Genomic DNA, 71,180 nt, shown 5'->3' with positions numbered 1-71,180 from the left:
AACAAAACCCCATTTATGATGTTGCTCATCATCAACATTTCTTCTAAATTAGGCATTAAATGAAGGTATGATGGGAAGAATGGAGAATGGAAGTGGTTGAAAATTGTATGATGAGAAGAATGGAGAATTTATAAAGTTGTTCAAAGGTTTCTATTCATCGACCACATGCACATGTACTTAATTAATTGCTAACTATCTTGTAATTACATAAAAATTACAAATTTTAAACATATTCCTAAATTTACTACTAACACTATTTTAATTAAAATACTAGTATTCTATTTAATCAATTTGTAGTCATTAAAATATTGGAGAAAAGTATTTGTATTTTACAAAAACGATGTTTTTTACTGTTGCATCATGTATCTATTTTTTATTTCGAATTTGCTGAATCAAACTACTTTTGAAGTCATGAATATATATGGTGCATGATATTTTGATATGATATAAGGTATCGTCAATTTTATTTTATTTTCTTTGGTTTCAAACACTACATTAGTGTTCCTCTCTTTCATAGGTATATTCATAAAATTAAATAGGAGATAATACTAAGGCTTTCATTTTATCACAGAACCTAATTAAATTCCCAAATTTGAAGCTAAAAATGGAGGACACAAGTTGCATACATGGATTCATAATTAAACAATACTTACTACATCATTCAATGTCAGCTTGAAATTTAGGGATTTTAGGCAAATACTTTTGGAGAATTATTGTGTTACTTATCCAATTATCTTATTATTGTGTTACTTATCTAATTATCTTTCATTTATAAATAAAAAACGAATGTGGCATGTGGGTATGCATTGTGTTAATTGATGGCCAATAAGTTGCGAGAGCTTAATTTATTTGTAAAACGATCACTTATATATGTTGACAATAAACTCTTCGGTTGGAAACATTAATACCGACAGTTTGATTCATAAAATTGAATCTCACAACTTAATTCTAAATGGATAATAATAAACTAATAATTAGTTATAACCATATATCCTCGAACTAAAATAATCTTACAATTTAATTTTAGATGGATTATTCTATAATAATTAGTCATGACAAAGAAGCATAGCTAAGTTAATTAATAAATTGGTACTACTATTTTCGAACAAATCGTTTCTAAGATTTTGTAATGTTCATGGTCGCCACATACTTCTACGTCTTAATTAATGAGTTGGGATTGGGTGATTGTATTAGTTGCCAATTATCCTATGGGTTGAGCTTACCTATTCTTCATCTATGAATTGCATTTTGCCATTTTGGTCTTAAAAAAAGAAAAAGAAAAAAGAATACAACTTGATAAGGTTTTAATAATATTTTCGCCAAACAGGAAAATGTTTATTTGAGTCAATCTATAAACTATTAGAGCATCCGCAGCGGCGGGCGTTCTGGCAGACGTCGGACCGGCGTGCCGGACGTCCGCCATTAGGCGAGCGACCAGCGGACGCGGACGTCGCTTGCGGACACCGGAGTTCCGCGGATCTCTGACCACGTCCGTCAGGACGTCCGCCATCGCGGATCTCTGACCACGTCCGTCGGGACGTCCGCCATTGCGGGTTCCCAACGGACGTCCTGGCGGACGTCCCGTTTTTTAAATTAAAAAAAACACTATATATTCGCACCACTTGTTTAATTCCGTAAATTATTTAATTTGGTGAATTTGTAAATTTTTATTATTGCGGATGTCCGTCGGGATGTCTGTCAGCCATTGTGCAGTGGGATGTCCTTATGACGTGGCAATGCAGTGGGATGTCCTTATAACGTGACAGGAGGTGTTTTTGGGAAGTCCGTCAGAAAATCCGCCGGGACATCCGTCACACTGAGGACGTGGATTCTCTTATGATGATTCAAATGCAAAAGAAATAAAATAAAATTGAGATTACGACTGAAATTCCTATATTCATCTTTAATCACCTATGGCTTAGTCTCTTTCTTGCTTTCAAAGAAAAAAATTGTCATATAGGAGTATATTAATATATTTGTATTTTTTTGGGGATGTTTTAGTATAATAGATTTTATTTTATTTTTTAGTAATAAGTAATATATATTCTCTTTTATATTTCATTCTCTTTTTATCTCTTTTATTTTATTTTCTCTATTTAGTACTACTTACTAGTACAATATTTCCTCATCTCCACGCAGAAAAAAAATACATCTATTAATAAGAAATGAAGGGAGTAGAATTTACTAGTCCTCAAAGAAACTGATTGGAAAAAGCCTCTCATAACCAATAAATCTTTAAAAAAATTATTTTCAAAATTAACTAGGAGGTGTTTTTATTTACTTATATAATGGTTGAACTTCAATTTTTATACTCCCTCCGTCCCGGACTACTTGCACTTATTTCCTTTCTGGGCGTCCCAAGTTATTTGCACTATTTCCATTTTTAGTAAAAATTTTCACCTATAGCCGTAATATTTGACTTTACTATACACTCATTCCTTAATCTCCGTGCCGAAAATGAAACGTGCGAGTAGTGCGGGACGGAGGGAGTATATTTTAAGTTGTAAGTAAATATAGTTCCTGTAAAATTGCTAATTACTATAATTAATTTAGTCATTCCATCTGGAGATATAGCAATTAGGTCTGTTGATTTCCATAACATATGTCAGAATAACATTAGGTCTGTTGTTTGCTGAACTAATCGATTTTTGAGCTTGGATTTTAGATTACTCACAATAATGTAATCGATTGAATGTTATTACGAGATATATGTTGATTAACACGTAAATATTTATCAAATAATAAGTGGTTGACATTAATACTCACATTTATATACGACGAAGTTGACATTGTATATGTCAATGCATAGTTAAATTTTCTCATACATACAATTCGACAGTGTTGCTAGCTAGTATCTCTGTTGACATTATGCGTTTTAGTGCCCGATTTGATACTAATTTCGATTTGCATGTATATTTTTTCATTGACTATGTTGATATGTCTTATAGAAGTGATCACTCTATTGTGCAATGATAAGTTAAGGCCATACATAAGCCAAGAGTTTTTACATCACACTTTTTATGATTTCTAAGTTTTGAGATATTTTTTAATAGTTAGTTATAATTAACAAAATAAAGTTTCCAATAATACCTCCAGTTGAATTTTTTACACACTTAGTTAACATCGCACGGTGGATTGATCTTGGCCTCACATTTGAAGATCGTCCCGGACGAGATCTGATTGTAGTTAGCATAATAATGAAGGGTTATTATTTTAATAGGACCTTATCGATCATCAAATACACTTTTAGTTGTGATTACACAGCCATCAACATGAAATATATCTTCTCAATTTATCTTTTCGTTTGAAGATGCTATAAGTAACGTCAGTTTTCAACTACCATGTTGAAGAAATACGTATATACAGTTCAATTTGATATTTTAGAATCATAATTAGAAGAAGTTGCCTTAGCTGTAGGGAATTTATTACGTACGATGCTGTTAAGGACCTAAATCCTTAACGTCGATTTCCACACAAAATCAAGAAACGAGATGTCGTCGTTGTCGAGCGCCCAACGTTGGGTCGTGACTTGGACGGCAAAAAGGGGCGGTTGAGCGCGAGATCAGCCTCGTCGGCAACCTTAGGAGATGTTTCTTGTTTGCTACTCAATTGAGCCAAAAGAATGATAATTTCATATATTGATTGAATGAATAAAACGATAACAACCTAGCCCTATTTATAATACTAGAATACTAGCTTAGGGAACAAAAAACAAATATAAGAAAAGATATGCAAATCCTAATATATCTAAACTAATTAATACTAATCCTAATACTCGTATCAACTCCCCCACGGTTAAAATCCACCTTGTCCTCAAGGTGGGAACCACGAACCAAGGACAAGAGTTGAAAGCAAAAGCTTGGCGAGGCGTCTCCTCCTGGATCAAACGTGTATCGAACCGCTGAATGTCTCCCTTTATCACCTCCATAAAAAATCAATAAATGTAGACTAATGTGGTCGTCCAAATTCAACGCTACAATGGAAAGTTCTGCCACACATTCATGAATGCTCAAACACGGCGTGTTATTTCGCAGAGGAATTAACCTTGCATCGGCGTCGAGCGATGGTAATCGAGGCTTCATGCTTGTAACATCACTGACACTGACATCCACATTGACACCAACAATTATGCGGGAACCTGTGTAAGCACCATCTTCTTTCTTTCCCCAACAATTCTCAACAATAGATTTTGATTGCAATTGAACAACCGGGAATGAGGCGATGACCTTTGGCCCTTCCTCAATGGAAGCGTCCTCATCTGCATCGTCTAACAATGAAACTCGTTGGTCTTCGGGTCTGCCATCTCTACCTTCCCTAGATCCATGATTCTCACTAGGCAATCGAATGACAACATTTAATACAGATTCTGTATCCGAATTGTCGGCATCACTATCCTTGGTCTCCTTTGTTGCTGTCTCTAATACAGAGTCCTCAAAATCACCAAGCTCATCTTCGCCGTCGTCTGTCGGGTATCCCTGCTGCTTGTGCAATCCAGACTGGTCCCAACAGGTAGGCGAGCGCAAAGGCTGGTACGGGGTCTGATTGGTCACCCGCGCGGGCTAACCGTACATGTCCCGCGGTGGAAGGCTCAAGTAGTGGGGCTGGTGGCAGGCAGAATGGCCTCGCGGTGCTCGCACCTCCTCCCGATGGTTAGGCCGGTCCCAGCACGTCTCCGCGCGTCGGGGCCGATGATCTAAGGATGGGTAACTGTGGTCCTGCTGCTGCGTTGGTGGGTCCCAGCACGTCGGGCGGTGTGGCCGCATTGCGTGAATCGGGTGGCAATCGAACCCTAATTGGATTCGTTGATCCCCATGATCAAATAGGTGGCCCCTCTCGAAATAGCCACCGCGGCGTCGAGGGCGCGCATCCTGCGCGCAATCGCGGTACCCGATGGGAGAGTATCCCGTCCGTGGGCGACGATCAGGTGGATCCAAGCGGCGTAAGACGTAGGGTGGTTTTGGCTCAGGCTGAGTGGGCGGACGGCGGTTGTCAATGCGCCGCTCTGCTGCGTCCAGACGATATTCCATCATGTCCAATAGGCGATCGAGTTTTGCAATAATAGGGTGTATCTGGTGCGGGGGCTGATATTGTTGGTGAGTCCGCATAACGGCGGCGGTGAAGCTCGGCAGTGGGAGGTGATCGGTGGTACCTTTTTTTTGGTGAAGAATATATCTTCTTCTTTTTTTTTGATTGCTGAGATTTGGGTTATGGATGAACGAAGACGGAGGATGAGCTCTGGATGAAAGCACCAGTTGTTAAGGACCTAAATCCTTAACGTCGATTTCCACACAAAATCAAGAAACGAGATGTCGTCGTTGTCGAGCGCCCAACGTTGGGTCGTGACTTGGACGGCAAAAAGGGGCGGTTGAGCGCGAGATCAGCCTCGTCGGCAACCTTAGGAGATGTTTCTTGTTTGCTACTCAATTGAGCCAAAAGAATGATAATTTCATATATTGATTGAATGAATAAAACGATAACAACCTAGCCATATTTATAATACTAGAATACTAGCTTAGGGAACAAGAAACAAATATAAGAAAAGATATGCAAATCCTAATATATCTAAACTAATTAATACTAATCCTAATACTCGTATCAGATGCATAGTCTAAAAATTGCTAGAATACTCAATGATGCCATTTTCGTCATAAATATAATGTCCATTTTTCTAAGTTTTACATAGTTGAGTGTTGACTTTGCATATAAGATATGTGTAGAACATCTCCCCTTGCCTTTACCACTATCTGCAATTTCATTGGACAAAATGGTTTCCAAGTAGGGATGTCAATCAGGTCGGCCCATCGGGTTTTGGGCCAGCCCTACTCGGGTTGCGGGTCAATCGGGTGCGGGCTAATCGGGGTTGTAAAAGTTCAACCATAACCCTAAAAGCTCGGGTTTCGGGCTAGCCCAGCGGGTTAATCGGGTTGCTACCGATAAGATTAACATGCGATCAATCCAATAAATAATGATGAAAATTAGTTATATTCATAAAATGTAAAATATTTAATTATGATAAATTTGAGATATATGGTCAAACTCAATCATAAACATGATCAAATACTAATATTTGAGATATTTCGTGAAATTATAATGCATGTTTTAGAAATTTAAATATTTTTTAAGTGAATTTGAAGTTTTTAATTTATTTATCAATTATTATATTAATAAAAATTCAATATAAAATTTGTATATTTAATATAAAATTGAAAGTTATTTTTGTAGTTATCTATATTATAAAATTAATGAATAAAGTGTCGAATTAGGAGTAAAAAATAGAATAATAGAAATTTTATTGGGTTTTCAGGCCAGCCCATCGGGTTTTCGGGTCTGGCCCTAACTGGTCGCGGGTTAATCGGGTGCGGGCTAATCGGGTTTTAATTTTATCGGGTTAGAAATTTCCAGCCCTAACCCTATAAATTTGACGGGCTATTCGGGCCAGCCCACGGGTTACGGGCTACATTGACATCCCTATTTCCAAGAATGGAGACAATAACCATGAAGCTTATAGTTGAAATTGACAATCACAATAACTCGATTTTTTTGTTGATATTAAGTCGGTTTGGAATTTAGTAAGCATAGGATTTGAGTTGATGATTTTGAGGCTACGAGAGTAGCTAAGCAAACTTCTCTATTTTTGACTAGATTTTGCACAAACAATCTATTTTTTATGCGTTTAATTTATTTATTCAAAGAAAATCTGCGACTATAACTTTTAGCACACAGACTTCTCAAGTGCAATAGTTTCATATCTCAAGGATAAACTCACATTTATTTATTGATAAAATAAAGCGTGACAAGCTAAGATTTTATGAGGGTCATTTATTGGGATAAATAATTCATCTATTTAAACTTAAATATATGTTCTTACTATTTTTATTTAATCTGTTTTTTCTATCAAAAAATAGGGATTAATTATTTAAACTTTGATGGATGATGAAATGGAATGACATAATGGAACGGTATTCCTACTTCTATTCCATTCCTTTGCTTCTTATATTTTTTGCTTAGGAATCATCATTCCTTTTTGAATTATCATTTCATTCCCTATGAGAGTATCTATTCCTTTCATTTGGCCAAAGAATGACCATTCCATTCCAATTTCCTGGTATTTTAGATTTTAACAAAGTTATACAACGCATAATATTATTTTTATTTAATACTATATCAATTCAATATCATCTCAATTTTATAATTTGAAAATTTTCAAATGAAAATAAAATTTTGAAATTTTTATTAGTTAAAAATTTCTAAACAATATCCGCATACAGAGAACACACATATACACATACACTAGAACACATATACATACACACACATTTACACATACATCAGCACATATGTGCACACACACCGGCACAATGACGCGTACACCAACGCATATTCACACACACAAATACACATATATGCGAGCGCACACACACCGACACACATATATACACACACCAACACAACACACACATAATAATGTAATATGAGCACACACATACACACACCATACATATACACGCACACACTCATTTATGTATATACAAAATACTATGATCCAAAATATTTGGTAAAAATATATTTGTATAAATACATTTTTTTAGTAGAATGAATATAATTATTCATATTTCATTCCATTTTAGTTCTATATTATTTATAATCAACAAGTATAAGTATATGAATGAATGAAATCAATTAAGAACTAACAATTCCAATACTTCAATTAATAACCCAATTTTATTAATTTGTCACTACTCTTTTCTCTTATAGTGTATGACAACAACATTCTAGTAACAAAATCATCGCTTGATGTATAACGCATTTAATGTAGATTGATTCAAAATCATATTGTTTACTTATAAGAGACACAAATAACATTTTGACAATGACAATCACGTCGAGAAGCATGAATCATAAAGAAGACAGATCGCTAGTTTCTTGCACCTTCTATATTATTTTGAAATTTTGTCATGATTATTGATTCTTATGGGGGTAGGTTCTATAGATGAAAAAATAAATAACAAGTTGCATTTCTCTCTTTCATTCCCAAATCCCAAGTTTTTTAATTAATTTGTGGTAATGGCGAGGAAGTATTTGCAATACCAGAAAATTGACTAACCATCATATTTCCCTATTTCACCTAACTTGATTCCAATAGATTTTCTTTTCATCCATATTATTGGTGAACAAATAGGAGTTGACAACCGATTGGCCAAAATTGTAATACTATCATATACTAGAATCATCTATCATCGACCATCATTAAATTGGATATACTTTTATCGATCTAGAATTGATTATTAATTGCTCAAGATACATATTTGACTTTATATCTATACCTAATACTTTCTCCGTCCCACAAAGATTGTCCCATTTCTGTCCATCCCACAAAATTTATCGCATTTTACTTTTTACCATTTTTGGTAGTGGACCACATATTCCACTAACTCATTTCTACTCATATTTTATTATAAAACTAATATATATAAAAGTAGGACCCACATTCCATTAACTTTTTCAACCTACTTTTCATTACATTTCTTAAAACTCGTACCCGGTCAAAATGAGACAATCTTTGTGAGACGGAAGGAGTAATTGTCATTGAAGTGTTAGAGCATTATTTATTGAGTTAAAAAGGGATAGGACATTAGAAAGTATAAAAGGTTTAAAAGAGTGGAAATATTATATATTCTTCACCCCACCCACCACCAAGTGAGATATCTACATAAAAATATTTTTAAAAAACTTCAAAAATTTAGTGTAATTTCATGCATAAGCTAACATGCGGACATCAAATTTGGTTGTTCGAGTCAGCCAACATTTAAAGACTTTTACTAGTAATTTAATTTCAATTGGTTATTCATTATTGATTCATCCCCTCAGTTTAAATTAAATACAAAGAAGTTTAAATTAAATACAAAGACCACTCATCTCCAAAAGGGATGGATCGGTATAACATACAAAAACTGTAATATCATACTATTGTAGTATTAAAAATTTGGTCTAAATAAAAGCTATATTTTCATCTTGTCAAAACTTTTGGTATATCATAATTCTATATATGAGTAATTTTAATATCGACATCGTACCGCTTTTCAGTATATTGTAACAAAATTTGGTATGCCAACTGCAATACTGTAATAATTCTATACTTACTATATTTAATATATATGAATATATTTGGTATTCACGTTATATCTCATTTTGTGGTATACATTGATGTTGGTGTATACAAGGTATACAGTAAATTATGGTATACATCATTTTTATGGTATATATATATATATATATATAGGGATGTATTCATTTCATTTTCCTATATTTCTTCCTATTTCATTCTTAATATCAGCCATTAGATTAGAGAAATGGACTGTCAAGATCAACATTGGTAATTAATCTCGTGTTGCATTATTTGTCCTATTTTGTGCATTATGAGGGTACAATAGTAATCTAATAATGGCTGGAAACCGCTACGAATAATGCACCACATGGTCACGAGTAATGCATATAATTGCCTATATAATGCACAATATGTGAACTGCAATGCATACGAACAAGATGTGATGCGTTATGATGTTTAACACACGTTTCTTGTTTCCCCTAAGGATTTAATAAGCTTAGGGGCTAGGGTATAGTACGTAGACATGTATGTAATCTTCACATGGTAACGAGTAATGGATATAATTGACTATATAATGCACAATTTGTGAATTACAATGCATACGAACAAGATGTGCTGTGTTATGATGTTTGACACACGTTTCTTGTTTCCCCTAAGGCTTTAATAAGCTTATGGGCTAGGGTATAGTACGTACGCATTAATAACAAATTATAACACGATACGAATAATTCACCAAATTGTCACGAATAATGGATGTTATTAACTATATAATGCACAATATGTGAACTGCAATGCATACGAATAAGATGTACCATGTTATGATGTTTGACACACGTTTCTTGTTTCCCCTAAGGGTTTAATAAGCTTAGGGGCTAGGGTATAGTACGTAGAGATTACTAAATGCACGTATGTAATCTCCAATCCATTGATTAACCCACATACACAATACCTCTAATAATGCATAATATACTGAGATAATGACAATTAGCAGTTACATAATGCACTACCTAAACCAAATAATGCACATACGTATATTTCAATAACAACAATTTGTTAGTAATGTCTACGTACTATACCCTAGCCCCTAAGCTTATTAAACCCTTAGGGGAAACAAGAAACGTGTGTCAAACATCATAACATGGTACATCTTATTCGTATGCATATTGCAGTTCACATATTGTGCATTATATAGTTAATAACATCCATTACTCGTGACAATTTGGTGAATTATTCGTATCGTTTTATAATTTGTTATTAATGCGTACGTACTATACCCTAGCCCCTAAGCTTATTAAACCCTTAGGGGAAACAAGAAACGTGTGTCAAACATCATAACACAACACATCTTGTTCGTATGCATTGCAGTTCACAAATTGTGCATTATATAGTCAATTATATCCATTACTCGTTACCATGTGAAGATTTCATACGTGTCTACGTACTATACCCTAGCCCCTAAGCTTATTAAACCCTTAGGGGAAACAAGAAACGTGTGTCCAAACATCATAACATGGTACATCTTATTCGTATGCACATTGCAGTTCACATATTGTGCATTATATAGTCAATTATATGCATTACTCGTGACCATGTGGTGCATTATTCGCAGATACCAAAATGTGGCAGTTACTTTTCCATCAAATGTCAATAATAACCCTGTAATGCATACAACCACCTTCTATAATGCAACACGGAACCAGTTTTATAGAATCAATCTGATCCGTTGATGCCTTAGATCTAACGCGTAATATTAAGAAGGAAAAAATATCTAAGATGTGAAAAGGAGAATAACGCTACCATATATATATATATATATATATATAGGATGTATTCATTTCTTTTTTGCATATTTTCTCCTTTTTCCTTCTTGATCTCAGCCCCACGATTTTGTCATCCGACGGTTAGATTAGTGCCACGTGTCATTTAATAATGCAGAATCTCCGTTGAATAATGCACACCGACTAATAATGCATCATTATAGTGTAATAATGCAGATTTTCAGTTGAATAATGCACACCGACTAATAATGCACCATTATAGTGTAATAATGCAGATCATCTGGACCGTTGATGAATGAGATCTAACGGCTCATATTAAGAAGAATAAAGGATCTATTGGGATGAATAGGAGAATAAAGCTCCTATATATATATATATATATATATATATATATATATATATATAGAGTCGGGATCATATGATAACCCCTAAATATCGTAATAACCCTATAACCAAATCTGGACCACACATATTTCTAATCATGCGGTTGAGATTCAAACTTAGATTTATTTCATAAAAAAAAGCACGGGGTAAAACTGTCATTTCTCTCATTTAATTTTTGAATTTTGCCAAATATCACGTAAAATGATAAAATGATAGGTTTATTGCATAGAATGATAGTTTTGAGATTCAAACTTAGATTTACTTCATAAAAAAAGTGCGGGGTAAAACTGTCATTTCCCTCATTTAATTTCTGAATTTTGCCAAATATCACGTAAAATGATAAAATGATAGGTTTATTACATAGAATGATAGTTTTGCCGGATAGAATGATACTCTAAGTTGATAAAATGATACTTTTAACTGACTGATAAAATGATAGGTTTATTGCATAGAATGATAGTTTTGCCGAATAGAATGATACTCTGAGTTGATAAAATGATACTTTTGACTAACTAATAAAATGATAAAATGATAGGTTTATTGCATAGAATGATAGTTTTGACGGATAGAATGATACTCTGAGTTGATAAAATGATACTTTTGACTGACTGATAAAATTATAAAATGATAAAATGATACTTTTGACTGACTAATAAAATTATAAAATGATAAAATGATAGGTTTATTGCATAGAATGATAGTTTTGCCGCATAGAATGATACTCTGAGTTGATAAAATGATACTTTTAGCTTATAAATGTTAGGTTTACTGCATAAAATGATAGTTTTGCTGGATAGAATGATACTTTCAGCCGATAGAATGATAGTTTTGCCGGGTAAAATGATACTTTCAGCCGATAGAATGATAGGTATTTTTGGTGTATAAAATGACATTTTTGTTTAATAAAATGATACTTTTACCTGATAAAATGATAATCTAAGCGGATAAAATTACAGAAACCTTATAAAAATGATAGTTTTTCCAGATATAATGATACTCTGAGTTGATAAAATAATACTTTTAGCTTATAAATGTTAGGTTTATTGCATAAAATGATAGTTTTGCCGGATAGAATGATACTTTCAGCCGATAGAATGATAGTTTTGCCGGGTAGAATGATACTTTCAGCCGATAGAATGATAGGTATTTTTGGTGTATAAAATGACATTTTTGTTTAATAAAATGATACTTTTACCTAATAAAATGATAATCTAAGCGGATAAAATGACAGTAACATTATAAAAATGATAGTTTAGCTAAAGAAATTGCATATAAGCTGATAAAATGATACTTTAACGTGACAAAATGACATAAAACTGATAAAATGATAGTTTTTCCGGATAGAATGATACTTTCAGTCGATAGAATGATAGTTTTGCCGGGTAGAATGATACTTTCAGCCGATAGAATGATAGGTATTTTTGGTGTATAAAATGACATTTTTGTTTAATAAAATGATACTTTTACCTGATAAAATGATAATCTAAGCGGATAAAATGACAGTAACCTTATAAAAATGATAGTTTAGCCGAAGAAATTGCATATAAGCTGATAAAATGATGCTTTAACGTGACAAAATGACATAAAATTGATAAAATGATAGTTTTTCCGGATAGAATGATACTTTCAGCCGATAGAATGATAGTTTTGCCGGGTAGAATGATACTTTCAGCCGATAGAATGATAGGTATTTTTGGTGTATAAAATGACATTTTTGTTTAATAAAATGATACTTTTACCTGATAAAATGATAATCTAAGCGGATAAAATGACAGTAACCTTATAAAAATGATAGTTTAGCTGAAGAAATTGCATATAAGCTGATAAAATGATACTTTAACGTGACAAAATGACATAAAACTGATAAAATGATAGTTTTGCTGGATAGAATGATACTCTGAGTTGATAAAATGATACTTTTGACTGACTGATAAAATGATAAAATGATATATGTTAGGTTTATTGCATAGAATGATAGTTTTTCCGGATAGAATGATACTCTGAGTTGATAAAATGATACTTTTGACTGACTGATAAAATGATAAAATGAGCGAAATTCAGAAATTAAATGAGCGAAATTTGGATACGTAAATTTTATCATGAGCGAAATGACATATTTACCCCCGCACTTTTTTTTATGAAGTAAATCTAAGTTTGAATATCAACCGCGTGATTTTAAAAATGTGTGGTCCAGATTTGGTTATAGGGTTATTATGGAAATTGGGGTTATCATTATAATGCACCCATATATATATATATATATATATATATATATATATATATATATATATATAGGGTTTTGATCCATGCAAAAGCATTCTTAATACAAAAATGCAGAACCAAGCATACAAAAGTCATTTTTAGGTCATTGTAAGCTTATTTTTACGTCATTATAGTAAGGATGACATGAAATGGTCTTAACATGACCTCAAATCCAAAGTTTATAATATGACCTAAAACTGCTTTACAATGACCCTCCGTGTTTTTGTTTAATTATTGACCATTGGATTGTCAAATCTCATGGTCAGGATTTGGTCTGGATTTTGTATTGAGATCAAGTTTTGTATTGAACATTTTCATATATATATATATATATATATATATATATAGGGGAGTGTTATTCTCCTATTCATCCCTTAGATCCTTTATTCTTCTTAATATGAGCCGTTATATCTCATTCATCAACGGTCCAGATGATCTGCATTATTACACTATAATGGTGCATTATTAGTCGGTGTGCATTATTCAACTGAAAATCTGCATTATTACACTATAATGGTGCATTATTAGCCGGTGTGCATTATTCAACGGAAAATCTGCATTATTAAATGACACGTGGCACTAATCTAACCGTCGGATGACAAAATCGTGGGGCTGAGATTGAGAAGGAAAAAGGAGAAAATATGCAAAAAGGAAATGAATATATATATATATATATATACGGTATAACATAACTTACAGTGTTTTCCGTTAATATAAGCCAAAATTTCAGTACAATGTGCGCTATGTGACAATTCATATCGTTATTATACCAAAATCTTTCGGTAAGATGTCAAATCATACTTAATATATTTGATATTTTTCAGTACGATAAATATGGTATATTAATATCTGGATATATTTCAGAACCCTAATCACCAATAACCAAATTTTCATGAAACGACTTTATTAGGATGAGATTCCAAATATGTGGTGTTGATTGTAATGCTATTTCCTATAGGTCAAGATTTATTTCAAGTAACATAAAAGTGTGCAAATTAATTTTGCTCGGTATTGGGAAAAGCATCATCCGAATAATTTTCTATTTTCTGTTCATTTTCATTTTACCTACATGGGCTTCTCGCACTTTGACGGCCTCAATTATTTTGGCATATTTACAGATGGGCCTAACAATTTCACAATTTGGGCTTTTTATTGGTCACAACATAGGCCCAAACCTATGACCAATAAGACTAAAATTTCACACTCTCAAGTCTCAACCCAACAGTGACTGAGAAACCAAATTAATCGGAAAAAAAAGCAGCGACTGGAAAAGAGTGATGGCGTGGTGCGCCGCCGCGAGGAGCTTCCACATGCCGGCGATCGATGTCGGCTCTCTACGCTCTCGCGCGCCCTTAGCCGCCGGAATCGGCTGTGTTTCCTTGGCTGCCGCTAACTTCCGCCGCTCCGGCCCCTCGCCGCCTTTCGCCTCCTTAGGCATCTCCACTGATGCTAATCCAGGTGAGGCATTCTCATTTTCATCCTCATTTCTGATGTTTCTACGATGCGATGATTTTGTTTGTTTGTTTGTTTGTTTGTTTGTTTGTTTGTTTGTTCTGCTTCACTGTTTGCGTTTCCGAATTGTACCTTGTGCACGACCGATTGTACCTTCTGTTTTCAACTTGCGTCTTCTGAATTGGGGAAGCTTGAGTTAGTTTTTTCGCAATTATTTGGGAATTTTCGAATTTTCGATTATGCTTATACGGTTTTAATGTGCTGTTGAAATTTGAAACTAGTTTTGAAGGAAGCTGTTCAGACAGAAAAAGCTCCGGCGGCATTGGGGCCGTATAGTCAAGCCATCAAAGCGAATAATATGCTTTTCATGTCTGGGGTTCTTGGACTTGTTCCTGAGGTTTGTAATCGGATATATCCATAGATATATAGAAATGAGTGTTTAAATACTTTACCTAATGTATATTAATCAGTAACCAATGTGCTCTATTGATTGATCATTGTAATGTGTAAAAATTAATGTTCTAAAAGAAGCATTACTGTATATAGCAGATCCCAAATCACAATCCTATATATATGTTGGAAAAGTTCTATTTGAAATGAATTCCATAAATATCTGTCAAGGTGGTTACAAGGAATTTTCTTTGGTTAATATGCAGACTGGAAAGTTTGTCTCGGATAGCGTAGAAGATCAAACTGAGCAGGTATGCCCTTACATATCAACCTTTGTGCACTACAGATTTTTAAGATTCTGTTTTCAAACAAAATGTATACTTTGTGGAGGCCCAAACACATGAATTCGTTTGTGGCTATATCTCTCACTAGTAGGAGTAGGGCTATCTGATGATGGTAAGATTTGCCACTATAAATCTTTTAGGCATAATGAGAACAATTTAGTTCAATTCAATTGAAGTTTATATGTATAACAATGTGTAGATGAAGTTTCCTTGAGTCAACCATCATAATTATGCTATGATCCAATTCAATTTGTCAATCTAAAGGTATATTCATGGATCAATGTCCAGCACAACATAGTCTGGAGTGTGCCACATTTTAAGTTAGCGTCGTTTGTAGAACTTTGTACTTGAGAAAAAGATAGTTCTTGATTAACAAGCCGGTCTATGTAATATTCATCTTAAGAAACGTAAGAGGCTAATATGATGTGAGATCTTAGGGAAGAGGTAACTCTATTATTCTATCCTCTTTCTTCCTAATTTTTCACTTGGAAGCGACACCTTTCGAAGAAGACATTACATGTAATGCTATCCTGGATACTTGCAGATGGTTTATATGTTTATGATGTTCTTTTCGGCAAATGAGGCTTGCTGATAATATTTGAGCTAATGTGCTGTACTAGGTTCTTAAGAATATGGGTGAGATACTGAAGGCTAGTGGTGCAAGCTATGCCTCGGTTGTCAAGACAACAATCATGTGGGTACTTCTGTTTCATTCGGGAAAACCCATCCATTTTTCTTTCACATATACAATATGACCAGTCTTCTTTTCTCTTTTTTTTTTTTTGTAATTCTAATTAACATTATGTCTCTTGCTTGTCTAGGTTGGCTGATCTGAAAGACTTCAAGAAAGTCAATGAAATTTATGCTAAATGTGAGTTCTATTAATGAAGTCAACTCAGTAGTTTATATTACTACAAATATGTTTATTCACACTTTGCTATCCAGAGTTCCATTTCCCATGTTCTTGAATCTTTGTATTCTCTTGGAAAATTTTTATTAGTTGTGAAACCTTCTTATATTATAGAACATCTAATAGTTGTCTATGTTTTTATTGTGGAAGGTATTACTAATGATTTATACTGCTGCAGACTTTCCAGCACCGGCTCCAGCACGTTCAACCTACCAGGTTGCCGCCTTACCATTGGATGCAAAAATCGAGATCGAGTGCATTGCCACACTGCAATAAGCTCGAAAGGGATCTAGTTCTGCATCCGAATCATTCTCCATGAATTCTAAAAATTTAATTTGGAGAATTCTGTGAAATCTCTGAGGTCAATTCATGATTGCTTCTGTATGTTTTTATTTTCAGCACCAAAGAGTCATGTGACAACTGCAATGCATCATCAATTCTGCAGAATGCAGATCAAGTAGACAACCTAAAATTGTATCCATTTTTACTTTGGGAAATTTGTAATTTGAAACCCAGCAAAATTAGTCTTAATTTCTTATGAGTTTCAATAATATATTAATATTTCCATTTTGTTGCAAATTTGTCCCTTGTATTTATTCAAGATACAAACTTCATACCTGCAAAATAAATGATCCAATTATTCACCTTGTTCATTGACAAAATTAACTGCAAGAGAGGACAACCCAAAGAAGACCCACCATCTATTTTGAATTGTGACATTAGATAGATTTTTTAAGTCTCAACTTCAAACTCATACTCCCTCCGTTCCCAAAGAGTATGAACTTTGAATTCGGCACGAGTTTTAATGCATTATTAATAAAGTAAAATAGAGATAGATAGAGAAAGTTTATTAAGTATTGTTAGTGGAGAATGGATCTCACCTCATTGGAGAGAAAGAGTTTCCAAAATTATAAAGTTCATACTCTTTGAGGACGGATGGAAAAGGAAATAGTACATACTCTTCAGGGATGGTAGGAGTACAAAGGAACAAAATTTGCACCAAATCGAAAGATTGAGACATTATTCAATGATTTAAAAATTTAAGAATAAAATTACAGTTATCTCAGTAGAACATGATGTTATTTCCCTCTTCCTCCATGTCCCATGATGCTAATAACAAGAGAGCAGTTTTTGGACATGAAAAAGATTCCATTCCAATAGTAGACAACACAACAAGGCTTGGGAAAAGAAGCAACTAACTGAGCAGAGCAGAGCAGAGCAGACTGTCTGCAGCCAAATTACAGATACAATGTTTACATCATAGTAACTAATAAATACCGCCATTTGCTTAGGCTGCTCATCAGCAAAATTGCTATCTCCTAACACGGAATACCTCATAATAATCCATACCTTAGCTTTGCGAATGCCGACAAGCAAGATCCATTTAACGCATGATCCGAGCCCCCGGTGGAGATGCCTGTGGTCGAGCTGGCGGAAGACAAGTTACCATTTATAGGAGTTTCAAATCTTGTGCTTCAAAACCTGGCGCAACTGGACCTTTTGGCTCTCCATTCTCGCCTCGAGCAGTCTCGCCTTCAAACTATTCCTCTGCCCGGTGCGTGGCCATTCAATGCACCCTTTCATAGCACGATTCACGTGTGGGTTTCCTGAGTCGGGCGAGCTCCACTGCCCCGACAAATCTTGGGGGCTAAGGCAAGCTTTTGCTGAGCCGTGATCAGGTGACATGATACCTGCATTAGAAAGCCTACCATTCGAGAGCCTTCCATCGACTGATATGATCTTGTAATTGTCACCGTTGCTCGGGCACGACCTCCATAGTTTAGATATTGAAGAGACCCTCTTCAACTGCCTCAGTCTTGCTGAGTCCACTTCGCTGATTTCCATTATTGGCGTCTCCTGCCCTCCATCTTTGTCCCATTCCATCCCATTCATTGGGACGTTGCTGGCCTGGAAATTCTTGTTGACAGAAGGGTCGCTTCCGTCTGGTGAGTAACTTGAGCCCCGATCCTCAGGGTGGCTCACGGTTTCCCACTCGCTCGCGTCCTCTTCTAGCTCGTCACTCTGGTTCATATATACATTGGAACTCCTGTGAGCGCCGTCTTTGTTGAGCATCTTTATTTCAGGACTCACTGTGTGTATCTTGGAGGCATGACTCGCAGGGGTGTAGCCAACGCTTGGCTCGACCTCTCTCTCATTGGATTCGCCGAAATTGACATCTTCAAAGACGGAGAAAATGTCGTCAGAGTTCGGGGGCTCGTACGTTAAATCACGAACGTCTTGTATGTTAAGAGAGGCGGCTGCCTGCCGTAAAAATTCTGCTTTCTTCATCTCCTGCGAATCTGATCTAGAGTTCAGGAACGGTTCAAGATCCGCTATAAGCCTGTTCATCTGGGAGTACTTCTCTTCGAGCATCACCTTGGCATCGACCAATTTCATTTGAACCCGTTCCTCGCGCCAAACCTCAGCCATTTGCAACATCTTCCTCTCTTCATCCACTTCCTCCCGAAGTTTCATCGACTCTCTCTTTAATGCTTCCACTTCAGCCTTGTCTTCTCCAATCTCTTTCGCTAGCTCATCGCAAACCTCCTCTATCAGTACTCTGGCCTTCCTTTCCTTCTCATATTCATGCAGGTAACGCTTGGCCGATAGCTTGGCATCAGCTAACTCGTTGACCAGCTTAGAATTGACGATCTCCAGCCTTTGCCGGTTCTTCTTTTCCCTGGTAACATCAGCTTTCATGTCATCTATAATAGCACGAACTTTTTCGTGTTCTCTGCTCCGCCATGCAGCTCTTTCCTCACTGAGTTTACGCAAGAATTGTTCTAGTTTCTTCTTTGAAGATCTGCGATCAGTTTCAAGCTCGTTGATTCTTGCTCTAGCCTGCTCCAGCTCTTCCTTGAGTGCAGATATTACTTTAGCAGAACTTGCTCGGTGCTCATCGTTAGGCTTTGTTGGGCCGAATATATTCTTCACTTCCTCCGATACTTTCCAACCATCAGGATCCCACTTTGTCGCACCCTCCATCGCATAATTCGGAAATTGAAAAGAAGGTTCAAACTGCAGGGTGTAAAGAGGGTTTTCAATTTTAGAATAAAATGTATTCAAAGTCTGCAAGAAGAAAGAAGCCACATTGAAATTCACTTGATCGAAGAAGGCAAAAGAATACAAGCGAGTTAGCAGAGCTTAATTCGACACTCAAACCAAATAGTAGAAGCAATAACCCCAAAAATAAACAGCAATAAAAAGGTAAACCTTGTAGAGAAGGGAGTGTTTTGGACCAGAGACGGACTGTGGAGAGTCGGGATCCTCAGCAGGAGAATGATGCACTTTGTCTGCGTGATGACAATGGATAGAGGCTCCGAAATGGCCACCTCCAGACTGCAAGTAACAAGCAAAGTCAATCCCTTGAAATGCAAAAACTAGCAATAGCCCTAATCAATACATAACAACATAACATCTAAACAACGCCATAACCATCAAAGCAGCAATCTTTAAAGATGAAATTAATAACAAAGCTGGTTCAAGAGCTCTAGCATCACAATCATTCACTAAGAATTAAAAATCAGACCAGTAAATCCAACTGCCAACCAATACTAAATGATTAAAAAATATATATATATCTTAATCACCCCCAAATTTGCCATCTCTCTTCTATCTAATTTGGAGCTCATCCCCACCAATCCATCATTCAAATCACAAACACACAATTTATGAAAACTGACAGCCTCAATTTTCACATAATGCAGAAATCCAAACCTAATTAGAGAAATATTAATAATTTTTAAGAATTGAACTCCACCTGAATCCCTAATCCTCCTTGGGCGACATTATCCTGCAGCTCCGCCAGCCGCAGCCGCCACAACCCGGCGGCTAGCTTCCTAGAGGAAACCCCAGCCCTATTCCTCCGACGGCCGTTCCGGACGGCTTCCCCGGCCTTCTCCTCCTCCCCATCCGCAGCTACATTATTCTCATCGAACTTCCACCTGAGCAAAGGGGTTTCGGGTCGGCTGCTCCGCTTCGTAGTCGGAGCTCCGGATTCCCTCCTCAAACGGACTCCGGAGTGGGCCTTGCGGCGCGGCGGCTTGCGCGGAGGGAACCCGGGCTTCTCGGGAAGATCTGAAGGGTTTCGAGGGGACTGGATTTGGTGGCTGGCACCTGTCTCTATCGTCACCTTCATCTTCTAATTTCCCCCATTTACAAGACAAAACCGTTGAAATTGAGCTCCTTTTGCAGGTGGAAGCTCGAAATGGCGGATCTTGGAGCGTTTACCGGCGGCGGAGCTTGTGATTTTTGGTGGTGGGAGAGGCAGAGGGAGAGTGAATAGATATGTACGGTCAACGGTTTCTGCTTTCAATTACTGCACACATCAAATATTGGATTGCATTTGCGAATTGGCTTTCACGACGTCGTAAGCTTCCATTTATTTTTTTCAAATTATGAAATTTAAAATTACTACTACTACGGAGGAACTGACCTATATTTGGATTATTATATACATACATGTGTTTTGATTTATTTATTTAATATTTTTGCTATAAAATTATTGACATAGTTATAGTCCTTTTTCTACTGTTTTTATTGAATTTTTTAGGTGAAACTTCAATATTGAATCATTATGTCTGGACCAGACTGAATTATTACTTCGTTTGAATTGAATTTCTTCACTAGATCAATAGTTTTATGGCCCTTTTTTTTGGTGACAAACGAAATTGGGAATACCTTATGAAGAAAAAACTAGAGTATGAGTTAATTTAGAATCTGAGTTAATTATTTCTGACTAAATGGAAAAAAAATAAAGAAAATATGTGAAGCCTGTGTGTTTAGCATGTGGGTCGGCCATTAACGGCCAAATTGAATTAGTATATTATTCGTATTTGCTGAATTGGAATCCAATGTATACCAAATAATTTTGATGTCATTTTATTTCCAAACAAATTGATAAACATTTAATTTGTTACTACGCCGCAGACCAATCATGGAGATGGGTGTGTACTTTTATTTTATTACAGTGATGATTCGGTAAATCTCTAAACCATGATTTTCCCTCAGTGTTTTAGTAAGTACGTTTAGTATTTGATTAAATACTTATGTTTTATGACTAATTTCAAAAACAGTTAGTATGATTTTCCAGTCAAAATACTTGATAGCACTTTCATTGTCCTCTAACAACAAATAGACGTGTGATCAAATACTAACTTTTTACAGTAATAATTAATAGAGGGAACAACTTTTTAGGTCCACGAACTTTGCTAAAGTATCATTTTAGTTCCGTGAACTTTGAAAATATCATTTTAGGTTCATCAACTACAAGTTAATATCATTTGAGGTATTTTGAATTTTTTCCAGACGAAAATGCCCTTAAGGCCTTCAAAGGGCAACTTGGACAATTCTTTCTCCACTCATCTTGACGGTAAATTTTTATATTTAAATTCAATTTGGATGGTAATTGATCTCCATTCTGAAATTCATACAAATAATACTCCAAATGACAATCTAAATTAATATAGCTATCTAATTCCAAAATAAATAAACTAAATATAATTCACAAATCACATATAGTAAGTTCTTAAAATGCAGTTTAGATTGAAAAAATAAAATAAAGTATCAAGTCTCAATTCACTATCCCTAAATAATTGGTCATCTAATAATTGAAAAATTAATAATATTTTTCAAGGCAAATTTTAATTATATTTAAATTCAATTTGGATGATAATTGAATAAAAAAGTAATAAAAAAAATTGTTAGACTCTAGGTCTTTGACGCAAGATGGTTAACAATCTGTAATTATTAAGGCCCAATGTATGATTATTTTTAGGGATGTCAATCCAACTTGAAATCCGCGGGCCGGCCCGAATAGCCTGATAAAATTAGCGGGTTAAGGTTATATTGTCGCAACCCGAATATAAAACAGGATAAATGGGTTGGCCCGAACGAGTTGCAGGTTATATTTTTTTAATTATAAAACTAAGTTTTAGTGTTTTTTCTTATACTTTTGGATTTCATATGCCACAATTTACTCGGTTCACACTACCAACTATCAAATTCTACTTTACCACATTCTTCCATCGTTCCATCATCCACCACTACCGGTTTAACAATATCCATTAGTCAATGTATTGTAAGTAAATATATTAAGTTGAATATCAATTTGTTTTTGTAAAGGGTGTGAGTGAAGAATAACATGGATGTTAAAGATTTGATAGCAAACAAATGAGTTAGTTATTTCAGTAACACAAGTAAGTACTTTTTGATCAAGTTGTTGGAGTTGTTGTAGAGGATCTTCATGTTGTGTTTCCTTATCCATATATTTGAACTTTCATTGATCAAATCACTTTCATTGAATAAAGTGCTTAGATCCACATATATCTTTCTGTATTTATAATCTTTTTGTCTTCGTTTCAATCACTTAATCAACTTTGTAGTTTCATAATTACCAAGAATTCTTATTAGCCCACATCTTTTTTGTAATGTCATCTGCCTCATTAGATATAATCTAACAATATAACCATTTAAGTGTAGAGCTATACATCACAAAATTGGTTGGGTTCTACTTATCCCAATAGCCTCATTCCATCTACTCGTACTGCCTAACCATTTCATTTTTCACTACATGTCACAACATTGGGAAAACATGGATAATTTGGATGGAGAATATGACAATAATCTTTTGAGAAACATGGCATCATGATTTCATCTCATTCTTAGTATTCTTCGTATGACTTGCAAATCTTGCAAGTTAAATCTTTATGGGGTAGCCGAATAAGGTCTAATCCGAATCCGATCTGTTAAAAAAAATTTCAACCTAAACGTGAATCTGACCCTATTTCCTTCAAATCCAAATACGACTTGCACAAGATTGGTTAATGACACAATATAATTTGAATTGACACCACATGGTTACACCATTAAAACATGAATATTAAAGCTATAGGTTAAAAACTCTATTTACACAAACTTAAATAATAAAATTAAGTGTATAATTTTTTAAAAGAACATATATAATTAAAATAATAATACTCCTTATTTTTTTTAATGATTATCATATTCTCAACCAGTGGACTCAATAAAGACATAAATCAATAAAATTTGACCTAAATTTATTTCTTTTGAGAGGGACAAACTAGAAAACTGCGTAATTAAAAAATTCAACAAAAAAACAAGGCGCGTCTGCTTCATATTTTCCATTATTCCTCTGCAAAAACCCTAGCTTCTTCCGGCGGTTTACATAACCAAATCCGGCGAATATCTATGCGGCTTCTGTGAACTCGAATTCGAGTTGAGAGTGTATTTCTGAGGTTAGTACGATTTTGAATTGACTAATTTGTGTCGGCTTATACTACAAGTAATTGGGGAACCGAGGGTTTTTTAGTTATACTCTGCTTTTAATCTCTTCTTTTGTGAATAAGGCTTACTTTTCCGGAATCCGTTGATCACTCATACTGTGCTTCGTTTGCTGTTTTTGCTAAATTTTCCTTGTTTGATTTTTTTTTTTTGCTTCGCCATGGCTGGGGCTGAGCTAGATTTGGAAATGTTAGCCCGAAATTGACCGGGCCCGCATATAAGCCTCGGCGGGCCAGTTTAGCGAATTTTTGTTTTAAAAAAAACCCTAAATCTAAATCTGATTTAAATTCCTCTTCTCTCCCACCCACTCAAGCCTCCGCCGCCGCCACAACTCATTCGTTATCATTCCTCCACTGCCTGTTTCCACCTCATAAAGGTCAGAGCAACCATCCAAAATTAACAATTCAATTTAATCTAGGTTTAACCCTCGCAGTCTGGTGTTCAAATTTGAACTTACATTGGCAAGTTCAGTGTGTAGTTTTCTGTAATTTTACTTATTTACTCTTTCTATATATGTATATAAGTATATGCTACTATAATATTTTATCGGTTACAGGTTTGGTGATTTGTTTTAACCTTTGAATGATAGGGCCTTTGTTAGATGTTTTGGAAATAGAAGTTCAGCTCACGTCACTTAATTTTGCTTCTTCAAGATGGAAACACAATGCTTGATTAGGATAGTATTACAATGCTAAATGCTTATGCTATCTTTTCAAATAAGTTTTTGATGAACGGCCAAAGTGGTGCACTGGCCGTTGGTAATACCTGAGACTGGCATGGTACAAAAAATATGGCCAATAAGAAGTCCAGCCTGAATCTAATGATTGGCTTACTCGATGGTTATTGAGAGTCAGCCATACTGCTTGCTCTCCAGTATGGAAATTTATTGGGCTCGTCTACATAAACAAGTCAAATTAAATACTTAGAACTTTGAAGGACTCATTTGGAAGAATTTAGGTGTTGATATTTGGTTGTAAATTATTTATTGCCCTGGTGTTTTTGTTCAAAAAACTTGAAAGGGTATAGCATTTTGACCTTCAATTTATAAGTCTCCTATATAATATAATGATACAAACTAGCAATATAAAGTTCTTTGGAAGAATTTACCTTGTTAATTTCACAAATTACTGGCTCATTCAGGTTACCTGCTTTAATATTTGTAACCTTACGTTTTTTCGTTATTTGTTTTGGCCGGAAATATATAAAATTCTGTGATTGGGATGTATTATTAATTCCTGAAAATTTTGCTTAAAGGTAACCTCTTGCTTTGAACTTTTGTTACTTATTCTGCTGTTCAAGTATAGTTGAGTCAACCCAGTTTCTGTGTAACTTTACCACCAACCTTCTGTATGTACAAATCTCGTAGCATAAGAAAATTTAACCTTAGGTACTCCTTTAATAAGTATTTTGTTGTCTGGCAGGGGCGAAGGACCATAAGAGAGTTGGCTAGCAGGTGAAACTTCATTATATTTTTTAGGATGAATCAATATAATCAAGGGGAGAGCTCAAGTGGCCTTTCTATACTTCCATTAAAGCGTAGGCGTGGTCGTCCTCGCAAAGATCCGAGCCTAAAGCGTGCACAAGCTGCTCATGCACCACCTGGTTATGAAGGAGCAAAAGAATACCATCCCCAGCGAGCTGACCGAGCTGATGGAGTCAACAGTATGGTCGGCCAGGCAGTAAGTGGTGTTGTTGAGGCCACATTTGATGCTGGTTATTTGCTTACTGTTCAAATTGGAAACTCCACTACAAAGTTGAGGGGTGTTGTTTTTAAACCAGGAAATTATGTCCCGGTCACAGCTGAAAATGATGTTGCTCCTCATCTTCAAATGATCAGGAGAAATGACGTTCAGCTCCCTGCTGAAAACCGTGGCTGGTCCCGTCGCCAGAAACTTGCTATCCAACCTGGAGCACTGGGGCCTTCAAAACGCAAGAGCGGAACGCCAGTAGCAGCTCCTTCTGTCCCAACAGTGGGCGCGAGAGGCACTGTTGTTCCTGTTGTGCTTCAACCCTCTAGTTTTCAAAATGGATTGCCAACTTCAAACAAAATGCCTTCAGATGCATCCAGAACCTCCCATGTGTTGTCATTCGGAGATAAAGATGTCCATATGGCTGAACCCTTATCCATCTTGCCTCCGGATAAATCTATACCTGTTAGCCAGTTATTTCTAGGCGCACAACCCCACACGAGTCATCAAATTTCCCAAGGGACGGAGAAGAATGACAACAATCCATTCAATGAAGGAGGCACTTCTGAGGTTAGACTAGGAGAGAAGGAAAATCCAACTGAATCAACTGAGAATGACATTTCGGGCTCTTCAGAATCTTCAGATACTCAAACTGATAGTGGTAAGGAAGCAACTAAATCACCAGCAGAAGATGCAGGCATAGTCTCCAAGCAAGACACTCAGCCTTTCTCAACTGAGTCAGTGCAGAGTGCTTCCATAACAAAACCATTCTTCAACTATGGAACTGGCAGGATGACCGAGCTCTTACAGGTAAGAGAATGCTGAAAGTCTTGCTAACATGATTTCAAATATAAACTAGTATGTTACCCCGTGTTAAACTTGATGTCTGTGTTAGGCTGTCCAGGAGAATATGAAAGATACCCGGACACAAATTGCTGAACATCCACCTTCCAGTTCAAATTGTGACGCCCGTGCAGAAAATGACACAAAACTGGAAGGCAGTGCAGCTCCATGATCGATACACTTAAACATTTATTTGCACCTGATTTGCTTACTTGTATAGCATAGTTGTGCTGGAACTCTTAAGCAACTGCAGTGGCCAACATCCCAAAAGTGTAGAGCAGGAGATGAATTTTACAGTGATGAAATTTAGGGATATGTTTATGTTTTGTTGTAGATGCAAAGCCTTTCATGACCATTTGTAACTTTGTATCCTTATTTTCCAAAAGTTACTTGTTTCTCTCTCATGAGCTTTCATCCTTATTTGGTGGAATGCACACTTTTTCCCTTCCATCCCACATTCTTTGTGCCAAGATGAATTTGTTTGTGCTTTGGTGTTGATGCAGGATTTTATATCCAAAGTTTGAACTTTTTTTAAATTAGAAAAATACTAGCCAAATTCGTCTTCCAACTATAGGGTTGTAAATCACGTCCTTTTCATTGATAAAATAATGCATTTGCTTTGTCTTCAAATTGTGTGTTTGGTCATTATCGGGGCTAATGCGATATAGATTTAATCTAATGTGGCCTCACCCAAATTCAACTTGAAATCATCATATTCTCATCGGATCAACTTAATAAGTATTCAAACCCATTAACTTTGTGTGTTAGTGTCAGATTGCGTCGTATCAAAAAATTTCAGTCCTGCCATTCGTGATACGATACAATTCGAATTGACATAACATGATAACGACTCGAATTAAAACGATTACAGTTGATATTGCATAATAAACCTGGTTTTACTCAAATTAAAACAGTTGATATTGCATAATAAAACCTGATTTTACTCAAATTAAAACATGTTACATCACAATTAAATATTATATCACGATTTAAATAAAAAAATATTTTTTTCAAAATAATAATATTATTTCTTATGAGTTATCCAAACTCAACCCAATCAGAAATTATTTGGTTTTTATTGGGTCGATCTGACAAAAATCCAAACCGAATAAAGTTTGACTAGTAATTAAGTTTTGTGCATACGCTCTTTGGTAATCTCATTCAACATTGCATATAGCATTTAATTAAAGTATAAATTGAACTTGATTAAATAGTTAATCAAGTAAATTTAAACAATGCTTCGAAACAAACCATCGTAGTCAATTGAACATCATTTGCATATACTAAAGCAAAAAGATGCAATTAATAAATCCATGATTCCTGTCATCTCCTATAAACATCACATATACAATCCTCAAACATAAACTGTTGGAGATTGAGGCTTACAAATGCAATGAGGATCCATGCGAGAGCAATGTGGAGCATATAACACAAGATCAAGAATCAAGTTGAAGCAAGTTCAAAAAGCGGTTAAGCCTAACGGCTACTAGCCGTTGGAGATACTCGGTTGGGAGCGGTTTCTCGAGCTAGATCAGGAATGAAGATCTTGTTCATTCTTTTAGTTGTGTAGTTAGTATAAATACATGTATGAGCTAGTTAGTTGAGTAGCACAAACAAGATTGGCAATAATCAATAAAGCTTCTACACGTTTCATCTCAAAAGAGGGTTTTCTATTTTCCACAATTTAAAAGTCTTCGTCGCATCCTGTTCTTGGGCTGCAAAGCTTGATCTTCAATGCTCTTCAATTGGCGCCGTCTGTGGGAAAGCACCAAAGGAGTTGATCAATCGATAGAAAGAATGGCGGTCAGACTTGATGTTGAGAAGTTTACGGGCAGAAACGACTATGGCTTATGGAAGTTAAAGATGAGAGCCATTCTGGTACAACAAGGCCTATCTGCTGTTCTTGCCGCGGATGATTCGGATGGGAAAGGGAAGGCTGCTGCACTGGATGATAAAGCTTAGGCTAAGCTAGATGAAATGCAACTCAAGGCGCATAGCGCGGTTATCCTATGTTTGGGTGACAAGGTTTTGCGGGAAGTGCAGAGTGAAAAGACTGCTGCAAACATCTTGAAGAAGCTTGATGAGGTTTACTTGGCTAAATCATTAGCTAATCGATTATACATGAAAAGGAGGCTCTACTCTTATAGCTTCACTGAGGATAAGCCAATAGTGGAGCAACTGGAAGATTTTGCCAAATCTGTGGATGATCTAGAGGCTGTGGATGTGAAGATCACAGATGAAGATAAAGCCATTTTGGTCTTGAATGCTCTACCAAGTTCGTATGATCAATTAAGGGATGCAATACTATATGGGAGAGATAAGATGATCACCTACAATGAGGTTCATGCAGCTCTTTTGGCCAAGGATCTGCACAAGGGAACTCAAAAGATCCCAGATCAGCAACCTGAATCATTGAACATCAAGAAATGGAATAAGAAGCTGTTCAAGAAAAAGGCTGAAGATTCTAGAGCTGGGAATTCTGGAGCGATGGAGAAGAGATCTTGCCACTGGTGTAAGAAACCAGGGCATCTCAAGAGGGATTGTTATGGATGGAAGAAGAAGATGGCTTCAGAGAACAAATCCCACACCAATGTTGTCAGCAGTGATGGTGAGGAACCAGCAGAAGTGTTGAATGTGGTAGACAAGACTGAGAAGGGATCATGGATTATGGACTCGGGATGCTCATTCCACATTTGTCCTCATGCTGGCTGGTTCCAAGATCTGGTGAAATGTAATGGATCAGTGTTGCTGGGCAATGATAATGCCTGCACCATCATGGGGATTGGCAGCATTAAGCTCAGATTCGGTGATGGATCAATAAAGATTCTATCACAGGTGAGGTATATACCAGAGGTGAAGAGGAATTTGATCTCTTTGGGAACTTTAGAAAGAAACGGATATTCATTCATCTCAGAAAAGGGAGTAATGAAGGTGCTCAAGGGACAAGAAGTCAAGATGGTGGCTCAGAGAGGTGGCAGCTTGTATTATCTGCAGGCCACTGTGATTGTTGGTGACATACATGCAACTACAAGTTCAGATATCAAGTCTTGGCATCTCAAGCTGGGACATCCAGCTGAGGGAACTATTAAAGCTATGATCCACAGGGGTATTATTGGAGTCTCTAGCTTGGAGAAGATGGATCAGTGTCAAGACTGTATACTGGGAAAATCTAAGAAAAAGCCTTTTCCAGTAGGTAGCCACTCCTCAACTGCACCACTAGACTACATCCATTCAGACCTCTGGGGTCCATCTCCCACCAAGAGTCTAGGTGGAGGCAAGTACTATATGTCCATTATAGATGATTTTTCTAGAAAGGTTTGGGTGTTTATCTTGAAAGAAAAATCACAAGCCTTCATCACTTTCAAAAATTGGTGTTTGTTGATGAAGAATGAAAAGGGTTCTTATCTTAAGGTGTTAAGGACGGATAATGGATTGGAGTATCTATCCAAGGAGTTTGAGACTTTCTGCAGTGATAATGGTGTCAGGAGACACAAAACAGTTCCGGCAAATCCTCAACAAAATGGTGTTGCCGAGAGAATGAACCGCACATTACTGGAGAGAGTCAGGTGTTTGCTGTCTTCTTCAGGTGTTGACAAGAAGTTTTGGGCAGAGGCTGTCACCACTGCTGCATTCCTGATCAACAAATGCCCTTCCTCAGCTATAGGAGGCTCTATCCCAGATGAAAAATGGTATGGCACTCCACCAGATTACTCAATTATTAAACCGTTTGGTTGTAGAGCTTTTGCACACACTAAGCATGGAAAGTTAAGTGCAAGAGCTTTACAATGTATCATGCTGGGGTATGAGAAAGGAGTCAAGGGGTATCGTTTATGGTGCACTGAGGTTGGGAAGCAGAGAGTAGTTATCAGTAGAGATGTCAAATTCTTGGAAGATGTGATGCCACTTCTTGACACAGACAAGATTAACCTGGAGCCTGCTGACTATAATAGCTTTGGCTCTTCTCCAACACAATTGCAGGGGATTCTGACTCAATATGTCAACCCAGAAAATGATGGAGTAGGTGGAGGATCTCAAGGGGATCAAAGTGATGATTCTGATGCAGTAACACCTCAGCAAGAACCAGTCAGAGAGAGGCCGAAAAGAAATGTGAGATTACCCTTCCAGGTTCAAAGACTTTGAAATGTTGTATTATGCTTTGCATGTTGCTGAGGAGTTGGAATCATCAGAGCCTAAATCCTACACTGAAGTTGTAAATGGGCCAGAGAAGGATCAGTGGATCCGTGCTATGAAGGAGGAAATTGATTCATTGATCAGCAACAAAACATGGATTTTGGTGGAGAAAGCAAAATCCAGAAAAGTCATTGGGTGCAAATGGGTTTTCAAAAAGAAAGTTGAATCTGCTGATACAACAAAGATCAGATTTAAAGCTAGATTGGTGGCTAAAGGCTTCGATCAAATTGAGGGGATTGATTTCAATGAAATTTATTCTCCAGTGGTCAAGCACAATTCAATAAGAGTGTTGTTGGCTGTGGCTGCTAAGAGAGGATGGGAGTTGGAACAAATGGATGTCAAGACAGCTTTCTTGAATGGGGATCTTGAGGAAACTATATACATGGATCAGCCTCAAGGATTCGAGGTTCCAGGCTCTGAAAACAAGGTTTGTATGCTGAAAAAAAGCATATACGGGCTCAAGCAGTCAAGTAGGCAGTGGTATATAAAGTTTGGAGAAAGTCTATCAAAGCTTGGCTTTATTAGATCTCTCTATGACAACTGCGTTTTGTGAAGAAACAGAAGAAAAAGGATCCCATCTACTTGCTCTTGTATGTGGATGATATGCTCCTAGCTGGAGAAGACATAAGGGAGATCAACAAGGTCAAGGATCAGCTTAAAGCAGATTTTGAAATGAAAGATCTTGGCAAAGCAAGAAAGATTCTAGGAATGGACATTATGAGAGACAAGGCCAGCAAGAGACTTTGGTTGTTTCAAACTGATTACATCCAGAAAACCTTGAAGAAATTCAGGCTGGAGAATATGAGAAGTACAACAACTCCTATGCCTATACACTTGAAGCTGTGCAATGATCACAGGACCAAGACAGAGCATGAGAGAAGTGAAATGGAGCTCATTCCCTATTCAAATATTGTTGGGAGTCTAATGTACCTCATGATTTGCACCAGGCCAGACATAGCTCATGCCATCAGTGTGACAAGCAGATACATGGGTGACTTTGGCAGACAGCACTGGAATGGGCTAAAATGGTCCCTCAGGTATCTTGGTGGTGCAGACAAGTTGGGCTTGTTATTCAGTGGTAAAAATGAGTCTGAGGAGGAGCCTTTGATAGGCTATTGCGACTCTGATTATGCAGCAAGTGTTGATACAAGGAAGTCACAAACAGGCTATGTTTTCACCTTGTTTGGGACTGCTATATGCTGGAAGTCAGGATTGCAAAGTGTGGTGGCTTTGAGTACCACAAAAGCTGAGTACATGTCAGTCATTAACTTCTGCTGTGAAGGAAAGTAAATGGTTGTTGGGGCTCATATCTGAGTTTGGAATTCAGCAGAATAGTGTTCCAGTTTTCTGTGATAATAATGGAGCATTATGTTTGGCAAGACATCCTCAATTCCATGAACGAAGTAAACATATAGATGTGAGACTTCATTTCATCAGAGATGAGGTGGAGAGTGGAAGGGTGAGAGTGTTGAAGATTGATACTGCCCACAATCCGGCAGATATGCTCACCAAGCCATTGAATAAAGACAAGTTCGAATATTGTTGTAGATTGATCGGTTTGTGTTCTATGAAGAGTAGCTCATTGCATTGAAGCCTAGGTGGAGATTGTTGGAGATTGAGGCTTACAAATGCAATGAGGATCCATGCGAGAGCAATGTGGAGCATATAACACAAGATCAAGAATCAAGTTGAAGCAAGTTCAAAAAGCGGTTAAGCCTAACGGCTACTAGCCGTTGGAGATACTCGGTTGGGAGCGATTTCTCGAGCTAGATCAGGAATGAAGATCTTGTTCATTCTTTTAGTTGTGTAGTTAGTATAAATACATGTATGAGCTAGTTAGTTGAGTAGCACAAACAAGATTGGCAATAATCAATAAAGCTTCTACACGTTTCATCTCAAAAGAGGGTTTTCTATTTTCCACAATTTAAAAGTCTTCGTCGCATCCTGTTCTTGGGCTGCAAAGCTTGATCTTCAAATCTCTTCATAAACCTATCAAAAAATCCATCTCCCAATTCTCATCGAAGAAGAGAGGAGTGATTCATGTCTCGTGCAGAAAGGAAAAAAGCTACCTTGAGTGAACATACTTTCTTTTCTTGTGAAACTTGCTGGTTGAGACTGAGCATCGTGAATTCGCAATGGCGAGCTCACAAGGAATCGAATCGCCACTCAGTGTTAAGAGCTCCACCAACTCAGGAAACAGTTTCTTGTTCTCCTCATTCACAAAAACCATAGCTGCACCATCCTCTCCCATCCTCGACGCCCTCCCGATCTGGTGCACGTATTCTTTCATGGAATTCGGCATGTCAAACACGACCACCAGCCTCACAGACAGCAGGTCGATCCCCTGTCCCAACACTCCTGTGGCCACAATCACACTGAGCTCGCCAACCAAGAATGACCTCAATATATCTCTTCTCTCCTTCATTTTTTTCTCTCCATGTATTGATACAGCTTTCACCCCAGTTTTTATTGTTATGGCTTCAGAGAGGAGATCCGCCCCTAGCCTAGAACCCACAAACACCACGACCGGCGGCTTGAAATGCTGTTTGCTTGTGAGTATATCGAAAAGCTTTTGCTTCTTCTTGTTTGACTCTACCCATATCACCAGCTGCTTGACAGCCTTGCTAGGTTTGCTGGGCTTGCCAACTGATATAACAGCGAGATCTTTCACCATCGAACCAGCCACCCTCTCGACTTCTATTGAGATTGTCGCAGAGTACATCAACACTTGGGGCCGGGACAAAGCCATGAAAATCTGCATGACTTGCTCACGGAATCCCCTCCCGATCATGCAATCCACTTCATCGATCACTAGAATTGATATAGAATCCAATTCAAATTCATGCTTTGTGAGAAGATCAATAAGCCTCCCCGGGGTCCCGACAATCATAGAGACTCCCTGCTGGATTCGATGAACTTGTCCTGCCATGGCATCACCACCGACAATCAGGGCAGTTTTGAAAGGTAAACCTTGACCAAGTAACTTTGCCTGTTCCTCCACCTGTATACAGAGCTCTCTCGTAGGTGTGAGGACCATCGCTAATGGCTTTTGGGGGTTGTTATTTACCTTTGTACAGTGAGAGATAACTGGGACGAGGAAGGAACAAGTTTTCCCAGAGCCAGTCTCAGCTGAGACGAGCAAACTCTGGCCTAATAGTGCAGATGGAATTGCCTGCATTTGGACAGGAGTCAGCATTTCATATCCTGCTGCTTCTAGATTTAGAAGGAGCTTATGAGGAAGATTACACGAAGCAAATGACAGAACAAGGTCTGGGGTATTATCTCCCTGTACGGATATTTCAAGCTTTCTCCTGAGCAACTCGGTCTGACTATTGCTTAGACATCGAGGCTCAGATTCATTATTTCCATCTCGAACATAGTAGCATTCATCCGTTGCCATAAGTTTTGTCGAGGATGGTTGCTCACATGAAGCCTTTGATTTTGATAACCGACTGAGAAGAGACTGCTTACACTCGAGACTGCAAATATCATCATCGGTCTCATCACAAATGTACTCACCATAGCGGCCGCATACAGCACAAATGGGCTCTCCAGGCAAGGCTTCTCTTTGATCCCAACATCTTTCTTTGACTTCATCATCTGCACGAGGACAGACACGATTAGTATGCGCCAATAAACTCAGGATTCACTAAGCACCCGATGCTCACAAACCCAGAAGAAAAAAGTAAAGAAGCCGAAATATGAAGGCTACATGATTTATATGTCAGTGATGAGCATCGTTAGATTATGACAATTTGCAAAACAATATTGGCTATTCAAGTTGAGAGCATAAAAGCATTTATAAGAATCCTTCTACCGTTTTGCTCCTTGAGGCAATTATCTTGCATGAAGCGAATGTAAAAGGATCACATGTCATATACCAAAAGTAATTTACTTTTACACTGTAGGCTGTCTAAATCACAGTGGGAAATATGTCGGCGCTTGGCATTTAAAAGTTGAACAAAATATCTTTGGTATCATGCATACAAAGTGGGAAGGGATGAAGAAATATTTTTTGTACACAACGATAACACTATTAAGTGCAAACATAAAATTGGAATGGCAAGAACTACCAGAATTTATTTTAAAAAATAGTGACTATAAAACCATCATGGCGGGTTCATCATTATGACATGATTTAGCATTCTCACTTTGGGGAAGCCTAGCCGCCCAATTTTTGAAACAGATATATGTTTTATCAATAGGAAGGTGTAGAGGGTCCTCATTACAAGTAAAAATCAGAACAATAACACAGACATAAATGAGAGGTTTGGTTTTGAGAAAAGGAGTCAATACATATCCTACACGTATATCCCTCCTTTGCTTGTACAATCTCATTAATATCCTTTTTCAACTTGCTGATTGCATCTAAAGATCCTTACTCAGCTAGATAGCTTAAATTTACTCATTTTGACATGGCTAGTCATCTATTGAACTCTCTAATATTTTTTGCCCCGAGAGGCTGAGATAAAGGTAAAGTCTTGCTAATAACTCTTTCCTACTATATTGTCTGTTTAAATTATGCAGGAAGTATAATTTAACTTGCTAATAACTCATTCCTACTATATTGCCCCGAGAGGCTGAGATAAAGGTAAAGTCTTGCTTAACTTGCTATGCTAGGTTCAATGGAGGAGGTATAGTGCATCCATGGAATTGATGCAGGAAGTTAGAAAAAAAAATACATTGTATTTTAGACTTAAATTATTCTCCCCAATAAGAAAATCACTTAAATAAGTTGTAATTTCTCACAAGTAAAAATGTCAAACTCACTCAAGAAGGCGAGTATCCATCTGATAATCAGTAACGATATTCAACATGTTGCTTGAGAGACAACATCTTTGCACACATAATGGAAACTGTCACAAGATGAAGGAGAAACCTATGAAGGGAAGTTGGAGCCAATTGCCAACAGCTCAGGCATTGTCATTGATGAATTAGTCTATCAAAGATGTGGCTGTGAGAAAGCAGATAAGGATGGAAACATGTTCATGATATCAAAACCATATGGGCCAAAGTTGAAGTTAATCCATGCCTAACAGAGGACTGCATAATTTGGCAAACAACTGTGGTCGCACCATCACGATTTTCAGGAAGCTTAAATATTCTGTCAATTGTAAATAAGACAAACGTATTTCCCAGTTACAAACAAACTAGTTCGCATTTTTCTCTCAACACTAAAAAAGCAGAATGTATATAAATAAATAAATGAGAACATTCGGAACAGTCATTTCAAAGGCCAGAAGTATATGGTGAAAGATAACATTTGCAACAAAGCAACTCACGAGATTATAGACAATTAAATAACCAGTGCATTCAATCCCAATGAATGTTCAATTCTTTTCATCCTAGATAATTTCATAATAGAGATCTGGCTTTTTCCCAGAATTATGAAGCATGGGCCACATAAGGCCAAAGGGGAAGTGGTTAAGCTTTTCCTAGTTCCTAGCCGCCTAATTTGAAACAAAGATTTATGTTTTTATCAGTAGGAGTAGGAAGGTGTAGGGGGTCTTAATTACATGTTAAAAATCAGAACAATAACATTCATATAACTGATAAATTTTAAGAGGTTTGGTTTTGAGAAAAGGAGTCGATACATATCCTATATCTATATCCCTCATTTGCTTATACAATCTCATTAGTATCCCTTTTCAACTAGCTAATTGACATCTACCACATACATGTTTATCTAAAGATCCTTACTCTGCTAATCTGCTATTGAACTCTCTAATTTTGTTTTTCCCCAAGAGGCCAGGAAAAAGGCAAAATCTGCTAATAACTCATTCCTAAAAATTTGTCTGTTTATAATATGCAGCTCAAATTGTTAGACGATAGAGGGACATAGTACTTAACTTGCTACGCTAGGTTCAATGGAGGAGGTAAACTGCATTCATGGAATTATAGACAAGTAAATAACCAGTTCGTTCAATCCCAATATTGCAACATAGACTTCTTTTCAACCTAGATAGTTTAGAGTAATAATTGAAAAGGCTCGAATTCGGATATTGAAATTTTGATTTGCAGAAAAGTGAAAAGGAGATGAGGACCTGATGGGGCTTGATTGTGATCAGTAGTCATTGAGGTTTACCCAATTTTCAGTGGCCTTGAAGCTCAAATTTGGAATCGGAAATGAGCTGCCGCCGGAGGCGCGGTGGTCGCCGGACAAAGGAGCTGCGTGTGGGGGTGTGTGAATCGCGAAGCGAGTATGTGTTAAAGCGATTACTTACTCTTTTTATCAATTGTATTTTATACTCTTTTCCCTCATTCTCATAAAACTTTCCATTTTAGTTAGTCACAACAAAAATAGGTAGATTCTATTGTAGGAAAATTATATCGATTTAATAATATACTCCCTCCGTCCGTAAAATATTATCCATATTTAATTCGGCACAAATTTTAAGAAATATGAAGAAAAGTGATTGAAACAAATTAATAGAATATAGAACCCACATTTATATATTAGTTTTAGAGTTGAGGTCAAAATTGGTCCTAAACATATGACCATTTTACGATTTTGATCATAAACTTTATCTTTTGGATTTTTTGATCATGTACATTTCAAATCGGATCACATTTGGTCCTGGACTAACAGTTCCGTTAAAAACTAATGGTCAACGGGTTTAATCCTGATTTTGACCAAATTAGACTTTTAATTCTGATTTTTTACTCCATAAGTAATTCCCTAATTATTTTAGTAAATATTCATTTAAAATATCAGAAATAAATTAATAGATTAGGGCTCCCACAACAAATTTACCAACAATCCGTTCAACATAAATCGTCTTATTTCCCCTGAAATTCCACTGCACCTTCCTCACCTTCATCACTGTCTTCTTATCCACGCACACCCACAAAATTGTATTATGCTCCATCTCCCCTCCGCCGCACCGGATCGAGACATCATGCTCCGCCGCCCTTGCTGAATCTCGCCTTTGTCGAGTACACCGAGCTCCCGGAGAAATGCTCCTGCCGCGACACCAGCGCGAATTTATTTTTTTGGTCACAAACAAGTGTAGTTGAGAAATTAGGCTTTCCATGGCTTCAGAGTTGCGGGCATAGGAGTCAGAGTTCTGGTCAAGCGTATTGGGCAGTACACTGCTAGAGCAAAAGTATCGGGACAGGCAGAGGGGCAAATTCTGCCTCCGCCGCCGTGAAATTGATCGGCTTAAAGCCGGCAACTGAATTCTTCTAGCTAAAGTGTCGTAGCATTTCTGATCTCTCTCTCAACACTTGTTTCTGATCTCCATAACTAGGGTTTTAGAGGAAGAGGAAGGAAGAAGATGAAAGAAAAGGAGCGATGTGAGGAAGATGAAATAAGCCATAATCTATTATTTATTTATGATATTTTAAATGAATATTTACTAAAATAATTAAGGAATTAATTATGGAGTAAAAAATCAGAATTAAAAGTCTAATTTGGTCAAAATCGGGATTAAACCCGTTGACCGTTAGTTTTTAACGTAACTGTTAGTACAAAACCAAATGTGATCTGATTTGAAATGTACAGGACCAAAAAATCCAAAAAATAAAATTTATGACCAAAATCGGTAAATTGGTCATATGTTCAGGATCAATTTTGGCATTTACTCTTAGTTTTATAATAAAATTTGAGCGTAATAAGTTAAATAACATAAAGTAAATGGATAAATGTTCAGTAGAAAAATGAAATTCTATGGGTATTGATTTGCTTGACTCTTGATGTAATTAATATTATAAATTCATACTCTAATTATGATATCAGACTTTGCTAGAATAGTTATAATAATCACTAACTCCTCTTGGATGATTGATTGTAGACTACTTACTACTGGTCATGAGATTATACAACTATGATCTAGCAAGGTTCTCACACTTAGTCTCAAATATCATTGATTGATATTTAACATGGTGGTAGCAATTCCTCTATTCATGTGAAGAAGCTCATCCCACACAACAATTTCAACTACTTGTCAGATAAATTAAACGCATCCAAATCCCAACTATATGTTAAAAAAAGTATGAAGTAAATAAATAACTAGAAAAACATCTATGAGCCAAAGTATTCTCAACTCCCATAATTCTACAAGTAATAGGTAGCTTAAAACAAATAAGCGATGAAACAAAGAAAACATAAGAAAACAAAGAGTGGAATCTGTCGTCTTCGTCTACAATCAAACTCGATCTTCGGTGCTTGAATTTATCTTTCACCTCCTACATGACCTAAGTTATATGGAATACGATAAATGATGTATATGTTGTTTTCAAGTCTGAAAGTAGTCTTGAAACTCATCCATAAGAGCCTCCTTATATAGAGGGAATGAGTCCCGACTTGAAAAGGCAAGGAATCTAAGATTTCTTAACAGTCCAGTGGTTAATACTCCCTCTATTCCCTTATAGTTGAGTCATTTTTCTATTTCGAGAAGTTTCTTCATAGTTGAGTCATTTCTATATATAATAACAATTTTCTCTCTCTTACTTTATTCACTTTTTACTTTATTCTCTCTACTTTTTTCACTCTCTTACTTATTTATTTATTTATTTAACATACTCAACATCTATTTTATAAATTTCGTGCCGAAATTTTTACCTCAACTATGAGGGAACAGGAGGGGGTGTACATCACAGCAGGTCATTAGGTTGACTTCAACGCGAAGTTAGCGGGTCATTAAGTTGCTTCTGTATCAATTTTGAACCAATTTTTTATATGTAGCTTTTTCATCTATTCTAAACCTATTTTCTGTAAAATGTCAACGGAATGTAAAATAGAAGAATGTAGACATAATAAAAAAAATCAAGTAATATGTTAATATTCATCCGAGAAGTTGGTCTCACGTTTATATTTAAATTTCTTTATTATATACATCCAACTAAACTTCACTGATAACACGAACATGAAACCAAATACATGAAAAAACTTAAAATTGAATATCTAAAATCACACTGTTTTATTTAAACTTCACAAATAATATAAACATGAAACCAACTTTGAAACACCTTAAATTTAAGTATCTAAAAACACATTGTTTTGTTTATGATTTGGAGTTGCCATCTAAGTTACTAAATTTAACCCTTCAAACTGTGATCCAATCTCCAATCATACAAGATACAATAAGTTAATAATTATATTGTTATAAACACCATAAAAATATTACCCACTCCGTTCCCTGAAAATATAAACTTTTGGAATGATACAGGTTTTAAATGTAAAATTAGTAAAATAAGAGTGAGATAAAAAAAAGCGTGTTAGTGGAAATGAATCCCGCCTCATAAAGAAAAAGAATTTTTCTAAAAGGGAGTGTTTCTATTTCTAGAAAACAACCCAAAAAGAAAAAAAAATCTATTTTTAGAAAAGAGTGAACTACATAAATGGTACCTAATCTTTCACTTTTGCACATAAACGATACATGATCTTTTTTTATATCGTTTATGGTACCTCGTCACAAAATACCCCCTTCCAATTCTGAATGACATCCATGTTCCAGAGGGTAGTTTTGGAATTCCAATTAATGTCATTATTATTGTGCAAATATGCCCCTCTGCTATTTGTGGGTTTAACACCAAGTCAAATCAATTTTTTCCTTCTCTCTATACATATAGTAAATAGTACTATATTTTATTGAGCTCCCCATTTGTCTCTTTCTTCTCTCTTTTCCTTCTTTCTTCTTTGTTTCTTCATCTGATTTTTCGAAGGTGTTGATTGTGTGGGCTGTTAAGTTGGTGGACTATTATTTGTTGGGCCTGGAATTAAATTGGCCCAGGTAATATTGGGCTGTGTGTTTTCCCTAGCCCACTACTACTGATGATATACCCCCTACTCTCCCTCTGCCGTTTCACTTTCACTTTCACTCTCTCATTCTCTCACTTTTCTCTCTCTCGAGGCTGTTGAGTGTTCCCTGGTTTCTTTCTTCTTCTCTGATGATCTGTGAGTGTTTACACAATGGCTTATCACAAGTTTTTGTGTGATTAAACGGGTGTGTGGGTGGAGATAAGCAACTGCTTCGGTCGCTTAGGTTTCAGAGGAGTTAGGGTTTGTGTTTGAGAGGTTTTCTGTGTGAGTGGTTTCTGGAGAGGTTAGATATGGTGTTGTGGAGTTGATAGGGGTTGTAATCCTTGGTGTGTGAAGTGCTTTCACGATTGGATTCAACGTTGCTCCATTGGATCGTTGTTTTGGTGAATAGATCTGTACTATTAGCGGGTGGCTGAGCCATAGCTTGTAGATCTATGCGATTCCTTTGATTTCTCTCTATATTCTGCACTTCTTGTTTAGATTCGAGAAGATCTTGTGTTGTGTCACTAATTTGTGTGTTAAGCGTGCAAGTTCTCGGTGATATCTTGGAGCATTCGGTCCAAGATTACAAGTATGAGATATTATACTTGCGTTTGTTGTAATAGCTTGTAATAGCTATTAAATCAGTCGCTTGGTTGGTAGTTTGACTGAGCTATCTTGTAACAAGACCAAAGAGGTCTCGGTAAATAGTGAATCCAAAGTAGTTTGATCCCTACAGAAGGTATACGACTACACGACGACATCAATGTCTAGGTTGTCAAGTACTTACGAAAGTTACTCAGATGAAGGAAGAAATGGGTGTCGTTGGCTGATTGTTGAGTACGAAAATTGTTGGTGTCGCCAAAGAGCAGGTCTCAAAATAGTGGCTCATGCACGACGGGAATCTTATGGTATGTTGTACGTACTTCGTTTGCGAGAAGAAAGGTAAGGTTGGGGGTTGTCAATTTTTTTCGATGGTGTTATCCAAATTGGATGGACAAGGATTCTGTTGGGCAGATTCATTGAGAAGACGTTGACGAAGTTGAATCACAAAGTTGTGTAGATCAAAAGTGTGACCCGACAGTGGGAGCTGGATGAAAAGGGAAAGAATTTTTTCTTATATGTGTTGCTTGTTGTTCTTTAGTAGTTGCAATTGTTGCTATGGTTATTAGTTTGGTTCATTAGATCCGTCGATTGTAAGCTTAAGTGTAATACAATTATGTTAAGTGGATTTGGGAAAGACAATCATTGTTGTTATTATTTTGATACTACATTTGTTATTATTTTGGTACTAATGGTGATAATAAAATCCGAATTACATTTGGTACTATTGATGTGTTATTATTTTGGTACTACATCTGTTATTATTTTGGTACTGATAATAAAATGTGAATTACATTTGTACTATTGGTGTGTTATTATTTTGGTACTGATGGTGATAATAAAATACGCATTATATATCATTACTAATACCCCTACAATCCATGCAAATTACACCCTAAAATGATTGCGAAAAGTAAGACATATCAGACATGAAAGCCAAAAAAATATATGTAAAGTTCAACCAAAACTATAGATTACTACTGTGCTTACAACAAACGAAAGTTGGGTCGTAGATGCACACTATATCACACTATAAACCTGACAAAAATCATCACCAGTCTGCCATCCCCATGGGGATACCTACCATGTCCACAAAAATAAAAAACCACCTGAAATGCTAAGCTTCAATCGAAGTCCGTAAAGTTCAAAGTTCAGGACAAAAAAGGCAGACTGTACGTGATTTTCACAAAACGAAACACAACACAACAAAATCCCACAATGACATCCACAAGTTTAATCGACGTTTCTGCGACGGCACACCTTTGAGCCCTCCTGGTGTTGCTTAGTGGACGAGGTGGACCTGCCGCTCCCGCTGTCCCCCGAGCAGGCTGTCCTCTCCCTGTTGCCGTTTGTCCGGCGGGAGCAGCCTGCGGTGTGGCAGTTGATCGACTTGAAGATGGCCCCTCACCATATTGCGGGTGGCTAGAAGATGCTCCACTCCTTTGACTAGTCGGTGGTCGAGGGTCGTTTTGACAGGTTCTCCTGTTGTGCCCTGTCTGACCGCATCGGCTGCACGTGATCAAGGTTGACCGCATAAGTTCTCCGACCCCGTACTCACGATTTTGTACCTGTGTTTCCCAACAAACAAAATTATGGTAACTAAGTGGCAGTACTTGATTTTTGTCACATAACATAAGTAACTAGTTATCAAATTAAATGTATCAACTGTTTTTGCTTTCAATTTTCAAAATTGAAAAAAAGTGGAATCAGATGTGATAATATATCAACAATGTGACATCAGTTATAGGCTACAGGAGTATAATATTGCATATCTGATTTGGATTTCACTTATTTGCAAGAGGATAGAAAGCATGCACTTCATTTCTAATTAATTAAATAATTAATTTTATTTCTACAAAGATGTTCTTGTATTATGACTTCATCAAGATTGTGAAAATGATCTTTATGAAAATTGGTAAACAATAACATAGAATCTTCATTTTTCGAAGAAATTAAATTTCATGTTAAATTTTGGCAACATAGTGATCATACCTAATTTTGTTCTCTTCTAACCTTGTGTGGGTGGCCACGTTGTCTTTTTGAGTTAGGGGGATCCAACTTGAAACCAACTTCCGATGATCTAGGCCAATTGTCCATGCCGTTGATAGGATACAAGACATGCTCGTAGAGGGCGACCATGCGGATCCGTGAGTAATAGTCAAACACATAATCTGTGATGGAATCGCCGATCTTCAAGATGGAGGCTGCCGCATGCACACATGGGATACCTCTGAGTTGCCAAAGCCTACATGTGCATTTCTTTGTTTGCAAATTCACCACAAACTGACCATAAGGGCATGTGACTTGGTATTCGTGCTCACCGTTCCACAACGATCTCCATGAGGTCGACTCTGCGGCTGCTTTATTAATAATCTCCTTTATCACATGAGGTACCGGGAAGTCATATATAGTTCTTCACCCACTGACCTCTAATTTGTACGCTCCAGCTGCTGTGTTCGAATCTCATCCAAATTTGGTTATTATTGGCTTCTCACGAGTAAGAACAATCTTTGAGTTAAACGTCTCACACATGTTGTTAAGCTACACGACGCGTCACGCATTAAAATCAATGAAAGTGTGAAGTCTATATAAGAGAATACCTTGTCCTGTACTTGCAACTAGTAGGTTACCTGTGTATCACAAAGAGTGTGCTCAGAGAAGAAGGCCTTAATCCACTTCTCCCTCGGGGCGACTCTAGTCAGATACCGGTGTGCATTTGCGTCGAACACTTGCATTGCATCCATATTTTGGTCGAACTCCATGACCATTGTGCTAGATGAAATCCCCCACATCCTCTTCCTCAATACGTCTCCGGAGAAGCGCTTCTTGTAGTTGTTGTACATATGTTGTACGCAAAACCGGTGCTCACTTTGTGGATATTTTTCATCAATTACCATACCTAAACCCTGCAAAATTGATGGTTACTTAAGCCACCTAAAAATTAAATTGAAGTAAATACAAAATATATACGATATACAATAGAAAATGTTGTACCTTTTGTTGGTCCGACATGAAAACATATCTAGGAGCATTAGCCGATATATCCAGATCCTCATCTAGGAACTCCAGAAACCACTGCCACTGCTCGTAGCTTTCGGTCTCGGCAATTGCCCAAGCTATTGGCCACCATCCATTGTGGGGATCGATGCCGATTGCGGTGAAGAGCTGACCCTTGTACATCCCACGCAAGAAACATGCCTCGAGGAAGATTATTGGTCGACAAAAGCGTTTCCATCCAACCTTCAATGTCCCTAAACACACATAAATCCTGCGGAACCGAGGGCCAGAGCTTGACCTCGTTCTTTCAGCATCGTAGTGTATGTGCACAGTTGATTCAGGATGCGTCCTCAACAACTCCTCGTTGTAGTAAAAAAGCCTCTTGTACTGATCCCCGATCTTTCCAAAGATGCTTTCGAGTACCGCTCCTTTAGCCCGAGCTTCCTTCATTCTGCTGATAGTTGATCCGAATTGCTCATCTACACATTGTCGAATAGCTGTCAGTAGAGTGGAATGTGAGGGTTCGCTTTGATCTTTTCTGTGAATCGTTTCCCTAACCACTTCGACATGATCCATTGATTATCCTGTACCCTTGAGCAAGTGTGCGAATGCCTTCTGTTCATCGTCTGTACAACATAGTCTGTTGTGTTATGAATGAGATTCTTCCTGGAGTAAAGAACCAATTACAGCCACCTCCACGGTACACGGCCCTTAACCTTTTGTCGTTATTGACCTTGATGTGGATATCCCTCTTTGACAACACAGCATACTGTCGGAGTGTCTCCCTAATGTACACCCGGTCACCGAACACATCCCCAACACTCCAGTCCAGCAGGTCATCAGTGAGAGTGAACGTGCGACAAAGAATATTAGTCCTACGCCTACCTTCTTCAAGATCAGTTGCGTCCTGTATATCGGTATTCGCCAAATCATGAAGCATGTCGGCTTCATCAGCCAACTGCCACCCATCATCCTTTTTTTAGAATTTTTGCTAAGAATGTTCTCTTCCTCGGGGTTTTGTAGGCATTCGAACAAGATGCTATCAAGCTCCCTCTCGGGTTCACAGAAGTATCTACTTCAACACCATCTGTACTTTCCCGGACCAGCTCCTCGAAGTACGAAGAAAAGAGTTGCTCGTCCCGACAAATGTTGTTGACGGATATGACCTGGACAGCATCATCATCTTAATCGTCATCATTACCCTCATTATGTAGAGGACAATCTTCCCAGATTTGAGGTGTCTGGGCTTCTGTTGCTCCGGCCAAGTTCTCTTCACCTTGATTGGCGGCTGATACAACGATATTCTCCCCTGCTGCAGCCAGGTTTTCGTCCTCAACTTGGGGTCTACCCCCGCCCAAGTTATCATCTAGAGGAGCTGCATCGGCCAAGTTTTGCAAAGCTTGAACATCAACTCCGCCTACATTCTCCTCCATCTGTTGCCATGTTCCACATTCAACCCAATTTTCAAGGTACTGCTCCCAATTTTCTGCCAAGTTGTCAATGAACAATTTTTCATGTGGTTCACACAAATTATTCAAATCGGGTCTATACACTTCATCTTAGTTCCCAAGCCACTTCCCACTCCACTGCCTGGTGCATCGGATGATACTTCAACAGGCTATACCACAAAACGTAACAACACAACTAGTTACCAATTGTTAAACCTAAATGGAAGAAACATCAATTTTAGTATAATAATATTATAACAATCAGTACCTCATCACTAACGGCATCACTCTTACAGATGGAAGCCTGCTTGAGGCAGCCACATCATCCTCAACAACCTGTGGTTGTCGCTGTGCAGGTTCAAATGGAACCTCAGAAGTCGGCTCTACTTCACGTGCTGCCACACCATGCTAAAAAAATTCAAATAAAGTCAGTACACTCATCAACTGCTACTAACTGTTAAGTTCATACTATCAAATAAGATACACACCTCATAACCAACTGTTTCAGTCTGTGGGGGGTTGGCTGAACTTGCACAAATGATTCCTATAGGACTTGCTCCTCAACTTATACATATGTTTGTGGATGCCCAGGTTCAAATGGAACATCAGTAATTTTCTCTACTCTATGTGTATGCGCTGCCACACCATGCTACAAAAAAATTCAAATGAAGTTAGTACATCCTAAATTCAAAAAATATTCAAATGCAGTTGGCTGAACATCAACTACTGTTTCTTGTGGGGCTTGCTCCTCAACTTGCACAGATGAAGGTGTATCAACTATTGGTGCTTGTGTTGCTTCGGGATGTAAGGTTGGCTGATCATCTCTCACCTACAACATGAACAAGAAGATGCAGTTAAAATAAATTTCAGTTTAAGTTAAAAAGTAATAACACATGCAGTATTCAAAAAATTTCAAGTACCTGTTCCATAGTTGCACTAAATTCATCCATCAAATTTTTCAAAATTATTGTTTCCTCTACCTCTTTCTTTCTCCATTTTTCACGTGTTTTAGCCAAACTACTCACTAAATAGTCTTCGAACTCTACATCCTGCTCATACCACTCAAGCAAAGGTATTCCGAGATTGACCTACGCCTTCTTCAGCGGCTTCTGTTTGGACACAACCAGATGGGGCTCGTCTATTTCCTCTATCACTACACCCTTCGACTTAGGACTGAAATAATCCTTCATATATGCCTCTTGGTCCATATGATGTTTGGCTCTCGCTTCGACTGCGGTGATCTCCAAAACATAAACATGCACGATTCTCTCTAGTTTGTTAGCCAACTCTTTGAATCTCTTCAAGTGTTCCTCGTCAATAAGTGGTTCGAGAGGATGACCAACTTCAGTGTCATGACATGCATGATTGTGGGCAGGATGACAGTAGTAGAACTCACAAGCGTATTCTCTACGGTAACCTAATCTAAGCACAATGGATGACAAGTCCAGCAGTTCGAATTGTCGGACTGTACAATTATCCACATAATTCAACCGACCCCCTACATATTCTTCGCCAACAAATATACCCCCATGGTGAACGGCCAAACTGAACCTATCAAGGCTTCAAGCTGTGTGACATGAATGTAAAAAACTATCAACAAACCAAGCAATACCCTGAATCAATAGAAAAATAAAAATATGTCGCTTTGGCGATGCCACTACAGTCTACACTAGTAACTACCTTATTTTGAGCCTCATTTTCTTCAACAACATTCCTTCATCAATAAATTGTGTATAAAAAGTAAAATAAACTTGAATAATGTAAAATGTGTATGTGTTACTCTAACCACATGAATACAATACTGATTTCTTGATATATAGGGTAATAATATGATCACCAAATGCAGATTGCATAAATTATGAAATGCTCAAGATTCTATGAAAAATAAGAAAAAATGACAACTTCTTGCATTCATAAATCCATGGTGAAAAAAATAAATTAGCAGTGCCCAAGAAATGCGGAGGAAACAAACATTGGAGTACTAGTACTAAAAAGCAACAAAAACCACAATACAAAAAACCTAAAAAGAATAACACAAAAATCAGTCATATGTATATAGATATAGAAAAATGGTTGTTCACCTACAACAGCTATAGACTAAACTTTTTCTTTTTTTGCCCTCTCATTATCTCCTTTAACCTTGTTGCCAACACCAATGCTGAAGGGGAAACAAATATTTACTATGACTGTGGAATTTAAGATTACTGTAAAACCGAGCAATGAAACAAAAAAAACTCACCGTATTCAGCTTTCGGATTGAATATATTCTGTCCACGACCACGGATGTTCCACGTCTCCTCATCTACGTCTATTATGTGTGGAGCTTCATTGGCAGAGGAGTCTTCAAGATGGTAATCGAGAGAGGTGGATCATATTGGCTAAAAGGTTGTAAGTATGAGTAGGGAAGATGTTTTTTATATTGATTGAATTGATTACAATGTATTACAGCCTCTCAATTTATAGGAAAGACTTTTCCCTAACTATGGTAAAATACCATTAATGTGATCAATCTATTCTAGGCTATTATGTGATCGAATCAATCAATTATTCCATGATCTTCTATCTTGGTGGAAATATCCTCCTTGATATGCTTTGACACTCCCCCTCAAGTTGAGAAACGGTATTCCCGATACTCAACTTGCCCAAAATCTCCTTGAAGGCCTTTGGATGGACTGCTTTGGTCAAGATGCCTGCCAGTTGTTCTTCAGATCGTACAAACGGGAACTCAATGGTGCCGACCTCGAGATTTTCTTTAATGAAGTACCGATCGACTTCCACATGTTTAGTTCTATCTTGTTGCACTAGATCCTCTGAGATGCTGATTGCTGTCTTATTGTCGCAGAAGAGTTGGCTCTTCCGTGTAGGTGGGTAGCCAATTTCTGTTAATAACCTCCTTAACCACATGATCTCCACAAGTCCACTCTTAATTCCTTTGAACTCTGCCTCGGCACTTGACAAGGCTACCACTTTCTGTTTCTTGCTCCTCCACGTAACAAGATTGCCTCCAACAAAGGTGAAGTAGCCTCCTATGGACTTCCTATCGACGGGGTTGCTTGCCCAATCAGCGTCAGTGTATCCGTCAATCTCAAGGTCTTCTCTTTTGGCCATGAACACTCCATAGCCCACCGTCCCTTTCAGGTATCGAATGATTCTTAAGCCTGCTTCCATGTGGTCAGCCTATGGTCGGTGCATGAACTGACTGACTACCCCAACTGCATAAGTGATGTCTGGTCGGGTGTGCGATAAGTAGATGAGCTTTCCTACCAGTCGTTGATACCGTTCTCGATCTGCAAGGTTGGCTCCTTCTTCTATCTTCAAGCCATGATTTGTGATCATAGGGGTGTTTCTGCTGGCTTGCACTCCAATAAACCTGTTTCTGCCAGCAAGTCTAGGACATACTTTTTCTGTCTCAGAAATATCACGTGTCTTGATCTCAATACTTTGAATCCAAGGAAATACTTCAACGTTCCGAGATCTTTCATCGCAAATTCCTTGAATAGGTTCTCTCCCAGGCTTTGAATTTCTTCACTGTCTTCTCCCGTGATGATCATATCTTCCATATAGATGATTAGACATGTTATCTTGTCTCCTCGTCTCTTCGTGAAGAGTGTGTGATCGGATTGACTTTGTGTAAATCCTTGCTTAACCATGGCCTGGAAAAACCTTCCAAACCAGACTCTTGGTGATTCTTTTAGTCCGTATAATGTTTTCCTCAGACAACACACTTGGCCTGCTCCGAATTCTGCCGAAAAACCAGGGGAAACTTCCATATAGACTTCTTTATTTTCTTTCAATTCTCCATGAAGAAAGGCATTGGTGACGTCAAACTGATGTAGTGGCCAATCTTTGCAAGCTGGTACAGACAGTACTGCTCGAACAGTGTTCAACTTTGCAACAGGGGAGAAGGTCTCTTCATAATCTACTCCATACACTTGAGTGTATCCTTTCGCCATAAGTCTCGCCTTATATCTCTTGATTGAACCATCTGCTCTTCTTTTAATGGTGAAAATCCATCGACATCCAACTGGTTTCTTCCCATTAGGTAGTGTGCACTTCTCCCATGTTTCATTTGTGACGAGGTCATCTATCTCTGTAACACCCGTACCTTAAGTTTGAAATTTATTTTATGTAACGGAATAATTGATAAAATTATTTCGAAATGCTATGCTTCTCGATAAATGTGATATGGGAAAAAATTACGGTTTATGTGTGTGTGCGAAAAGGAATGTGTTTATGTCTTCTTAATTGTGAACGATGGGAGGCACGTTTAAGGCTTCGTTGAAAGGTCGATGATGAAATTGCTATTCTTTAGCAGGACGAATGAATTAAGTGGAAAGGAATGTTTTATGGATAACGACGTGCATAAGGCGAGGATCGGTTGAATGAATATTATGTTTGGAACAACACCAAATATAAACTTTAGTACGATTTCTCGTACTTTAATCTTTGGTTACGAAGAACGAGATGACAAAATTTAATAAAGGCCCGTGAATTTTTATTTAACGGAGGAAAATACGAAAAATAAAAAAAAATGTATGGATTTATTTTGGTCTTTCCAAAATAAATTTGAAGTCCAATTAATTATAAGATAATTTGATTTCTAATCACTCTTTAAATCCATCAAGTAGTAGTTTTTACTTGGGCTTGTAATTTATTTTTGGTATTAGCCCAATTGAAGTTTAATTTATGGAAGCCCAAGTATGAATTTAAACTAACTAAGCCCAAAATTTTCCTTCTTTCCCCCCCCACGTTCGGCGGTTTCCTTCTTCCCCCATGACAGGCGGTTTCCTCCTCTTCAAGGGGGAGACTCCTCAAATGTTCCACCTCTCCACTTTCCCCATCAATACCTACACCACAAAGCCACCCCCACTTACTCTTGTAACCATTTGCTCTTCACAAAAAAAAGAGAGAGGGAGACTTGCGAGAGATAGCCGAGAGGAAGGAGGGAGAAGAAGGAGTTGGTTCCACCATTTTTTGTTCAACCACCATCAAATTCAAGCTCTTAAGGTATACTATCTTTTCCACCCTCAAAGCATGAGTTAATATAGCCTTACATGATGCATATAGCCTTGTATTCTTCATAACCAATTAAGTAGAAACCGACGTAGAACCAACCGAACGATCGCCGTACGTAGCTGAAGCTTAGAAAGAACTTAGCTTTATGTTAATAACGCGTGTTTCGAGATGTTTCGGGGTTGAATCGGGGCTGTTCGGGGTTAGTTCGGAGGGGTTGCCGTGTCGGTTCGGGGTCGGAGCGACGAGGGATAGGTACTTCCGAGCAGACCGGGCGGCTGGGGCGCCGTGTCGACGGCCATCAGTGGCAGCCGGAGCAGCAGCGGGGTGGCGGAGCCGCCACCGACCCTGCGACTGTAGATCGTCGACGGGGCGGCTTCAGCGGGCGACGCGCAGCGTTCCAGCAGGCGGCGACGGGGCGACTCCAGCTGTGGCGACGGGGCGACTCCAGCGGCGACGGCGTCGAGTCGGAGGGAGGGCGACGGCGGCTCGCTGTTCGTCGGCAGAGAGAGCGACGGGGAGAGAGAAAGAGGGAAGAGAGAGAGAGTGTGTTGGAGAAGAAGATAAAAGATTGGGCCATGCTTTTGGGCCTCTTTGTTTTTGGTTTTGGACCTTTTAATAATTTAGAAGTCTAATTAAATTGTGGGCTCTTCTTTTATTTGATGGGCACCCTAATTAATTCTTGGAGGAATATAGTGGCTAAGAAAGTTAATCTCGGCCCGGTAATTAAAATTTGATCGGGGGAAATTATTTAATTAATTCCCGGAAGTTATGAAGAATGAATTATTTACCTAAGTTTGAAATAATACTTTTCAATGGTAAATAATTATGAAAATTTAAAGTATACGCTTAAATAATTTTTAGAAATTATTTTCGACGTTATGGAAAAATACGAGGAGCTAATGAGGGAAAGAACGAGCGTAAGCGGCCGACCGGCGTCGCACGCGACGCCTTGGGCGGCCGCCGAATAATCGAAATGCACGAAAATCGAGAAAGAGAATTAAAAGATTTTTAATTAGAGTGCATGCATTCTAATTATCGTCGTTACAGAAGTTTGATATGAATTTTATGTGTTTTCCGAAAAGGTGGTTCGCACGCACGGTAAAAGTCGGAACGAGGAATTTTACGGAAATCATAAGCTTTTGAGGTGGGCTTTATTCTTTAACGTTTATTTTAAATCAATATGTTTACGGTGTTATAAGGATGTTTCTATAAGTATGTCATGCCGTGTTTATGTTTTGAAACTGCCTATCTGATTGTCTACTAGAATAAACTCTACTAGACTTTGATGGTTAACGAATTCGGGTCTAACTAGGGTCTACGCCCTACTTAGACTAGTGCACTGATGGGGATCGTGAGCCGTCCCCTAGGTCGGCCGGTCCAGTGATCGAGATTGTGGCCACAGTCTCGTTTCACATGATGGTTCAGATATGGTAAATGATGGAGGATGATGTTAGTCCGCGCGGACACTTTTTAAGGAAATAAACTTTAGTGTTTCTCGGCCTTTGGAAGTAAAACCCGGGACTCACTCGATGATGGCTTGACATATCTTAACGATGAATGTTTTCGGGCATGAGTTCACTGGGTGCATCAAGTACTCAGCCCCTGCATATGTTTTCTCTATGTGCAGGTTGAGCGAGGTCGGGAGGCGGAGGATGTTGAGTGATGATTCAAGAACTGGTCCGGTTACTATTATGTCTTCATACATAGTAGTAGCTAAACTCTCAAATTGCTTCCGCTATTCGATGTCTTAAGAAACTCTGTTATTTTCTTTATTATCGAACTCTGTTATCTTTCATTTTGTAAACTTCGGGATTGAAACGTTGGTTAACTTTAAATGGAATTTCGTCTTTGACTGTAAAACGATAATGCTTTGAATTGGTTGATTGTTTCCCCCTTTCATCCCCGCCTCTTATTTCCCCCACTAGTCACGATTTCTCGTGCTTCCTATCCTTAGGAAGTGCGGTCGTGACAGAGTGGTATCAGAGTCGTGGTTTTCCTTCCGCTCTGGACCGAGAGTCGTTTATTCAATCTAGTCTAGACTCGTTTCACTAGACTAAAAGAGTATCCGTTTAAAGCTCAACACTCCGTCTCGCCGCGCTCAACATGAAAGAATGCAAAAGTTTGAAACGAAGCATATCAGAAGTAAAAGAATGAATGGGGCGCGGAAAGGCGCGAATTCCAAGGAATGATGAGATGACGAGTCGGGGAAAACCTTGTGAAGCGCGATTAGCGTTAGATTGAAGGATAGACGAAATTGTAAAAGTACCACGTTTATAAAATACGAAACATCTACCCTTAGATGATAACTTAACAAGAAAAGAACTGTTATGACTTTTCCTTATGGAAATCGACAGGTATATGCACGGTAACACGGATGACGTTCTCTGTACGTTTTATCTTTTCTTCTTCGCTTATTCTTTTTCTACGATTGGTTGCTAAGGGAACTTGCTTTTATGTAGATGGCGATCACGATCCACGCACCGCTAAGGGGAAGGTACGTCAAGAATGGTTTGCGGGCGGTGGAAATGTATCGCGGGTTCGAGAGGGACAAGAGGGCCCCTTTGATATCTTATGTCGCCGACTACTTGACCTTATGGCGGGATGCTCATGGCTGTGGAGTGAGGCACTATGAGGGAATCAAGAGATTGATTGATGGACTACCGGCACCTTGGAATAGGTGGGCCGACGAGGCTTCACGGTCATACATCTGGCATAAGCTTCCCGACTACAGCATGCAAGGGGACATGCATGGTTTTGTGAAGGTTCTCCTGGAAGCACTGGTCGATGCTCGTGATGGACCGCCACCCTATGCTCCTCCTAGGAAGGAGGCGTCCTCATCGAGCCGCAGTCCCTACAGCGGGGGTCGGGACGAGAGTGAGACGCCCCAACCAAACTGCCCTAAGAGGAGAAGGCTCGGAATGCGCACCTCCGCACCTCCCATGACGGAAGTTCTTGTGGTCGATAAGCATATCGACATCGCTACTTATGTTCGGGAGAACGACGAGGAAGAGGAGGAAGATCCTCTTGAAAATGAGGAAGAACCCCTGGAAGACGAGGAGGATCCCATGGAGGATGAGGAAGACCCCGAAGAAGAGCCCCTTGAAAGGGAGGTTGAAGTTGAAAGCGAGGAAGGGACGAATTACGAGAGAGCTCCCGAGGAGTAGTGCTCCTGTTGCTGTTTTGTTAGTTTCGAATGTTTTGCTTTGACGAACTATGTAGTAGTTTCTTTTGCCTTTGTTTTTCCTTCCCTGTTTCAAAGACCTTGTGGAAACACGTACTTGTTGGTTTTAAGATAATTAAGTTTCCGTTGTTTTATCGTTGTGTTCGTTTTACCTCGTTGTGTATGGAAAGTTGTGTTATCACTTTGGAAAGGTTGTGTGGAGTGGTGATGGTAAAGTTGGATTTTATACTAATGCATGTGTTGAACAGAATGCCTCCCCGACGTGCCGCAGTTCACCACGAGAATGGGGCAAGCAACGAGACCCAAAGCAGTGTGGGTCCTGAAGGACAACCACCACCACCACCTCCACCTCCACCACCGTCACAGCCGGAACGGAACATCGAGAAAGAGTTCCGAAAGGAACGTCCTCCCGTGTTCGATGGAATGGGAGATCCAACCAAGGCCGAGACCTGGATTCGGGCCATAGAACGCATCTTTAAGTTCTTGAGGTGCACTGACCAGGAGCGCCTATCGTGCGTGACTTATCAGCTCACCGGGTCCGCAGAATTCTGGTGGGAGATTAAACAGCGGACAATGACGCAGGAACAGTTAGACACCCTGACGTGGGAAGACTTTAAGGAGGAACTGTATGACAAATACATTCCAAGGAGCTACCGTAAGGCAAAGGAGGCCGAGTTCTACAATTTAAAGCAGGGGCGGATGACTGTGACAGAATATGACCGTGCCTTATGTGACATGTCTCGATATGCACCCGAGCAAGTAAACACCGACGAGAAGATGGCGGAGAAGTTTTGTGCCGGTCTGAGGCACGAAATCAGAATGGCGTTGGCATGCCGTGGTAGACTCTCGTATGCCGAGTCATTATCTCGTGCATTGGACGTGGAGGAAGCGATGCCATGGGAAAGGACGGTTACGCCCACTACTCTAACACCGCCGACCTCACAGCAGAATTTCCGGGATAAGAGGAAATGGGACGGGAACCGCGCATCCTTCGACAACAAGAGGTTCCAGAGTACCCCAAACTCTTCCCAGGGAAAAGTAAAACAAGCTGCTCCATTCCAAAGTGGAGATTTCCGTCAGAGAGCACCTCCTTGCGCCAAATGTCAGAAGAACCACATGGGAGAGTGCAGAGTCGGGACCAATGTGTGCTACAAGTGTGGTGGAGTCGGACACTTCGCCAAAGAGTGCCCGAGCAACAACAATACTGGAGGTGGGGGAACGCCGAACGGACCTCGAGGGAATCCTACACCACCTCCGCAGCAGCAGCAGCGTCGCCAGCCATACCCGACTCAAGCTAGGGCCTATGCCTTGGGACGCAATCAAGCAAAAGCCCCACAGGGAGAGCCAAAACGAGATAATCTGGCAGGTATGGGAACATTATTTGACATGCCTGTTACTGTTCTGTTTGATACGGGTGCGTCGCACTCTTTTATATCGCACTCCTGCGTGAATGCTTTAAGACTGCCTGTTGATGAACTTGAACATAAGATGAATGTTAACTCACCGGTAGGAGGCCTTGTAGAAATTTCACAATCATGCTCGAACATAGAACTCATGGTGGGAGAACTTAGTTTAGTGGCGCACAACTTGCACGTTATGCCGATGGATAATGTGGACATTATTCTGGGGATGGACTGGCTAGCTGAAAACTATGCCACTATCCGATGCCAAGAGAGGTAAATCTCGTTACAAACCCCGGGGAAGGAGCCCTCTACCTTCCATGGAATTTCAATGAATCAACGAACTTGTGTGATATCGGCACTTCAAGCAACCACGATGATTAGAAAGGGGCGTCCGGCCTATCTTGTGTATCTACAAGGACATGACAAGAAAGAGAGGAAAGTTGAAGATGTGGCAGTGGTACGTGAGTTTCCCGATGTATTTCCCGATGCGTTGCCAGGCCCTCCGCCTGACCGACAGTTGGAGTTTACTATCGATCTGGAACCAGGAGCCGCACCAGTATCGAAAGCACCATATAAGATGGCACCGAAGGACTTGGAAGAACTCAAAATCCAGCTACAAGAACTACTGGACTTGGGTTTTATCCGACCAAGTGTATCGCCGTGGGGAGCACCTGTGCTGTTTGTGAAGAAGAAAGACGGGACACTGAGAATGTGCATAGACTATCGGGAGTTGAACAAGTTGACTCTCAGGAACAAGTATCCTCTGCCGAGAATAGACGACCTGTTCGATCAACTCAGGGGAGCAGGAGTATTTTCGAAGATGGATTTAAGGTCAGAATATCATCAGTTGAGGGTACGAAGGGAGGACATACCCAAGACGGCTTTCCGAACGAGGTATGGGCATTATGAGTTTGTAGTTATGCCGTTCGGACTGACAAATGTACCTGCGGTATTTATGGACTTAATGAATCGAGTATACCATCCATACTTGGACAAGTTCGTCCTGGTATTCATAGATGATGTGCTAGTTTACTCGAGGGATGAAAAGGAACATGAGGGGCATCTAAAGATCACGCTGGAAACACTCAGAACAGAGAAGTTATACGCCAAGTTCAGTAAGTGTGAATTCTGGCTAAATGAAGTGAATTTTCTGGGGCATGTTGTGACAGCCGAAGGGATTCGAGTTGACCCCGCAAAGGTGGAGGCCGTACAATAGTGGAAGGCACCAAAGACCCCAAACGAGATTCGGAGTTTCCTTGGACTGGCAGGACACTACCGAAGATTTATTGAAGGATTTTCTAAAATCGCAAGACCAATGACTCAACAATTGAAGAAGGGGACCAAGGTCAATTGGACACCGGAGTGCGAGGCTAGCTTCCGGTTGTTGAAAGAGAAATTGACCACCGCACCTATTCTAGCCGTGCCGGAACCGGGGGTAGACTATGTGGTTTACATTGATGCATCGAAGGTTGGACTGGGGTGTGTTTTGATGCAGAATGGTAAGGTGATTGCCTATGCTTCGCGGCAGTTGAGACCACACGAGTTGAATTACCCTACTCATGACCTAGAACTAGCGGCTGTTGTACACGCATTGAAGATTTGGAGGCACCATCTCTATGGAGTTCGGTGTGAGATTTTTACCGACCATAAGAGTCTGAAGTACTTCTTTGAGCAGAAAGATTTGAACATGAGGCAACGCAGATGGCTCGAGCTAGTCAAGGATTATGATTGTGGCATTAACTATCATCCGGGTAAAGCAAACGTAGTGGCGGATGCTTTGAGCCGGAAAGCTCAACCGCAGTTGGCTACTTTTCTCACTCAGGAAGCGGAGTTGATTCGCGATTTTAGCAAGATGTAATTAGAGGTAGTAAGAGCTCCGGAGACCGTGAAGGGAAAGATTGCCACCTTGGTAATTGCATCCGATCTGCGGACAAGGATAATAGAAGGGCAACGGAATGATGAAAATTTGGAGAAAATTCGACTGAAGGTGAGGAAGGGCGAACAAGAGAAGTTTCGAGAGGAGGCTGATAATGCTCTCACCTATGAGGAGAGACTATGTATGCCAAGTGACGAAGGACTTCGAAATGAAATTCTGACCGAGGCACACGAGACTCCAAACACCGCTCATCCTGGAAGTACGAAGATGTACCAGGACTTGAAGGGATCATTCTGGTGGGATGGAATGAAGAGGGACATAACTTTGTTTGTGGAAAGATGTTTGGCATGTCAACAAGTAAAAGCTTTACATCAACGACCCTATGGGAAGTTGCAACCGTTGGAGATTCCGGAGTGGAAATGGGAACATATCGCCATGGATTTTGTGACGGGACTACCAAAGACCCGACAAGGGAATACAACCATTTGGGTAATCATAGACCGCCTCACCAAGAGTGCGCATTTTATACCCATCCCTATAACGCATGGATCCGACAAGCTAGCTCGAATTTATGTGAAAGAAATCATTCGGCTACATGGAGTGCCAGTAACAATCACGTCAGACCGGGATACAAGGTTTACTTCAAGGTTTTGGATAAGTCTGCAACGGGAGCTTGGTACACGACTGAATTTTAGTACTGCCTTCCATCCACAAACTGATGGACAGTCCGAGAGAACGATTCAAACTCTTGAGGACATGCTAAGAGCCGTGGTGCTCGACAGAGGAGGAAATTGGGAAGTAGTACTACCATTGATCGAGTTCGCCTATAACAATAGTTTCCAGGCGACAATAAATATGGCCCCGTATGAAGCATTGTATGGGAGGAAATGTAGATCACCACTTTACTGGGATATGGTTGGTGAAAGAAGAATACTCGGGCCAGATTCGGTCAAAGAAATGATAGAGATCGTGCGACAAATTTGACAAAGGATAAAGGAAGCTCAAGACCGACAGAAGTCGTATACTGACGTCCGGCGTACCGATTTACAGTTCAATACGGGAGATAAGGTGTTTTTGAAGGTATCTCCGTCGAGGGGGATAACGAGGTTCGGTGTAAAGGGGAAGTTGAAGCCACAATACGTAGGGCCTTATGAAATCCTTGAGAAGGTGGGACCCGTAGAGTATAGGTTGGCACTACCACCAAGTTTTGGGACTGTGCACAATGTTTTCCATGTGTCACAATTACGAAAGTACGTGTTCGATCCCAAGCACGTGGTTCATCAAGAGGAAATGATTTTGAATCCCGACATGAGTTACGAGGAGAAGCCCGAAGCTATTCTGGACAGGAAAGTGCAAGAGTTGAGGAACAAATCGATCGCGTCCGTGAAAGTACTTTGGAAACACCATGGCCACGAGGAGGCTACTTGGGAACTCGAGGATAAAATGAAAGAGAAATACCCGGAACTTTTCGTTAGAAATGAGTAAATTTCGGGACGAAATTTCTGTTAAGGTGGGTAGAATGTAACACTCGTACCTTAAGTTTGAAATTTATTTTATGTAACGGAATAATTGATAAAATTATTTCGAAATGCTATGCTTCTCGATAAATGTGATATGGGAAAAATTACGGTTTATGTGTGTGTGCGAAAAGGAATGTGTTTATGTCTTCTTAATTGTGAACGATGGGAGGCACGTTTAAGGCTTCGTTGAAAGGTCGATGATGAAATTGCTATTCTTTAGCAGGACGAATGAATTAAGTGGAAAGGAATGTTTTATGGATAACGACGTGCGTAAAGCGAGGATCGGTTGAATGAATATTATGTTTGGAACAACACCAAATATAAATTTTAGTACGATTTCTCGTACTTTAATCTTTGGTTACGAAGAACGAGATAACAAAATTTAATAAAGGCCCGTGAATTTTTATTTAACGGAGGAAAATACGAAAAATAAAAAAAAATGTTTGAATTTATTTTGGTCTTTCCAAAATAAATTTGAAGTCCAATTAATTATAAGATAATTTGATTTCTAATCACTCTTTAAATCCAACAAGTAGTAGTTTTTACTTGGGCTTGTAATTTATTTTTGGTATTAGCCCAATTGAAGTTTAATTTATGGAAGCCCAAGTATGTATTTAAACTAACTAAGCCCAAAATTTTCCATCTTTCCCCCCCCCACGTTCGGCGGTTTCCTTCTTCCCCCATGACCGGCGGTTTCCTCCTCTTCAAGGGGGAGACTCCTCAAATGTTCCACCTCTCCACTTTCCCCATCAATACCTACACCACAAAAGCCACCCCCACTTACTCTTGTAACCATTTGCTCTTCACAAAAAAAAGAGAGAGGGAGACTTGCGAGAGATAGCCGAGAGGAAGGAGGGAGAAGAAGGAGTTGGTTCCACCATTTTTTGTTCAACCACCATCAAATTCAAGCTCTTAAGGTATACTATCTTTTCCACCCTCAAAGCATGAGTTAATATAGCCTTACATGATGCATATAGCCTTGTATTCTTCATAACCAATTAAGTAGAAACCGACGTAGAACCAACCGAACGATCGCCGTACGTAGCTGAAGCTTAGAAAGAACTTAGCTTTATGTTAATAACGCGTGTTTCGAGATGTTTCGGGGTTGAATCGGGGCTGTTCGGGGTTAGTTCGGAGGGGTTGCCGTGTCGGTTCGGGGTCGGAGCGACGAGGGATAGGTACTTCCGAGCAGACCGGGCGGCTGGGGCGCCGTGTCGACGGCCATCAGTGGCAGCCGGAGCAGCAGCGGGGTGGCGGAGCCGCCACCGACCCTGCGACTGTAGATCGTCGACGGGGAGGCTTCAGCGGGCGACGCGCAGCGTTCCAGCAGGCGGCGACGGGGCGACTCCAGCTGTGGCGACGGGGCGACTCCAGCGGCGACGGCGTCGAGTCGGAGGGAGGGTGACGGCGGCTCGCTGTTCGTCGGCAGAGAGAGCGACGGGGAGAGAGAAAGAGGGAAGAGAGAGAGAGTGTGTTGGAGAAGAAGATAAAAGATTGGGCCATGCTTTTGGGCCTCTTTGTTTTTGGTTTTGGACCTTTTAATAATTTAGAAGTCTAATTAAATTGTGGGCTCTTCTTTTATTTGATGGGCACCCTAATTAATTCTTGGAGGAATATAGTGGCTAAGAAAGTTAATCTCGGCCCGGTAATTAAAATTTGATCGGGAGAAATTATTTAATTAATTCCCGGAAGTTATGAAGAATGAATTATTTACCTAAGTTTGAAATAATACTTTTCAATGGTAAATAATTATGAAAATTTAAAGTATACGCTTAAATAATTTTTAGAAATTATTTTCGACGTTATGGAAAAATACGAGGAGCTAATGAGGGAAAGAACGAGCGTAAGCGGCCGACCGGCGTCGCACGCGACGCCTTGGGCGGCCGCCGAATAATCGAAATGCACGAAAATCGAGAAAGAGAATTAAAAGATTTTTAATTAGAGTGCATGCATTCTAATTATCATCGCTACAGAAGTTTGATATGAATTTTAAGTGTTTTCCGAAAAGGTGGTTCGCACGCATGGTAAAAGTCGGAACGAGGAATTTTACGGAAATCATAAGCTTTTGAGGTGGGCTTTATTCTTTAACGTTTATTTTAAATCAATATGTTTACGGTGTTATAAGGATGTTTCTATAAGTATGTCATGCCGTGTTTATGTTTTGAAACTGCCTATCTGATTGTCTACTAGAATAAACTCTACTAGACTTTGATGGTTAACGAATTCGGGTCTAACTAGGGTCTACGCCCTACTTAGACTAGTGCACTGATGGGGATCGTGAGCCGTCCCCTAGGTCGGCCGGTCCAGTGATCGAGATTGTGGCCAGAGTCTCCTTTCACATGATGGTTCAGATATGGTAAATGATGGAGGATGATGTTAGTCCGCGCGGACACTTTTTAAGGAAATAAACTTTAGTGTTTCTCGGCCTTTGGAAGTAAAACCCGGGACTCACTCGATGATGGCTTGACATATCTTAACAATGAATGTTTTCGGGCATGAGTTCACTGGGTGCATCAAGTACTCAGCCCCTGCATATGTTTTCTCTATGTGCAGGTTGAGCGAGGTCGGGAGGCGGAGGATGTTGAGTGATGATTCAAGAACTGGTCCGGTTACTATTATGTCTTCATACATAGTAGTAGCTAAACTCTCAAATTGCTTCCGCTATTCGATGTCTTAAGAAACTCTGTTATTTTCTTTATTATCGAACTCTGTTATCTTTCATTTTGTAAACTTCGGGATTGAAACGTTGGTTAACTTAAATGGAATTTCGTCTTTGACTGTAAAGCGATAATGCTTTGAATTGGTTGATTGTTTCCCCCTTTCATCCCCGCCTCTTATTTCCCCCACTAGTCACGATTTCCCGTGCTTCCTATCCTTAGGAAGTGCGGTCGTGACAATCTCCTTCTTCATGGCTTCTCTCCAATGTTTATGTTTTGATGCCTCTTCGAATGACTATGGAATTTCTTCCTCCTCATACAAGGCAGCTTCGAATGCTCGGGCCATTTCTTATAGTTGTCCGTGGGCGATATTGGCTACTGCATATCTGGCTTTTCTTCCTTTCCAATATGGGGAGAATCTTCGAGGTGAAACTCCTCTTGTACTTCAAGTAGGTAACTTGTATGGTTGTTCCGTATTTCCACACCCTCCACTGGTTCCACATTCGGCTCCATTGTTCCTGTCAAGATTAGTTTTTCCCAAGGATGCACTATCATTGTTTGAACTTGTAATGCCCCAAAACCCACCTTAGACGGAAAAGTGAATTTCCGGTGCTGTAAATCGCTGAAATTAGGGTTTTCGGCGAATAAATTGAAATAAATAACAAAATAAATTCTGATAATTCAATAAATCATGGTATACCGAAATATAAGTCTTAAATAAGTGTTAGAAAGGAAACGTGAGCAAAGAATTAAGTTTTAATGAGTTTTAGTACGTTTTTAAGAAAAGTCACCGATTAGGGTTTTTCGGCGAATTTGCCGAGAAATATTAGGAATTTCCATTGGAAGATAATTTATATGGAATCTAGAGATCAAAATAAGTATAATGTGAGTAATATTGAGCAAGAAATTAAAATTAAATCGGTGCTCGTATAAGAAACGCGATAGGAGGGCAAAATGGTCATTTCACATAAAAAATACCCCAAATCTTGTAAAAAGTGAAATGATTAATTATTTCAGCCATGTAATTGGTATTACACGTCCATCAAGTGGAGGAAATATGAAGAAAATTCTAGACTTGGTTAATTAATTAGAATGGTGCCACTTGTACACCTTATCTTCCATAAAATTTAATAATGAATTTTAGACTTATATAAACTACAAATAATATTATTCCTCTTCCTTCTACTTGAAAACTCTCGGCTCTCTCCCTCTTTGATATACAAGAAAATTTTCTCTTCCATTCTTGATTATGTCTTGAAATGAATTAAAGGAAAATCAAGTGTAAATGATAAAGTTAAGCTACACCCAAATGTTAGCAAATGAAAGGAAAAAGGATCAACGAAAGAAGAAATGTCTAACGGAAAGGTTTGGAAATAACGTCATCCAGGTAGCATGCTCAACACTTAAATGGCCTAATTCTCTTACGTGTTTTTCCGTGATTATTACGTGACTTATAGTTTAAATAATTTATGATTAGTTATGTGATAAAATATTCATGATGTAAAATATAAGAATATGATGGATTGTTGATTGATTTGATAATGAAATATGTGAAAAGAGTATACGTTGAGGAGATGGAAATAAATGTTATTAAATGTGATGATGTCTGATCTATCTATCTGTGATGGGATTTGATTTGTCTGTCTGTGTTGATGTATTATTATTTTAGTAGATTATGAGTAACTATGTGATAAAAGACTTATGAAGTAAAACATGAGAATATGATGAATTATTGAATGATTTGGTAATGAAGTATGAAAATGGAAGAATATGATTGTGACTGTAAAGATGGTGAGATGTATACAAATATGATTTACATGTGAAATATGTCTGATCGATCTGTGTTGACGTCTGATCTGTCTGTATGGATTTGTTATGTTGGAAATCGTTGATGATAAAGTATACTTGTATGTGCTTATGCCCCGTGCTTGAGTGTGTTCTGTGGGTACAATTGGCATGACATAGGACAGCAGCGCTGCATTATCTGTGATCTCTCGTCTTCTGGATAACCGAAGCGAAGATCGTCTGTTATCTGTCTGATCTACACCCTATGGGTGGTCTGTTCCCTGGATTATCTGTCTGCATCCGAAATGGATGGTCTGATTATCTGTCTACACCCTAATTGGGTGGTCTGTGAGGAGTCCTCCCGAGGAAAAAATCCACGTCTGTATCTGATTCTGATTCTGATCTGGTCCGCGTACCCTAGTATGTCACTAAGCACATTAAGGGGCCATATGTGAAATTATGTGATAATGTCGATCGAAATATTCGTGATGATATATGTGACAATGTGTATGACAACATATGAGTTATAATATGAGATTATGTGAAACATGTGTTAAAATTTGATATGATAATATCTTAAACGTGAAAATGGATTCTGTTACATGGTTCTGTTGAGTTTTGTCATAAACATTGAAAATCTGAGACTTGCAGATGTAGTTTATGACATATGTGAAGTTTTGTATTATTATACCCCTCTGATGACATAGTTTGAAAATTTGAATTCGTGGACGAAGATTTGACTACTGGTACGGGTATGTTGATACGTATGATGACATCTGTGATTTGTCTATGTTAATGTATGGATATCATTTGGAATATTAGATGCTTCATATGAATGCTGATGACTGTTTATAAATTCTGGGTTTGATATTGCCTATTGTTGGGTTCTGGGTATGTGTTGGTTATAGAGGAGATGCTGCCCAATATATGTTAGAAATTAATAAGACAATAATAATATGATATATGCGGTAATGGTTGGTAAATAAAATAATAAGAATTTAAAAAATTTAAGTTGTATGATTATTGTTGTTAGAGAATTGTGGCTGAAGTGTTGAGTGTGCTACAGGTTAATTGGATCGGGGATTTCTTTGGATATTTCCTTCGTTTCTTCGCCAGCACTGCATCCACGGTGGGTCACTGATCACTGCTTGCGGCGTTTATGTCCATTTCTGTTAGATGTGGCATGTATAGTATTTGAACATTTGCAGTAGCTTCCGCTGTGTTTGTAAATAATGTTGGAACTTTTGCTGATAGGTTAATGAATTAAGTTTGGTTTTTAATTGACCATAATTTATGGCACCGTAATTGTGACATTTCATATTCGACCGTTCGCCGATCAGGTAGGGGGTGTTACAAGTTGGTATCAGAGCTTAGGTTTAGGTGTTCCTAAGCTCTTGGTGGGTTTGAAGTGTGTTTAGTAACATGCCACATAGGGTGTTGAGTCGTATTCGATATCAGTGACCTGATGCAGTGGCTACAGTATGTCAGTATAGAAGTTTGTCAAACGAGTATTTGATAAAGTATAAAGTCTAAAGTTTATCAAAGTATGGGACAAGAATTCCCGTGTGACCGAGAAATGTGGTTATATGGGACTGGCCACCCCACATAACTCGAATCTCGGTAGTGTCATTGTTGGACAAAAAAAAATGATGTCAGCCAAAAGAGTGTAAAGTATAAAATGATTAGTAAGTAAATTATTTGCTAATTATGATTTGAGATCTGATTTTGATATATGTTGAACATGACAGTTGATAGGGCATATTTCATGCATCGGTTTATGGATGAAATACATGCTACTTGATCCGTTTATCGCGCAAAACAAGTGTTAAATGTGCAGAATTATCACTTGACCAAGGCTTCAAGGCCGACCTGATCAAGCAAGTACAAAGGCGATAAAAGGCTCAGAATCGGGGGAGTTGATCAAGGGGAGCGATCAAGCAGTTAGGAGGGGACCACAGGCTTCTGGAAGAAGAGCACGTGAGAAAATGAGCTGGATACAGCGCACCATTCTGTTATCAAGGATGATGTTCTAGAATGGGACACGTGCTGGAATATGAGACGCAAGGACGAAGCTGAGTCACGAATTTGTTACCAAAAAAAGCGTCGACATTCTAGAAGAGCAGCACGTAGCAATCAACGAGTCGCTCATTCTCAGAATGAGTGAATATTCCCTGACAAGATCGTTATCCAGCTGGAGGCCGAATCGAGCTTATAAATAGAGGGTGTGCCACCACAAGAGAGAGACACTTTACTTTCCGCCTAGTTTAGTTTAGCATAGTTATCTAGCGTAGTCCAGCTCTCTAGCTTAGTTTAGTTTAATTCTCTAGCTTAGTTAGATAGCTTAGTTAGAAGGGCGACCAAAGGGAGCGCAGCAGAATACTCATTTCTGTTAGCGTGACTTAAGTTTTCCGCTGAGATTCTTCTCAGTTTACCGCTTTCTTAGACTCCAAGTGTTAGCTTAGTTTAATTTCACGCTGTGATCAGTTTTTAGTTTAATAAAGTTATTTTTGCTTTAAATCCGCGCATTTACTTTTCTGTTGTTTCCTGCAAATCACTTGACCCAGTAGTTAGAATTCCGTTGATCAAGCTAACTAGTTTAAATTCTGTCTAGATTAAAACAGTAGTTAAAACTCCCAAATTAAAGCGTGGCAGCAGCCAACCCCCCTCCCCTTGTTCACTACTCACACATTCGACACACCAACTTCCCTGTGGGATCGACCCCGAACTTGCCGCTTTACTGTTAAAGTTGTGCAAAATTGGGAGTTATAAATTACTTTGGCAAGGCGGAAAGGGCAAGAGCCAGAGTGTATTGATTAAGTGGCAACGACATTTGCTAACTAATCCAATCGGTTCGGTTATCACTCCATATAACTTGATCCGCATTCTATTCATGTTTTCGATCTCTTTCCTAGTCCCTCCAAAATGGCGCCGTTGCCGGGGAAGCATGGTGTTACTTTATATTTGTGCGTAGTGCGTAGGTGTATATAATGTTGTTTCTCATTTTTTGTTTTTGCTGTTGATGAGAAGGTACCACCAAGGCGATTATTGGAATCATCCCTTGATATACAGAAGAACTAACACTCAGTGGAGAGTCCAGGAAGCCGACGTTGTCATCACTCGTCACAGAGCCGCATTAGAAGCAGCAACAGCCACCGAGCAGAAAACACAACCACAACCACCAGAACGAACGGAAGCAGAAATGGCCCTTGTCGCTGACGACTCTGGAATCGGTTCTCTATACGCTCATGATGAGAGAGAGCCCACGCATGCCATCACCGCTACTCCTGGGATGTGGACCATTGCCATCAAATCAGGAGTACTGGCCGTCTTGTCCTACTTCTATGGCCTTTCGAAGGAATGTCCGTATGCTTTTCTGGACGAATTCTGCCGATATTGCGACATTCAGCCCGTGCCGGCTGGATCCACATCCGAAGATTACAGACTCAAAGCTATTCCTTTTCTCTTGAAGGGGGATGCGGATGTCTGGCTGTCAAGGCTACCGGAAGGATCCATCAGAACGTGGGCTGAGTTTCGCATGATATTCCTCGATCGTTTCTTTCCCACATCAAAAACAAGTGCCCTAAAAAGGGAAATTACAGAAGCCAGACAGGAATACGACGAGCCCCTCGGTGAGTACTGGGATAGGTTCCAAGGGCTGCTTCAAGCATGCCCTAACCACAAATTGGGAGAGAAGGAAATCTACTCGATTTTCTATGGCGGACTCACGGTGGATAGCAAAAACGACCTCAACCTCGCACCACAAGGGGATTTCTCAAAAACCCCTTTTTAGCCAAGCTAAAAATATTTTGGAGAGGCTGATTGAGGCTAAGCGGTCGTATGAAACCTCTCGAGGGCAGTACATGAGAGGAGCAGTGCACGCAGCAGAGGCGCGCAACGATGAAAAGCTGGAGGCTCGATTCGAGCGGATGGAGAAGAAACTGCTGGAAGCAGTAGAAAAAATGAGACCACCGACACCACCTGCACCGAAGGAGACACAGTATGTGCCGCAATCGTTTCCACCAGAAGAACATCACTACTACTATTGCGAGTTTCCCCCAGAGGAAGAACCGCGGGCTCAAGTAAATGCCGTAGGCCACTGGAATGCAAATGGCAACTGGATCCAGGGGAAACAGAGAGAAGCTCCATGGAGGGACCACCCCAATCTTCGATGGACTGATCAAAACCAACCACTTCAGTTATTAACCCAGCAAGTACAACCCTCTGAAGGGCAATCCAACTGGCCCACACGGATCCAGGACAGACCAAACTTTGAAAGAAACAGGATACATAACGTACCTCAAGGAAACTGGGCCAGTGGAGGACAGCCCAACTGGTCAAGCAGACAACCGGAGGGAAATTGGGGATACCAACAGCCAGGCCCTCAGTTTACCAACCAGGGAAGGCAACCGAACAACCAATTCTGCAAGAAGACAATGGTGAAGCCATTCTAAATGCTTTCCTTGAAGAACATCTCTGCCTGATCAAGTCAATACCTGATCAAGGAAGCAAGGGACAGAACACGAAGAAGGAGCCATGGTTCACAGACATGGCTAATTACTTGGTAACGGGAGAGTTACCTAGAACTGACGAAATTTCAAGGGCACAGAAGTTAAAACTTAAAAGCGATTCCCGATACTACTATTGGGATGATCCTTACCTGTGGAAAATGGGGGCTGATCAAGTAATCTGACGCTGTATACCAGAGTGGGAGCAGGAAGACGTGATGATCCACTGCCACACACTAGCTTGCGGGGGTCATTTTGGGCCAAAGAAAACAGCAAGGAAAATACTTGATAGTGGGTTTTATTGGCCATCCATCCATAGAGATGCTTATGAATTCTGCAAGAAGTGTCCTCGATGTCAAACTTACTGGAGGAATATCCACTAGAGACGAAATGCCTCAAATCCCCATCATTGTCTGTGAAATATTCGATGTATGGGGAATGGACTTCATGAGACCCTTTCTCGCATCTGAAGGTAATCTCTACATACTGGTGGCAGTGGACTATGTGTCCAAATGGATCGAGGCAAAGGCAACTAGGGCGTGTGAGTCCAGAGAAGTGGCGAAGTTCTTGAAATCTAACATATTTACCCGATATGGAGTACCACGGGCCATTATCTCTGACCAAGGGACTCATTTCGTCAACAGAACTATCGAAGCTTTGATGCGAAAATATGGAGTCCACCATCGCTTATCCACACCTTACCACCCACAATGCAATGGCCAAGCTGAAATCTCTAATAGAGAAATCAAGGCGATTCTAGAAAAGACAGTCAATCCCACGAGGAAAGACTGGAGCCGACGACTGGAGGACGCACTTTGGGCCTACAGGACAGCGTTCAAAACACCTATTGGAATGTCCCCATACCGGCTGGTATTTGGGAAGATGTGCCATCTGCCAGTGGGAGTTGAGCACCAAGCTTACTGGGCAATCAAGGAAATGAATATGAATACCGAGTCTGGAGCCGCAGAAAGGAGGATGCAGTTACAGGAGCTGGAAGAACTTCGTCTGGACGCCTATGACTCTGTCATGTGGTACAAAGAAAAGACGAAAATGTGGCATGATAAGAACCTTCGCAAGAAGGAACTCAAAGTGGGCCAGAAGGTACTGCTGTTCCAGTCCAGACTGAAATTGATGCCAGGAAAGCTTAGGTCAAGATGGATAGGCCCGTATACCATTGTCGCCATCCGAACGAATGGAGCAATCGAACTCCAAGGAAGCGATCCAGACTCGCCTTCATTTATGGTGAATGATCATAGGGTGAAGCCGTACAGAGAGGGAATGAAGACATTTGTGGTGGAAGACATTCCACTAGTCATGCCTGACCCTCGGCAGTAAACAGTTAAAGGAATGATCGAGTACTCATAGGTAGTCTGCTTGATCAAGCAACAAATTCTTAATCTATTTAAACTGATCAAGTGACGTCCTATGAGAACTCGATCAAGTCCTCCGTAGCTAGTGTAAATAGTTTTTCGTGTGTTAATTTCTTTTTCTTAGTTAAAAAAATAATCGGAAGTAAAGACGGAAGCTGATCAAGTGGTATTAATAGGGCTGGCAAAATATACCGAAATACCGAAATACCGCACTTATCGTACCGAAAAAATATCGAAAATACCGCATTTTCGGTATACCGCATTTTTCGGTACGGTATGATACCTTACCGTTAGATTAAGGTACGGCAAAGGTATGAATTTTGCATATACTGCGGTATACCGCATCATACCGCATTATACCGCAATTACGGTATATACCGCAAAATTGCGGTATATACCGTAATTTTGCGGTATATACCGTTAATAATTATATATATTTAATATATTTATTATATTATAATATTTAATATATTTATTATTTATAAATCAAGTATGATTTTCGGTATACCGCGGTATACCGCAACACGGTACGGTATACCGCAATGTCGGTAAGGTAAAGGTTTTCAAATATTGACATACCGAATTTTCGGTATACCGCAATGCGGTATACCGAAAAATTCGGTAAGGTATAGGTATGACATTTTCTCATACCGCAATTTGCGGTACGGTATGCGGTATGACATTTTCGGTGCGGTATACCGTACCGTGCCACCCCTAGGTATTAATGGAATTCTCATATGAAATTAATTGTCCACTTGATCAGAACAAATTGAATTTAATTGGTGGTAAGCTGAAGAGGTGTCAGGCTGCAATGAAAGGACGTCCTAGGGAGAAGGAGAAAGCGTATCAGAGAAGCTTTGCCAGTTGACACTCTGAAAAGGCGCACCCGTACGTAAGGAGTCAAAAAGATCTGAACAGCCGCAGGGATCTCAACAGTAGAGGATCCCAACAACCGCGATATCAATATAAAAAGCAGATTTCAGATCCGTAAATCACTTTTACCCAAGCCGCCTACATATCATACCTTTTGCTCTCGTCGAGAATTCTCCTCAAATTCAAAACCCTCTTTCAAGAAAATCCAAAACCTACCCACCATTACCAGAAACAATGTTGCTCGAGCAACTCCCGACTTCATCCTCCTCTTCCAGTGCCCGTGCTGATAGTATTGACCAAGAAACCTCCTCACAAGCCCATATAGGAAACCCTAGCCCTCATACACCAACCGCCGCTTCACTACCCGAGGTGGACGAAGAAGTGCAACGGCGCTTGACAAGAATCCTCCGGTGTTTTACCTCCGATATGAATGTCGCGACGGTTTACGCCGCTGTAAAAGCCCAAATGGGAGTAACCCTGTCAAAGGAGATTTCAGATCCGTAAATCACTTTTACCCAAGCCGCCTACATATCATTCCTTTTGCTCTCGTCGAGAATTCTGCTCAAATTCAAAACCCTCTTTCAAGAAAATCCAAAACCTACCCACCATTACCAGAAACAATGTTGCTCGAGCAACTCCCGACTTCATCCTCATCTTTCAGTGCCCGTGCTGATAGTGCTGACCAAGAAACCTCCTCATAAGCCCATATAGGAAACCCTAGCCCACCTACACCAACCGCCGCTTCACTACCCGAGGTGGACGAAGAAGCGCAACGGCGCTTGACAAGAATCCTCCGGAGTTTTCCCTCCGATATGAATGTCGCGACGGTTTACGCCGCTGTAAAAGCCCAAATGGGAGTAACCCTGTCAAAGGACAAGACCGTAGCTTCCACATCCCAAAATCCTCCCCAAAACCCTTCATCCCACCACCCAAACACAAGCCCTACTTCGTACCACAGACCCTACACCCGTCGCACCTTTAGTGCAGTATAGTGAGGATGACTTCGAGGTTGACGAAGAAGCGCAACCAGCAGCCACCGGAGCAGAATCCGTGCCTCCCCCACATGCAGAGGGCACGGCCGCTCTCAACGCCCCTACGCCACCGAGTGGAGGAGGATCCAACTCCCCTACTCTCCTAAGGCCGACACAACCAATCGAAGTTGTGAATATCGACGACGATTCTATGGAGGACTTTCTGCCTCCACCCAACGAAATATTGCAACAAAAGGAGGCGGACTGGAACTGCATTCCTCATGCAGAGGATGAGTGGTCCCGGAGATGGAGGAGGAACCGTTGCGCCGCCAGACACGCACGGTGGAAGTCGACAGGTTGGTGAGGGAAGTGGAGGCCCGAACGGCCAACATGAAGAGGGCAGAGGAAGGGCAGGAGGAAAGACTCCATGTAACGCGGCAGTTGTTGAATGAGCCGAGGAATGTAGGAGCCGTTGGGGCGATAAACCAGGAGGCCAGAGAGGCCGTGGATGAAAGTATGGTTGTTGAGGGCAGCCGCCAGAGAGCTGAGAAGAAAAGGAAGGGGAAGGAGACTGTTCCTCCTC

The 71,180-nt window shown here is 39.3% G+C and overlaps 6 protein-coding genes across 15 annotated transcripts in view; 2 read left to right on the top strand and 4 right to left on the bottom strand.

Annotated features, from left to right (window-relative positions):
• The window catches only part of LOC121786795 (NEP1-interacting protein-like 2), a 2,829-nt gene extending 2,791 nt beyond the window's left edge, over positions 1 to 38 (bottom strand). Inside the window, exon 1 of the mRNA XM_042185412.1 lies at positions 1 to 38. This exon is cut by the window's left edge and continues 53 nt beyond it. Within this exon, the coding sequence (XP_042041346.1) occupies positions 1 to 38 (38 nt within the window).
• Positions 39 to 14,747: 14,709 nt separating this feature from the next.
• Positions 14,748 to 17,205, top strand: LOC121785736 (reactive Intermediate Deaminase A, chloroplastic-like). The gene is made up of 6 exons (XM_042184154.1): positions 14,748 to 14,988; positions 15,264 to 15,379; positions 15,639 to 15,683; positions 16,337 to 16,410; positions 16,538 to 16,587; positions 16,805 to 17,205. Exons 1-6 carry the CDS (start codon positions 14,808 to 14,810, stop codon positions 16,900 to 16,902), a joined length of 564 nt encoding a protein of 187 aa, XP_042040088.1. The 5' UTR covers positions 14,748 to 14,807; the 3' UTR covers positions 16,903 to 17,205.
• Positions 17,206 to 17,604: 399 nt separating this feature from the next.
• LOC121787757 lies at positions 17,605 to 21,001 on the bottom strand. 2 transcript variants are annotated; one of them, XR_006047531.1, is made up of 4 exons: positions 20,387 to 21,001; positions 19,840 to 19,965; positions 17,977 to 19,644; positions 17,605 to 17,853 (listed from the first exon to the last, which is right to left on the bottom strand). XR_006047531.1 is itself a non-coding variant. In XM_042186597.1 (3 exons), the coding sequence occupies exons 1-3, from the start codon at positions 20,762 to 20,764 to the stop codon at positions 18,088 to 18,090; spliced, it is 2,061 nt and encodes a 686-aa protein (XP_042042531.1). In that variant the 5' UTR covers positions 20,765 to 21,001; the 3' UTR covers positions 17,605 to 18,087. The 2 variants fall into 2 exon arrangements, 1 of the variants encoding a protein (XP_042042531.1); XM_042186597.1 differs by having other exon boundaries at positions 17,605 to 19,644.
• Positions 21,002 to 23,713: 2,712 nt separating this feature from the next.
• LOC121787540 lies at positions 23,714 to 26,914 on the top strand. Of its 2 annotated transcripts, none has more exons than XM_042186306.1 (3): positions 23,714 to 23,882; positions 25,350 to 26,426; positions 26,512 to 26,914. In XM_042186306.1, the coding sequence occupies exons 2-3, from the start codon at positions 25,407 to 25,409 to the stop codon at positions 26,629 to 26,631; spliced, it is 1,140 nt and encodes a 379-aa protein (XP_042042240.1). In that variant the 5' UTR covers positions 23,714 to 23,882; positions 25,350 to 25,406; the 3' UTR covers positions 26,632 to 26,914. The 2 variants fall into 2 exon arrangements, with proteins under 2 accessions (XP_042042240.1, XP_042042241.1); XM_042186307.1 differs by lacking the exon at positions 23,714 to 23,882 and adding an exon at positions 23,935 to 24,304.
• Positions 26,915 to 32,417: 5,503 nt separating this feature from the next.
• Positions 32,418 to 36,851, bottom strand: LOC121786057 (DEAD-box ATP-dependent RNA helicase 41-like). 2 transcript variants are annotated; one of them, XM_042184576.1, is made up of 4 exons: positions 36,695 to 36,825; positions 35,421 to 35,506; positions 32,720 to 34,250; positions 32,418 to 32,639 (listed from the first exon to the last, which is right to left on the bottom strand). In XM_042184576.1, the coding sequence occupies exons 3-4, from the start codon at positions 34,048 to 34,050 to the stop codon at positions 32,561 to 32,563; spliced, it is 1,410 nt and encodes a 469-aa protein (XP_042040510.1). In that variant the 5' UTR covers positions 34,051 to 34,250; positions 35,421 to 35,506; positions 36,695 to 36,825; the 3' UTR covers positions 32,418 to 32,560. The 2 variants fall into 2 exon arrangements, with proteins under 2 accessions (XP_042040510.1, XP_042040509.1); XM_042184575.1 differs by lacking the exon at positions 35,421 to 35,506 and having other exon boundaries at positions 36,695 to 36,851.
• A 5,242-nt stretch (positions 36,852 to 42,093) lies between these two features.
• Positions 42,094 to 47,850, bottom strand: LOC121787055. 7 transcript variants are annotated; one of them, XM_042185666.1, is made up of 9 exons: positions 47,680 to 47,850; positions 47,522 to 47,598; positions 46,361 to 47,007; positions 45,929 to 46,269; positions 45,709 to 45,848; positions 43,990 to 45,610; positions 43,626 to 43,901; positions 42,988 to 43,536; positions 42,094 to 42,563 (listed from the first exon to the last, which is right to left on the bottom strand). In XM_042185666.1, exons 6-8 carry the CDS (start codon positions 44,566 to 44,568, stop codon positions 43,459 to 43,461), a joined length of 933 nt encoding a protein of 310 aa, XP_042041600.1. In that variant the 5' UTR covers positions 44,569 to 45,610; positions 45,709 to 45,848; positions 45,929 to 46,269; positions 46,361 to 47,007; positions 47,522 to 47,598; positions 47,680 to 47,850; the 3' UTR covers positions 42,094 to 42,563; positions 42,988 to 43,458. The 7 variants fall into 7 exon arrangements, with proteins under 7 accessions (XP_042041600.1, XP_042041603.1, XP_042041599.1 ...); XM_042185669.1 differs by lacking the exon at positions 47,522 to 47,598 and having other exon boundaries at positions 42,988 to 43,240; positions 43,317 to 43,536; XM_042185665.1 differs by lacking the exon at positions 47,522 to 47,598 and having other exon boundaries at positions 45,929 to 46,089; positions 46,165 to 46,269.
• Between the last annotated feature and the right edge of the window lie 23,330 nt (positions 47,851 to 71,180).

The sequence above is a fragment of the Salvia splendens genome, chromosome 22, assembly GCF_004379255.2.
Source record: "Salvia splendens isolate huo1 chromosome 22, SspV2, whole genome shotgun sequence".
NCBI classification, from domain to species: domain Eukaryota; kingdom Viridiplantae; phylum Streptophyta; class Magnoliopsida; order Lamiales; family Lamiaceae; genus Salvia; species Salvia splendens.
Note: the sequence above shows the minus strand (reverse complement) of the source record. Positions and strands in the feature narration are given on the sequence as shown.

Coding starts and splice junctions, on each gene's coding strand:
- LOC121785736 (XM_042184154.1), top strand. CDS start 14,808: ATGGCGTGGTGCGCCGCCGCGAGGAGCTTCCACATGCCGGCGATCGAT. Junction 16,411..16,537: donor GTTGTCAAGACAACAATCAT/GTGGGTACTTCT, acceptor TTGCTTGTCTAG/GTTGGCTGATCTGAAAGACT. Junction 16,588..16,804: donor CAATGAAATTTATGCTAAAT/GTGAGTTCTATT, acceptor ATACTGCTGCAG/ACTTTCCAGCACCGGCTCCA.
- LOC121787055 (XM_042185666.1), bottom strand. CDS start 44,568: ATGGATCATGTCGAAGTGGTTAGGGAAACGATTCACAGAAAAGATCAA. Junction 43,902..43,989: donor TCATGTCGGACCAACAAAAG/GTACAACATTTT, acceptor TCAATTTTGCAG/GGTTTAGGTATGGTAATTGA. Junction 43,537..43,625: donor ACACTCTTTGTGATACACAG/GTAACCTACTAG, acceptor CGCGTCGTGTAG/CTTAACAACATGTGTGAGAC.
- LOC121787540 (XM_042186306.1), top strand. CDS start 25,407: ATGAATCAATATAATCAAGGGGAGAGCTCAAGTGGCCTTTCTATACTT. Junction 26,427..26,511: donor GGATGACCGAGCTCTTACAG/GTAAGAGAATGC, acceptor TGTCTGTGTTAG/GCTGTCCAGGAGAATATGAA.
- LOC121786057 (XM_042184575.1), bottom strand. CDS start 36,725: ATGACTACTGATCACAATCAAGCCCCATCAG. Junction 34,251..36,694: donor TCACAATCAAGCCCCATCAG/GTCCTCATCTCC, acceptor GTCCTCGTGCAG/ATGATGAAGTCAAAGAAAGA. Junction 32,640..32,719: donor AGAAAGTATGTTCACTCAAG/GTAGCTTTTTTC, acceptor ATTTTTTGATAG/GTTTATGAAGAGATTTGAAG.
- LOC121787757 (XM_042186597.1), bottom strand. CDS start 20,764: ATGAAGGTGACGATAGAGACAGGTGCCAGCCACCAAATCCAGTCCCCT. Junction 19,966..20,386: donor AAGGAGGATTAGGGATTCAG/GTGGAGTTCAAT, acceptor TGTTACTTGCAG/TCTGGAGGTGGCCATTTCGG. Junction 19,645..19,839: donor AACACTCCCTTCTCTACAAG/GTTTACCTTTTT, acceptor TACACCCTGCAG/TTTGAACCTTCTTTTCAATT.